Source organism: Pyrus communis, chromosome 17, assembly GCF_041283825.1.
Source record: "Pyrus communis isolate YQ-2024b chromosome 17, ASM4128382v1, whole genome shotgun sequence".
NCBI classification, from domain to species: domain Eukaryota; kingdom Viridiplantae; phylum Streptophyta; class Magnoliopsida; order Rosales; family Rosaceae; genus Pyrus; species Pyrus communis.
Genome location: NC_142581.1, coordinates 9,678,498 through 9,749,633, shown reverse-complemented (window position 1 = coordinate 9,749,633; position 71,136 = coordinate 9,678,498). Strand labels below are relative to the sequence as shown.

The 71,136-nt window shown below is 36.9% G+C and overlaps 6 protein-coding genes and 4 pseudogenes across 7 annotated transcripts; 1 reads left to right on the top strand and 9 right to left on the bottom strand.

The window, feature by feature from the left end:
- Window positions 1-2,444: 2,444 nt before the first annotated feature.
- Window positions 2,445-3,618, bottom strand: LOC148689428 (wall-associated receptor kinase-like 2 pseudogene; annotated as a pseudogene).
- A 13,648-nt stretch (window positions 3,619-17,266) lies between these two features.
- LOC137709104 (secreted RxLR effector protein 161 pseudogene) lies at window positions 17,267-18,834 on the bottom strand (annotated as a pseudogene).
- Window positions 18,835-21,053: 2,219 nt separating this feature from the next.
- On the bottom strand, window positions 21,054-22,305 carry LOC148689427 (uncharacterized; annotated as a pseudogene).
- Window positions 22,306-26,935: 4,630 nt separating this feature from the next.
- LOC137709540 (protein DETOXIFICATION 41-like) lies at window positions 26,936-30,180 on the bottom strand. Its single transcript, XM_068448623.2, has 8 exons — window positions 29,666-30,180; window positions 28,869-29,413; window positions 28,411-28,497; window positions 28,218-28,274; window positions 27,858-28,096; window positions 27,640-27,758; window positions 27,461-27,547; window positions 26,936-27,366 (listed from the first exon to the last, which is right to left on the bottom strand). Exons 1-8 carry the CDS (start codon window positions 29,978-29,980, stop codon window positions 27,277-27,279), a joined length of 1,539 nt encoding a protein of 512 aa, XP_068304724.1. The 5' UTR covers window positions 29,981-30,180; the 3' UTR covers window positions 26,936-27,276.
- A 4,095-nt stretch (window positions 30,181-34,275) lies between these two features.
- LOC137709105 (wall-associated receptor kinase-like 1) lies at window positions 34,276-36,804 on the bottom strand (annotated as a pseudogene).
- A 5,509-nt stretch (window positions 36,805-42,313) lies between these two features.
- On the bottom strand, window positions 42,314-45,954 carry LOC137708630 (wall-associated receptor kinase-like 2). Its single transcript, XM_068447749.2, has 3 exons — window positions 44,643-45,954; window positions 43,800-43,868; window positions 42,314-43,599 (listed from the first exon to the last, which is right to left on the bottom strand). Exons 1-3 carry the CDS (start codon window positions 45,529-45,531, stop codon window positions 42,392-42,394), a joined length of 2,166 nt encoding a protein of 721 aa, XP_068303850.2. The 5' UTR covers window positions 45,532-45,954; the 3' UTR covers window positions 42,314-42,391.
- Window positions 45,955-46,326: 372 nt separating this feature from the next.
- LOC137708629 (auxin response factor 6) lies at window positions 46,327-53,502 on the bottom strand. 2 transcript variants are annotated; one of them, XM_068447748.2, is made up of 15 exons: window positions 53,232-53,502; window positions 52,720-53,156; window positions 52,085-52,197; window positions 51,329-51,427; window positions 51,193-51,249; window positions 50,957-51,115; window positions 50,769-50,853; window positions 50,002-50,092; window positions 49,727-49,891; window positions 49,530-49,652; window positions 49,324-49,399; window positions 49,022-49,169; window positions 47,704-48,920; window positions 47,320-47,510; window positions 46,327-46,896 (listed from the first exon to the last, which is right to left on the bottom strand). In XM_068447748.2, the coding sequence occupies exons 2-15, from the start codon at window positions 52,772-52,774 to the stop codon at window positions 46,692-46,694; spliced, it is 2,784 nt and encodes a 927-aa protein (XP_068303849.2). In that variant the 5' UTR covers window positions 52,775-53,156; window positions 53,232-53,502; the 3' UTR covers window positions 46,327-46,691. The 2 variants fall into 2 exon arrangements, with proteins under 2 accessions (XP_068303849.2, XP_088545716.1); XM_088689590.1 differs by having other exon boundaries at window positions 52,720-53,429.
- Window positions 53,503-55,945: 2,443 nt separating this feature from the next.
- On the bottom strand, window positions 55,946-56,762 carry LOC137749419 (non-specific lipid-transfer protein 1-like). Its single transcript, XM_068489513.2, has 2 exons — window positions 56,318-56,762; window positions 55,946-56,169 (listed from the first exon to the last, which is right to left on the bottom strand). Exons 1-2 carry the CDS (start codon window positions 56,659-56,661, stop codon window positions 56,160-56,162), a joined length of 354 nt encoding a protein of 117 aa, XP_068345614.2. The 5' UTR covers window positions 56,662-56,762; the 3' UTR covers window positions 55,946-56,159.
- Window positions 56,763-57,609: 847 nt separating this feature from the next.
- LOC137708438 (uncharacterized) lies at window positions 57,610-61,588 on the bottom strand. Its single transcript, XM_068447517.2, has 7 exons — window positions 61,161-61,588; window positions 60,909-61,056; window positions 60,553-60,744; window positions 59,885-60,013; window positions 59,094-59,263; window positions 58,259-58,389; window positions 57,610-57,911 (listed from the first exon to the last, which is right to left on the bottom strand). Exons 1-7 carry the CDS (start codon window positions 61,372-61,374, stop codon window positions 57,831-57,833), a joined length of 1,065 nt encoding a protein of 354 aa, XP_068303618.2. The 5' UTR covers window positions 61,375-61,588; the 3' UTR covers window positions 57,610-57,830.
- A 3,642-nt stretch (window positions 61,589-65,230) lies between these two features.
- Window positions 65,231-68,665, top strand: LOC137708401 (oxygen-dependent coproporphyrinogen-III oxidase, chloroplastic-like). The gene is made up of 8 exons (XM_068447464.2): window positions 65,231-65,874; window positions 65,980-66,055; window positions 66,638-66,732; window positions 66,869-66,952; window positions 67,729-67,816; window positions 67,929-68,053; window positions 68,148-68,246; window positions 68,362-68,665. Exons 1-8 carry the CDS (start codon window positions 65,344-65,346, stop codon window positions 68,428-68,430), a joined length of 1,167 nt encoding a protein of 388 aa, XP_068303565.2. The 5' UTR covers window positions 65,231-65,343; the 3' UTR covers window positions 68,431-68,665.
- The last annotated feature ends 2,471 nt before the right edge of the window (window positions 68,666-71,136 follow it).

Sequence of the window (71,136 nt, the reverse complement as noted above, 5' to 3'; positions counted from 1 at the left end):
TGTGTTTCAAAGTGTATGAAAAAAAATCTCTCTAGAATTTAAGGAAGTCACCAGGGATGCATGCATGCAACCTCTTCTTCCAGTTGATTATTAAGAGCCGGCTGCAATAATTCTATTGTATGGGTAAAGAACAATAAAATCAAGAAATAATATATTGGAGGATTTTACTTAAATAGTTATGCTGAATAATTTATAGAAGGGTAGTTGGGCACACATAGAGGACTCACCTAACAAAGCTGTTCTCTCCCTAAATTTCCTTTATTCCTTGCTACTAAATGTTAATCCTTTTTAACACCTCAGCATTTAAATATTGTTGATTGCTTCAGTACATGCTTTGTGAACATGACTGCTAAAGATTCTAGCTAGAATTCTTGTTGAAAATTTTACTTGATGTCATCGTCTCAAAAGCCACTACTTGATTAATTAATCTTGGCTACAGATGATGCCGTAAGCTTTTTCATTACTTTCAACTTTTTTAGAACATTAAAAAAATAAGGGGATACTGAACAGAGAATATACATGTAGTTGGTAAGTTTTAAGGAAGGGTTGTCTCCTAGATATGTTGGAGTTCCGTGTCTCTCTCTTTTTCTGATCAAGACCATGCCAACAAAATCAATTATATTATTTGTGCATAGTTTTTCAAAGGGCGCCTACTTTGAAGAATTGTATTGCTAATTATTTGTGATTATTAGTGCTCCAAAGGTGGTCCATTGTTAGGCTTAAATTGATTATATTTGTTTGGCCAATGAGAGGATTTTTATTCCCTATTTAAATAGGATTAAAATTACACAAAATACTTACAAAAGCATAAAATAGTCATAGTATAAATCCTCATTCAAGATTGTTCTCCACAAAACTTGAATAAATAATTTCTACTTAAAATTAATCCTTAATTAACTATTTAAAAACCTATTTTAGAAAAAGATTTGAATTATGAATTAAACTAATGAATACAGAAAATAAAATAAAATAATTGAAATTGGTTTTGTAAATTAAATCGGCAGCAGGAAAGAAAACAATTTGAGAAAATTCGTTCTAAAATGCACTAAGGTTTAGCCATCATCGTTAACAATCCTATGTAATTTTACTATATATTTAAGAATTACATATGCAACTTTGAAGGTTAAGTTTTCCTAATGCATATTGTGCTTGTGGCATTTATGTTAATACTTGTGGGCTCGCCCTAGTAAAAAGAATTAATTACACACAATTATAATAAAAAAGAAAAATATTATTAAGAATAAAAGATAGAAAACACCCTCGAAACAAATCGTCAAAAGCGCTCTAAACCAAGGTCTAGACCCCCAAAAACGTTATTGTGTTCAAAAAGCCCAATTAAGCTTGAAACATAACTCTGCCAGCTTTGTGAGCTGGGCTTTTATTTATTTGCCATACATTAACGACTTGGCACAAAAATCTGAAGCTTTGACACTAACAAGTTGAAAAACTTGTAAACGCCCTCCTATTTAAATCATTCCAAAATTCATGATCATTTTTTGCTCAAGGGGAAGTTGCATGTCCTACATAGTTGTGCTAATTAATTTGTAGAAGGACAGTTGGGCACACAGAGAGGACTAACCTTAAAAAGTTGTTCCCTCCCTAAATTTCCTTTTTTGCTACTAAATATTTAATCCTTTTTAACACTTTAGCATTTAATATTATTAATTGCTTCGGTATATGCTTTGTGCAAATGACTGCTAAGGATTATTGTTAAAAAAGTTACTAGTGGGCAGTGTCTCATACGCCACTACTAGACTAAAAATATTGGATATACATCCCATGTCATAAGCTTCTTCATTACTTCCAACTTTCTTAGAACATTAAAAAAATAAGGGGTGAATGAAAAGAGATATATGCATGTAAATAATCTCTACATTATTTTCTATTAGTATGTTTTGAGGAACGATTGTCTCCATGAAGGATACTATACATTGTAATCTTGAAACTCTCCTGGAAGGGTAAGTTAAAATCTATCATTCACATTTACGTAAAAAAAAGTTAAGATTTTATTATAAAATTAATTGGCGGTATGAGAACTAGCTTAACTACTTAGAACATATATAAAGTCATTTTTTTCTCTAATGTGATATTCATACCCTAAAAATAAGTACATTTTAGCAGTCCCCATACTCAACAAATATTAGGTGACTGTTATGTCTATTTTCGTCTTTATACAAAACTATACTACTCTTACATTAAAAAAGCATTTTTTTTTCCACTGATTTGTTACTCATAACACTTTTGAAAATAAAGTTTATCAAATCCTCGATTGTTTTATTTTACAAATGATTATTCTCAACGCACAATAGAAGACTTTTTTTTTTTTTTTTTTTTTTTTTAAATAGCACAACAATCCCAAAACTAGCCTTACATCTAATACATACATAATATTACAATGAAAACAACATTTATTTTTCACTCTGTCCAGATAAACAAAACTGGATCTACATCAAATGGAGAAGAAATAATGTGCTAGGTTCATGTGTTGATGCCGAACCAACATCCCAAACCTCGTGTACTCGAGTTTGGACATAATCAACGTCAAAAATTTTGTTGGACATCGAATCTTTCACTGACAATTGAATTCCCTGCAGCTCCACTTCTATTTCTTTCATAGTAGGACGCTTTTTTCCATTCAAATTCAAGCAACGTCTTGCAAGATTAGCAACTACCATAATCTCTTCCTTCCTAGCATCTTTCAAAACTCGGGCATCAAGAATATCGAACAAACGATTCTCGTCCATGGAAAGAAGAAAATAATGTGATAGGCTCATGGGTTCTTGTGACTTTGTCTTAAAAATTGGTTATTTTCCCTGTCAATAGCTCAACAAGGACCACTCCATAGCTATAAACGTCACTCTTGTCCGTAAATTGGCTAGCCTGAAAGTACTCCAGGTCCAAATAACCGAATGTTCCATTTACCTGTGTCATGGTAAGGTGTGTTTTGTCAATGGCGACAGATCTTGATGTCCCAAAGTCTGACACTTTGGCTCTGTGTTTATCATCCAACAATATGTTCGAAGACTTGATGTCTCGGTGGTAAATAGGACAGGAACTGCGAGTGTAAGTATGATAGTGCTCCTGCAACTTCGGTTGCAACTCGTAACCACATTTCCCATGCAAGAGGAAACTCCTCATTCGGGTGCTGAATATAATAAGAGTGTTCCATTGTGTATAAACTCGTAAACCAAAAGGGGTACTTCAGTCTCCAAACGGTAACCCAGTAATTTAACCACATTCCTGTGAATAACTTGTGACAGAATACAATCTCATTGATGAATTGTCTCACTTCGTCTCCACTAACTACACTTTTTCGACTTATTTACAGCAATAGTTCTCCCATTTGCTGACACTTCTTTGTATACGGTACCTTGGCCTCCCTGACCAAGAATTCTCTCTACGCTGAAATGGTCCCAGGCGTTTTCTTGCTCCTCTTTACTGAACAATTTATTTTTATCAACGTTAGCTTCAGCGGAAGATAATTGCTGCCCCAACAAGAAACTGCCAATTCGTTTAGAAAACTTCTGCTTGCGGTTGGTGCCTTTCCTTTTCATATTGACTTTGTGCGACCACCATGCTCCAATGTGTATTAACAGTAGGCCAACAATGCAGCTGGTAACTGAATAGCTCAATTGGAAGAAAAAAAATCAATTGGTCAGATATTATTGTTCCTTCTTATATCTAATCTAAGTAATGCAGGGATGGTTTGAAACAAAAAAGTTTTGTAATGGAGGAGCAACACTAGAAATGCTAATACCAGCTGCCATAATCAAAGGTTATCTTTTTCTTTTTTTTTTTATTTTTTTTTATGGGATTTGAAGAGAGCAATGTGACGGCCACATTAACCCGTGATGGTCGTGCAGGTGAAGGGCATTCAAACGACACAATCGTATATTGTCACAGATATTGCCGAAACCGCATCTATTTGGATCTTTGCATTCATCAATATCTGCATTTCAATGACAGAGGAACATAAAAATCGATTGTCACTAAACTTTTTTTGGCATGATGTGGAATTTAGGTTGACAATGATCATTTTGGGGCTAGTGTCTACAAATTGATTCACGATAATTAGGCGGTTAAATCAAGCATTCGATATCTATACCTGGGGTCTGCAGGAAAATTAGTCAATATTTCATCCAATCTCATTTTGTTGTGAACTAACGTCAATATTCGAAGAAGGACTACCTAGAATATTCGAAGGATGACTACTCTGAATATTTGAAGGAGGATTTAAGCATTGTTTCTTATAGTATCGTTTCATTAAATAATTGTATAATGAGAAGAAAAAGTCTTAGACTCTTAATCCTAGAGTAGAGTATACTATATGACTAATAACTAATTAAACCAACAATTTAATTAATCAATACCAATGATCATATAAGTTATCCAATAAACAAAAATTCAATTAATCAATAACACTAACCGTATAAATTATTCAATAATCAAGAACTCAGTTCATCAATAATCAACAATTCTATTCATCAATTCATATCAATAAAGTTATGTTTTTTTCATTAAAATTTAAGTTCTTTTATTCTTTTTATTAAAATTTAAGAGATTTTTATTAAAATTTAAGTCTTTTCATTAAATAAAGTTATAGCATGATTTTTTGTTAAAATAAATTTAGCCCAAACACTTTTCATGAAAGTTTCCTTAAGAGAATTAATTGTCTTTTAAAAATCATGGATCAAAAACCTTAAAAAGCAGGTAAGACTAGGGGTGAGCAAACGGGTCCATGACACGTGGGTAGGGGCGGGTTCAAAATTTCAAAACACAAAACAGGGCGAGGCGGGTATACAAAATTAGCGGGTTGAGGCGGATCTTAAAATGAATTTTTTTTCCTTATCCTAGTCTTCTCGATCTCTCTTCCCGACTCCTCTCATTTCACTCAGACCTCTCTCTTCCTAACTCGCTCCCACCGTCCCAGCTCCGTATGCCGCCACCATAATCATCAGACCTCGATCTCTCCTCTTGATTCTCTCATGTATTCCTCGCTCCGTTCGCTGCCATCATCATCAAGCCTCGATTTCTCTTCCTAACTCACTCTTTGGAAACTAGTCTCTCCCTTTCTTTGACAAACTCAAAGGGACGAACGATGAAGTCGAATAACTCGAAACGACAAATTAGTCATCTTCTTCGTCTGACTCAGACACATATTTGCAGCGTACGACTCTGCTCATAGTCCTTTTCAGTTTTAAGGTATTATGTTTTAGGGATTTAGGATTGAAAATTAAATTAAGGTTTTCTAGATTTAGGGATTTTGTTGGGTTCTTGAACCTTGACCTCTGTTGTGTTCCAATTTCAAATCTTTTATTGAATTGAGTTTGAATCGACTAAGTTTGAAACTTCTGTTGAATTAAATTGAATTTGAATCGATTGTGTGTGAGTGTGTGAGTGTGTGTGTGTGTGTGTGTGTGTGTGAATAACTATAAGAATTGATGTACTGAATATATAATATACACACATTAGTACAAAAAAGAGTTTACGCAACGTAGGTAATGTCGTAGCGCAAAGTTAAAAAATGTTGCTTGAAAATTAGCCCAACGACAACTTTGTCACGTGCAAACTGTTGTGCAAAGGTCGTGAAAACAAGGTTTGCGCGACAAAGAAGTAACCCGCGTCGTGCCAAGAACTTTTGCGCGATGACAGTACTTGTGTCACGCAAAAAGTCTTTGAACGACGACAATACCTACGTCGTGCAAAAGCTCTTTGCGCGACGACAGTATTTGCGTCACGCAAAAGGTTTTTACGCGATGCAAGTTACTTCTTCGTCGCGCAAACCTTTTTTTTTTTTGCTTTTTCTTTTTTTGACAAAATATTTTTTATTTAATTTTTTTTTATTTATAAATATTGTAATTAAATTATAAATAATAATTAATAAACCAAGAAAACGTATTTAATTATAACATATATGAAAATGTTTATACAAGCTATCCGGACATAAAAGAAAAAACTACAACAAGTAATCGTCTAGGTTGGATGCATCAGGCTACTGGGTATCGGCTGGACAAAGTGGCTGGGAGGTCGAAGGTGGAGTAAGAACAAGTGCTGGCATCGGGATTTGAAGGCTAGACATATGTAAGGCCCGTAAGATCATACTCATCTTCTCGTCCTAGGCCGATAAATGGGCTGCAATCTGGGCTTCCCGGGCTTTCCAGGCTGTTTCTTCGGTTGCAATCTTATCTTTTAGGGTTTCCACTTCCTCCGTTAGGGCGATGACCTATCCTTATATACATCCACATATGTATACTAAGAAATACGAATATATACTAGCTATTATGCATAAAGCATTTGACGGTGATTAGTACTTGATGAATCGAACCAAAGGCAATATACAATTTGAGTCTACCAAAGCCAATGGGATTATCATAGACTCCAATGAGTTGCCAATGGGATTATCATAATCAGATACCCTTAAAATCTATAGTCAGTCCTTTCTAAATGAGCTGTCATGTGATAAAACGTAAGAAATTAACCATTTCTCACTTAGACTCCAAACAGTTACAGAGAAAATATAGGAAACAAAGGCAATATATAGATTATTAACAATGAGTAATTCTGTCACAATGAGAACATTTGTAATAAACAAATGCAAAGGCATGTTAAAAAATACGGTAAGGATGACAATCATGAAATAACAAAAGTCTTTCCTCTCATTGAAAGTAGCTTTTAAAATAATCATTTGAGAAGAAATAACACATTAATTTCAAAATTGGAAATTAATGGAGTTTAACAAAAATGAAACATTTCCAAATGAAATAAGGGAACACATTTCAAAAGAAGAAACAAAAAAAAACAAAAAAAAACAAAAAAAAAAAGAACAAAAGAGAACTAAGCACATGAATCAAATTTTCAACCTTTATAAGTGATATCTTCCCAACGGCGGTTGAGCTCATAATGCCAACCCTCCTGCTAGAAAATCTGCAAGTTCTCCACACATTTAGGAAAGAAGACGGCGTCGAGGGTCATATCAACGAGATTATAAAAATCCTGATCATTCAAAAACAACAATTGTAACATCCCACATCGACCAATGGAGAGGAGGTGATGTGCCTTATATGTACATGCCCACCTCCATATAGCACAAGGCCTTTTGGGAGCTCATTGGCTTCGGATTCCATCGAAACTTCAAAGTTAAGCGAGATCGCACGAGAGCAATCCTAGGATGGGTGACCCACTGGGAAGTTCTCGTTTGAGTTCCCAGAAACAAAACCGTGAGGGCGTGGTCGGTGTCCAAAACGGACAATATCGTGCTACAGCGGAGTCGAGCCTGAGATGTGATGGAGCCCGGGTCGGGATGTGACAACTTTTGATGGTATCAGAGCCACTCTGCCATTTGGTGCGCGTGTGCCAATGAGGACGTCGGGCCCCTAAGGGGCGTGGATTGTAACATCTCACATCGACCAACGGAGAGGGGGTGATGTGTCTTATATGTACATGCTGAAGTAAAATTTGTTAAAAACAAGTTCATTTGAGCAACATCAACAACATGCAATTAACAATTAAAAGGCGGAATCATGTTTATATGCACTCAAAAACAAAACTTAACCCATGAACTTCAAAGCCTAGTAGATAGGTGAACCAAGACTCAACTCAAAACAAAGTGAGTTGAGAAATCAATACCTTTGTAGATTTCTCTTTGCATAAGCAAAGGCTAATCACCCAAAGAGAGGGCCTTCATTCCTTGCATCTTAGATCCATGGATTTGGATGGATGAAAAGGTTTCTCCAAGTTCCCAAAATTGAGAACCTCTAAGTCTCCACACCAAGGTAAGATTGGAGAAGAAATGAGTGACCTTGAGGAAGTAAGATTGCTAGATGTTTTCCTCAAGAGTGGCCGGCCATTTTAGAGAGAAAGGAGAGTTTGTTTTCATCTTTACTCCTTAGAAAAACCCTAAGGATGAAATGGCTATAAAGATGTCTTTATACCACCTCACAATGGAGTGGCAAACTTGCAATTAAGCCAAGTTCACTACCCTCCTCTAAATGGCCGAATTTAAGGGGATTTATTGGGCTATTTGGGCCTTTGTGAATCATTATTCATTAAGTTGTCATACAACTTAAGTCAATGGACTTGACGTTCGAAGCCCATTGGGCCTTAAGGTCCAAAACTATCCCGAGGTCTTTTAACGAACTTATTCGTTTGATTAATAATCATATTAATTAATCCTTGCCATAAATAATTAAACCATTTAATTATTCTTACTCATCTCCGTTGAATCTTCAATCTCTACCTTACACGGTGTACGATCCATTAGGTTCCTTTTAGCGAGGTAGTGGGCGATTCAAACTCTTTCAAATCGATTGTGAATTGAAACTTACTTTCAATTCTCCCGTTAGTGATAATACACTTTTAGGGCTTCCACAAACCATGGTTGACGCCTAGCAGCATGTCATGGTTACCCAAGCTAATCAGAAGAGGTGGAGAACCTATTCAGTTTTAGGATTACAAATGCAATACGGTCTTTCTCTAATACAATACTCTTGACCACATTGTTTGGTTTGATAGTTTATTCATGTCTACTATCCAATGTGAGTCTTGTGCTTATATGATTACCTTGAATGTGACTTGGAACGCATTCCAACATCTCATTCATACTCTGGCCAGAGATTCTAAATCATATCATAGAGTATTCTCCCTCAAACAGTTTGAAGGTTAGAGATCCCTTGTTGCGCATTCACTTGCCTCCATGGCTAAGTGGCTTAACCCCGACGATGCCGTGGACACCCTCCTGATGGAGTGACTTTGACATAATCAAAGATTAAGGACCTAACCACAAGACAACTGTGATGCCTCAGGTCAAATGACTACTTTGCATTATCCCAACCATGAGTTCTCATGTGACATGAATATGAGAACTCTTCGTTGATCGTGTTCAGTGAACTCATTCTCTATTGAGCACCTACGTACTTGTCTTGATGTCACACACACCAATGACTCGAGACTAGTCACTCTCCCTGAGAGAAGACATAGCACGTACTGATCTTAACGGACTGTCAATGCCCAATTGAAAATCCTATGATCAGGAACGTTTAGGATGTGTCAACGAAAGAATGGTCTCATGAATCTAACTTCTTTAGATCGCATTCTTCCAATCACATATTCCTTGGACTTATCGTTTAAGCATATAACATTTATATGAGACGGCTCAAACAATAATCTTTGCCCTTAATATTAAACTAGATTAGTTTAACATGTGAAATGTCCATAAAGTATCATCATATGATTGGTTTTAGGGCACATTTCCAACAATCTCCCACTTGCACTAGAGCCAATCAGCTTAGTCATCAGTGATGATACCTCTTCTGTAGTCATTTCATAAATGGCTGAGTAGTAGGCCTAGACAATGGATATCTATATGTTATCCATAGAAGCAACCTTGAGAATAACGACGTCACCATTATACATGATTCTCAATCATGTGGTTCAGTCTCTCATTTGAGTTCGGACCTTGATGAGACCTTGATTCCCTGGCTTGAGCTATCGCCCCATTAGTGTCATACACTTTCTGGTTGGAACCAAATAGAGAGTTTATAAATGAACTTTCCCATCCAAACAACAATGTTGTAAGCTTCTATATGGCAATATATTTTGCATACATGATGGAACACATTAAAGTCATTACTTTTAACGTTTCCACCCAAATATCTCTTTAGTCATAATAAAGAGATATCTCATTATCACTTCATTCATAATGAAGAGATATTTTATGATGGATTAGATTCATAATCTAATACATTTACGATTCCATTACGTTACTCTGATTCTTCCTCTTTCTTGAGGAATCCATCCTTAGTATTTCTTAAATACCTAAGGATTCACTTGACAGTTGCCATGGTTCTGATCCTGGGCTTGCACTGATATCATCTTGTACCGTTCTAGGTACAACTTATATCAATGTTTTCATACAATATGAAATACATAAATCACCTTTCTGCGTATGCATAAAGGATTCTTTTTACGCATTATTTCTTTGGGAGTCAAAGGGTACATTCCCTTTGAGAAGAACAACTTCCTAGTCTCACTAGAATTGTCATTCTAATTGAAGTTTATCATCATATGAGAAACTTCCTAGCATCTCTTGTCTATTTTAGGGATTGATATAATCCAATTATATCTTGAAATCTATCATTATAGATTTTCATCCCATGTATATAGACTATGTCTCCCATATACATTCTATCATTATAGAATGTTTAAAGTCATAACTTTAACGATGAAGAATTCCTTTCATTTTCATAATTAATATATATCATGTATATATATTCAAATTTAGGAATATGATTAACTCCCACTAATCTTTTGTAAACCTAGTAAACAAAAGATTCATTTACATCTTTATGAGAAATCAAACGATTTGATCCTTTTTCTCATAAGATGCTTATAGCTCCCACTAACTTGCTGAGATTCATGATGGATGGATCTCTACAACTTATATGTCTTGAGACGATTTATAAATCCTTCTCGACTACCTTGGAGCTTGTGGTGTAGGAACTAGGTTGTTATATTTGTTGATCATATCAAACAAATATTGCTTATTAGCACACAACCCCAAATCTTAACATGTTTAAGATTTGTCTTTCTTTCCAACTACATCTTATGGAGTTATGAAAATTTTGGAAGATCTTCTAATTGACAATCATATTGTTTTAGAAGTATATATATCCTATATATGGGTAATAGATAACATCCAACGAACTAAATTTTATTCAAGTTCGTTCTTCTCCTAATGGAGAAATTCATTATCTTATGATGCCATTTTCCTTGATATCTTTCAAGGAAACTCATCTAAAGTGTTATCTTTCCTTGGATCAAATCCAAGGAGGTAAATACTTTAGACGTCTTACTCATCAACTTACATTTCTTGAATTCTTTGAAACCTTTTGCAAAGTATTCGGACTTGTGTTTATTCAAAATAAACTATAGTCCAACAGAGAGTGATCTTCGGTGAATGTCATACAACATGAGTAGTATTATGTTGTGGACAAGTGCCACTAACATCTAAGTGAATTAACCTCAACAACTTTGTGATTCTTTCTTCTTTCCAAAAGAATAAAGATTCGAACATTTCGCCTCTATACAATTTTAACAAGAAGGTATTGGATCCGGATCTAACGATCCAAAGCATCCATCTATGACCAACTCGTAACTTATGTTTTAGAGGTATCACAACTCAGTTGGGATTAGTCACTACCTTGCAACCTTTTGGGTTTTAAACATCATCGTATTCTAAACAGTTAAACTACCACATCATCTCTACTATAGAGACAACCAATTAAATTACAATAATCTAATTATTGATTAATAAAGAACAATGTTTTGTCAAACAAAACGTTCATCCATCTCTACTATAGTGACGGATTTAAGTTCCTTAAAATTGGAATGTAAAGACAGTCTTTAGTATTTTCCAATTTCTTTGGTAGTTCATATGAGGAAGTAAGTACAATCCGCTTTCGCAGAGATCTATATTTTATTCACTTTCCGAATGTGAAGTACTTTCTCTTCTCTCATTAATCTTCTACTTTTTATTAGCACACTTTTACAACAATTGTAAAACATAGTTACTAATACAGAATCAAACATTCAAGTAGAAGAACCAACTGTTTTGAACTATTCAAGAACATTTTACAACACCTTCGAAAGGTGCGTTCTTGACACTTGCAAGACATTTCTTGCAATTACCCCTTCCAATGTCCATCCTTTCATAAAGAAAGTTTGTTCCCTTGGAGTTATTTTTGCTTTCTTCATTTGACTTCCCTTTTGACTACAATAGTCATGGTCCCTAAACTCCCACTATCTCTCTTGAAACTTATTTCAAATGTGTTATACACATCAAACGATTTGGAGAGCGTGCGGTTATTGTTCACTATATAGTTTACAATAAACTTAGTGAACCATTAGGATAGGGACACAAAGGTGAAGTCCTTGCCTAGTTTCCGTCTCGTTAAGTGGTTTAACACTTCAACACTCAATGATTCAAAATCATCATAAGTCCATATAAATGGACTATTTTTGTCAACCAACCATTATGTTCTAAACATAATAACAAACTTTCAAGAGTTGTTCAAGGCAACTCTCATTTCTTCATACAACAATTTGTAAGTGAAGAATCATGGCACATAAAGTGTCCATGCCCTTGTGCTTACTTCTCAAGTTCCTTGTTCGTGTAACAAAGAGACAAGCACTAGAGTTTGCACTGTCCTCTTCATGGTAGACTTATCTAACATGTTCTTCCATTGATACATTATCAATAGGAAGATTGTGAGGATGAGACTACTTAGGTACTTTTACAATCCATTCAAGACAATCTATGGGATTGTGGTACCAAGTTCGGAAACTAAAGCGTTCGGTTTTTCTTTGTCAAGTTTTGGATAGCGTTTGCAAATATATTGGTAAACAAATACATAACGAATATAAATTGATTGATTTTAAGCCATTTGATTCGGGTCTTTAAATCAAATAGCACCACCCACTATTTTTGGCAAATTCCATATCCCTCATCGGAATTCGAGAGTTTTTGGAGGAAACTCTTAGTAGGGTATGGGAGACTCACTATTACCAAGCCCACCTCACAATGATATGATGTTGGCTAGCAAAAATAATAATGAGAGAGTACGCTTACTCATTTACATCTAATGTAAGAACCCATCTTATTTGGCCTCTAGAGAATGTCACCTCACAATGATATGATGTTGGCTCCATTGCACTTAGTTAAGTCATTCCCACCATGCAAGTTCGGGTAGGGGTTCAAGAACAACCTCACGATGATACGATGTTGATCATTCTCGTTGCCTACCTTTCACAACATCAAGTATGCATATAAACTCCTCCTGAGTGTAAGCATGCACTTTGTACTCCCCCATGATAGGGTGAAGCCGGTGTACAAGTCACAAACGATTGGAGCCTACCACGGTGGAAGGCCACGAAAGAGTGTTCAAAGCACTCCCACGCTTATCAACTTAATATTGATTTGGTTGAGGGTTTTTAGGTCTCATCACATATAAACATACATTTTAATCCAATTAAAACATTTTGGTCCTATTACAACTATTGGTCCATATGATTGATTTAGTAGTATATAATACTCCCACTATGCTTTTAAAACGGTTTTTAAAGCAAGACTATATGGTACTACTAACATAAGATTTGCGTTCATTGATGGACTATATAGTTGCCTTAGGGCCTTAGGATGACTATGAACCTTTGATTCGATTCAACACGAGCCTAGTGTTGAATCTCGGTCTAGGGATGGTGATTGATTTTAGTTACGCGTTTAATCACATTAAGGCGTGTTGTCTTATTGGGCGTTGGACCCAACTACTCCAATTTCATGCATATCGAATAAAAACAAGAAATGAGTACTTCAAAGTAAATAAGAGCTTATGCTCTTTTACAACAATTGATCAAATCAAATTACTTTAAAGTAAAGAAGAGCTTATGCTCTTTTACAACAATTGATCATATCAAATTGCAACCAAAATTTAATCTACACATTCCCATGGTTCAAACAAATTTGAAACGGCCTTTCACATAGCTCAATTATAGTAGGCTTAGGTTCATAATCACCCTTTCTTTAATTAATTAACGCTTTAACTAATTAAACTTGAATGCAACATTTTCATTTGGTTTTTGTATCCATAGAATTGATTTAAATGGAGCTAAATGAAATGAAAATCCAATTCTCATTTAAAGAGACAAAACAATTTTGTTCTCTACCTAATTTGGGCCAAAATGCTATGACCTCAACTTTTGGGCCATTTTGCAAAACTTAAACTTTTGGGGTCACTTTGTAAAAACACAAAAGTCCACTACTTCATGTAATTACAACTATAACCCAAAAATTTCCACAAAAGCTAAAACTTCATTAAAGGAGCAAAACAATTTGTCCTTTTAGTGATTTTGGACCTTTACATAAAAACGTAAACTTTTGGGTCAAACTACAAATACACAAAAGTATCAAAACTTTATGTAATTGCATAAAAGCCCCACAAGGACCCTAATTGAGTAGGGTGGCCGGCCATTGAAGCAAAGTAATAAAAAAAATTTCAAAGTTTTTGTAAGTGGGGTGGGTGAAATGGAATAAATCATTACACACCTACCCACTAAAATTTCTTTAATCTTTCAAAATAAATATCTAATATATTTAAACATAAGAAATATTTCAAAACAAAAACTTTATGAAATAAATCAAAACTTTGAATCAAAACACCAAACCTTTTGTTCTTGGCAAGAACATATCAAGAACAATGAAGAACATCCATGAAAACCCATAAGAGCTCCATGAACATTCTTCACCCAAAAACATACCAAAACCACTCAAACTTAAGGGAAATAACATACAACCATACTAGGGTACATAGGGGTTCCAAAAGTCACTCTAAAACACTTTTAACAAGTCAAACAAGAACCCAAAAATCCACCCTTTGGATTTGGCCGAATTTCCCCAAAAACATGGCACCAAATTTTAGCTCCAAAATTCATGCTCATATGAACTACATCTACAACATTTGAGATGGCAAATTTTCTAACAAAATTTACATTCAAAGAAGCAAGAATAAAGCTTGTAACAATTACAACATTCAAATCACAAACTATGAACTACAAAACCCAAAAGGATTCACCAACTACTAGACTTAGGCTCTGATACCACTTGAAGGAAAATTTGTTAAAAACAAGTTCATTTGAGCAACATCAACAACATGCAATTAACAATTAAAAGGCGGAATCATGTTTATATGCACTCAAAAACAAAACTTAACCCATGAACTTCAAAGCCTAGTAGATAGGTGAACCAAGACTCAACTCAAAACAAAGTGAGTTGAGAAATCAATACCTTTGTAGATTTCTCTTTGCATAAGCAAAGGCTAATCACCCAAAGAGAGGGCCTTCATTCCTTGCATCTTAGATCCATGGATTTGGATGGATGAAAAGGTTTCTCCAAGTTCCCAAAATTGAGAACCTCTAAGTCTCCACACCAAGGTAAGATTGGAGAAGAAATGAGTGACCTTGAGGAAGTAAGATTGCTAGATGTTTTCCTCAAGAGTGGCCGGCCATTTTAGAGAGAAAGGAGAGTTTGTTTTCATCTTTACTCCTTAGAAAAACCCTAAGGATGAAATGGCTATAAAGATGTCTTTATACCACCTCACAATGGAGTGGCAAACTTGCAATTAAGCCAAGTTCACTACCCTCCTCTAAATGGCCGAATTTAAGGGGATTTATTGGGCTATTTGGGCCTTTGTGAATCATTATTCATTAAGTTGTCATACAACTTAAGTCAATGGACTTGACGTTCGAAGCCCATTGGGCCTTAAGGTCCAAAACTATCCCGAGGTCTTTTAACGAACTTATTCGTTTGATTAATAATCATATTAATTAATCCTTGCCATAAATAATTAAACCATTTAATTATTCTTACTCATCTCCGTTGAATCTTCAATCTCTACCTTACACGGTGTACGATCCATTAGGTTCCTTTTAGCGAGGTAGTGGGCGATTCAAACTCTTTCAAATCGATTGTGAATTGAAACTTACTTTCAATTCTCCCGTTAGTGATAATACACTTTTAGGGCTTCCACAAACCATGGTTGACGCCTAGCAGCATGTCATGGTTACCCAAGCTAATCAGAAGAGGTGGAGAACCTATTCAGTTTTAGGATTACAAATGCAATACGGTCTTTCTCTAATACAATACTCTTGACCACATTGTTTGGTTTGATAGTTTATTCATGTCTACTATCCAATGTGAGTCTTGTGCTTATATGATTACCTTGAATGTGACTTGGAACGCATTCCAACATCTCATTCATACTCTGGCCAGAGATTCTAAATCATATCATAGAGTATTCTCCCTCAAACAGTTTGAAGGTTAGAGATCCCTTGTTGCGCATTCACTTGCCTCCATGGCTAAGTGGCTTAACCCCGACGATGCCGTGGACACCCTCCTGATGGAGTGACTTTGACATAATCAAAGATTAAGGACCTAACCACAAGACAACTGTGATGCCTCAGGTCAAATGACTACTTTGCATTATCCCAACCATGAGTTCTCATGTGACATGAATATGAGAACTCTTCGTTGATCGTGTTCAGTGAACTCATTCTCTATTGAGCACCTACGTACTTGTCTTGATGTCACACACACCAATGACTCGAGACTAGTCACTCTCCCTGAGAGAAGACATAGCACGTACTGATCTTAACGGACTGTCAATGCCCAATTGAAAATCCTATGATCAGGAACGTTTAGGATGTGTCAACGAAAGAATGGTCTCATGAATCTAACTTCTTTAGATCGCATTCTTCCAATCACATATTCCTTGGACTTATCGTTTAAGCATATAACATTTATATGAGACGGCTCAAACAATAATCTTTGCCCTTAATATTAAACTAGATTAGTTTAACATGTGAAATGTCCATAAAGTATCATCATATGATTGGTTTTAGGGCACATTTCCAACACATGCCCACCTCCATATAACACAAGACCTTTTGGGAGCTCACTGCTTCGGGTTCTGTAGGAACTCTGAAGTTAAGCGAGAATGGGCCAAAGCATTCCTAGGATGGATGACCCACTGGGAAGTTCTGCTCGTGTGATTTCCCAGAAACAAAACCATGAAGGCATGGTCAGGGCTCAAAGTGGACAATATCGTGCTATGGCAGAGTCGAGCCCCGGATGTCGTGGAGCCTGGGTCGGGATGTGACAACAATCCTTGGTGTTAGAATACAGATTACAGAGTAGATACATGTATTTTCATTTATACATTCTCAACCCATGATTTACCTTTGTGTTTGGGGACATGACTGGGTAGCTACCTATAAGAATATTTGAAATGGTCTACCCCAGCTCCCAGGCTCCCTTTCAACAACTCATCAAATGGCTTTTTCAAGGGGTACTTTCTCGACCCACACCTCACAGCATTTTGCAGAATGTATGAGATTCCAGTGGAATCCTTCTTGCATCAATAAATAATTAAAGCTAAAAAATGAGGCTCTGATCCGAAAAATAAATGAAAACAAAAACAAACACACACACACACACACACACACACACACTTATATATATATATGTTTGTGTGTGTATGCTAGTTAATATAATATTTTTGAAGACTTAACTGCTAGCAGAGCACAGAAAATCAGCAACTACATAAATGGGTAGCTCCATTTTATTAATAAATAAACAAACAGACAAAAAATGAAAATTTTCAGATTTTGAAAGAGTACTCACGGTGGGGTTCGGAAAACGATGCCAAAGACCTTATTTTCATCGCGTTGGACATGGAAGCGACTTGGGCACCTGTCTTTTTATGGCGGAGAAGCAAAGCTTCCGACTTGCACTCTCCGATGAACTCCTCGATGACCTTCTCGAACCCAGCTTGTCCAAATCTTCATCTGTCAAGGTTAAGGAAGAAAGCACCTCATAACACTCTGTACCTGTGAGTATCCATAAGAAAAAATGGATTAAATCGCAAAATTACCAACAAAAAAGAAGAAGGGTAGCTTAGGGTTTGAGTTACTTATATTATGTACCTCATGGTAGTGGTTATGGTGGAGAGTGAGTTGGGGACATGCCGACGGCGGTTAAGGAGAGGGAGGCGAAATGGGTTTGAGAAAATGAGGGAAGGAAGCCGGACGGCGGAGCAAGGAGGGTGGCGGTGGGGTTCATAATCGGACGGCGATGGCTGCTTTCAAAAAGAGGAAAGAGCTGCTTTCAATGAGAGGAAAGACTTCAATTCCAAGATTGAGAGATGAGATGGCGGTGGCTGCCATGATGTTGGGTCACAGTGATGGATGTTAATCAATATCAATGGAAGATTTGTGATATACGAAGAACAGTTTTAGAGAGAGAGTGAGAGATAGAGAAAGAAGAAAGAAATTGTATATGATTTTACTTAATCAGCAAGTAATGCAATGTACATCACTATTTATACATAACAAACTTAATCAGCAAGTAATGCAATCTACATTACTATTTGTACACAACAAACTTAACTACCTAACCAACCCATAGCTCCTAATCTTGTGACAAGTGTAACAATCCTACACTCACTAACTCATACTGTAACATCCCCCTTCAATCTCTTGCTTTGATAAGTTAAGCATGAGATTGTTACAATGTGTTTGAAATAAAGGAGTACTCAATCCCTTGGTCAAGATATCTTCAAACTGTTCTCTGGAGGAAACAAACTGAACAAACTGCTGCTGTTTTGCCACTCGTTCCCTAAAAAAATGCACTTCGATTTCAATATGCTTTGTCTTTTAATGCTGAATTGAATTAAATGAGAGAGCAATAGCTCGCAGATTGTCACAAAACAATACTGGAGCTTTAGAGATAGGAACCTGCAGAAACACAAGTAGTTGTCTGATCCAATCGAGTTCTACATAAGTAGTAGACAAAGTACGATATTCTACCTCAGTAGAGGACCTGGAAACAGTTTGTTGTTTCTTAGAAGACCAAGACACAGGATTTGGTCCTAGAAATACAACTAGTCCAGTAGTAGATCGTCGATCATTTGGGTCTCCTGCCCAATCAGCATCACTGAATGTTGTTAAATTCAAATCACCTCTATTATAACTAATTCCCAACTGTAGTGTTCCCTTTAAGTACCTGAGTATGCGTTTCACAGCTGTGAAATGAGCAACCATTGGATTCTGCATAAACTGGCAAACCTGATGCACAGAGAATGCAATATCAGGCCTGGTAAAAGTAAGGTACTGCAATGCCCCTACAATGCTTTTGTACAAAGTGGGATTTCCATACGGTTGTCCATCATCCTTAAGCAATCTGTTATAGGGTAGACAGGGAGTATCACAAGATTTGGACTCATTCATTTCTGTCTTGAGTAACAAATCCTAAACATATTTGGTCTGAGACATAAATAACCTAGTTTTGGTTTTGGAAATTTGGATTCCCAGAAAATAATTCAAATCTCTTAAGTCTTTGATCTCAAACTCAACTATGAGAGAGTGAATAACATCCTGAATTGCATTGGATGCACTGCCAGTAATATTGATGCCATCAACATACAACAATAAGATAACAATCTCAAAATCCACTTGTTTCACAAATAAGGAAGAATTAGAGTATGTATTTTTGAACCTCAGTGTAGGTAGAAATGTAGTTAACCTTTCATTCCAAGCTCTGGGGCTTGTTTTAACCCATATAACGATTTATGAAGTTTGCAGACGAAATTTGTATGATTGAGATCCACAAATCCAGGAGGTTGAGCCACATATACTTCTTCTTGGATAATTCCATGCAGAAATGCATTCTTGACATCTAACTACCTTAAACTCCAACCAAAGTGTGCTGCAAAGGCCAAGACAATCCTGACAGTAGTTAGCTTGACAACAGGACTAAAGGTTTCTCCATACTCTTGACCTGGTTCTTGAGTGAAGCCCTTAGCCACTAATCAAGCTTTATGTCTAGCAATAGGGCCATTTGTATGCTTTTTAATCTTAAATATCCACTTACACCCAACTAAATTTTTATTTGTAAATAATGACACCAAACTCCATGTTCCCTGAGAATGAAGAGCATCAACTTCTTCTGTCATAGCTTTCATCCAAATAGGAACTTTTAATGCAATTTTGTAATTAATTGGCTCAACCAAAGACCAATCAACACCACCAGATTCTTGTAAAGTACTTAGCAAAGCCTTCTTCTTCACAATTCCATTTTTGCTTCAAGTTTGCAACAGATGCAAATTGATAGGAGGAATCTCCAAAACTATTTGCAAAATTTCAAGTTGAAATGAAGAACCTTGATGCATATGAACAAGTGATATTGCTTCAGCATTGGACTCAGGTACCATAAGGACTGATGGAGAAGATTCAGATTTACCAATAATGGACAGAGGTGAGTGTGGGACAAATAGAGAGGATGAGGATGACAAGGGTGATGTTTGTGGCGCTAGAGAACAAGACTCAGTCGAATTACTAAATGTAGGAGTTGTATGAGTAATGGAAGTGACATGAGACACAGGTAGAACAACAACATTAGTGTTTATGACAGTAAGTAAAGGAGATGAAGGTTGGGGCATCACAAAAGGTGTATAGGAGGACTTGGAATGTAGCAATAAGTCTGAAAATGGATAATCATGTTCATGACATACAACATGCCTAGAAATGTAGGTTTTTTCCAAGATACATCATAACAAATATACCCCTTATATTGTGAAGCATAACCTAAAAACACACATTCAATGGTTTTGGGTTGAAGTTTGTTACTAAGATATGGTTTTAAAAAGGGATAGTAGGCACAACCAAATATTCTTAAATGAGAAATTTGTGGAACAACTCCAAATAGAACTTCAAAGGGAGACTTATCAAGTATAACTGATATGGGCATTCAATTAATTAAGTAAGATGCAGTTTGGACAGCATAAGACCAGAAATAGGAAGGTAACTTAGCGTTCTGCATTAAAGTGATTGTGGTTTCTATAAGGTGCCTATGTTTTCTCTCAGCCAACCCATTTTGTTTAGGAGTATAAGGACATGATTTTTTTTTATGAAGAATACCCTTATCTTTAAGAAAGGATTCTGCTAATATATTCTCCACCCCCCTCTCAAATCACTTTGGAAGATCTAAATACAACTTGAGAACTAAGTTTGATCATAGTTGTAAAATGTAACAAACACAAAAAACAAGTCACCTTTATTGATTAATGGAAACAACCAACAGTGCCTTGTACATTCATCAACAAAAATCACATAGTACCTATATCCATCTATAGAAATACAAGGAGAATGACCCCAAAGGTCACTATGTATAGTGTGAAAAGGTTGTACGGACTTATTGACACTATGGTGAAAAGGAAGTTTACAAAACTTGCCTTGTAGACAACTGTGACATGATTGGTGAAGAAACCTGGTTACATTAGATATGAGCCTTATGCAACATCAATGTAACAATCTTACTTGTAGGGTGACCTAGTCTATGATGCCAAGTAGAAGATAGTACTAGCTGACCAAGATATGCTTAAGGTGGTTGTGTTATATTTTTTAGGATAGACTGAAAAGATGCAAAAGGAATGGGATGGAGTCCATTACTACACAACCCTTTGTAGAGAATCCTCCTTGTGGCCTTGTCCTGAATCCAAAAGCAAAATGCATAAAAAATTAACCAACAGTTGTTATCCAAACAGATCAGATGCATTAACAACAAGTTTTAGGACAATTTTGGAACATAAAGCACAAAATTCAAGTTTATTGGTTTCACCGTTAATAACAGATTGACCAATGTGTGATACTAACAAACCTTCACCATTTTCTGTTTGAATCGTTTCATTGGATGGATGAGGAGTTGCCAAAGACAAGTTAGACAGATCTGTAGTCATATGATTTATGGCACCGGAGTTAGTGAGCCAACTTGAGGGAGGCCCTGAGAGGTGAATGCCTGAGATGGTTGAACTGCAATATGCATAGCATGCATAGAAGATGGCTGAGATTGGAAATGCTAAGAATAAGTGTGCCCATAAGTCTGAGGAGACATAGGAAGATAAATCTAATAGGAACCACCACCAATATAATTGGGACCTTTGTCATTATAAAAATAGTACCATGTGGAATGATTTGTTTTGCCACAAATGTGACACTTGGATCTCTCAGGAGGCTTAGAACCACAAAATGGTGCAGTATGGCCTTCACTGTTACACAATTGACATGTAGGAATAAGAGGGGCAGATAGAGAAGAATAGTATTAACTTGGAGATTGACCAAGAATACCTGGAGTTGGTGTAGGCCACACATAAGTCTGTGTGTAAAGTTGGGGTCTTAAGTTGAATAACCTCTTACCTTGATTGAACTTACCCTTACCCTTGTTCCTATTGAAAGACTTATAGCCACCATTAAGATAGGAAGATTGACCATGAGAACCATTAGACTGCTGAAGTGGTGGTGCTTGAGATATAGTAGGTCCAGAGTTAGTAGTTATAATAGTGAGATATGAAGGAGCAACAAAAACATTGTCCACAAAAACATTGTCCACAATACTTTCTTCAGCCAATAATTGTGATCGAAACTCTTTAAGGGAAATCACACTTTGTCTACCCCTAACCACACATCTAAAGTAGAATAGTCAGAAGAATTGATACTAGATTCAGTAGAGACATTAGGCACAGGGCAGGGATTGGAACCATCAACAAATCCCATAATGCCATTGCTTTCCAGCATGAGTTGTATCTGAAAATGCCAATTCAAGTAGTTGGAATCATCTGATTTCATGTTCACCGACATAGAGATTGTAGAAATAAGGGCCGTAATTAGAGATTGAAGAATCATAAGTTGAGCAGCAATCACCATTGTTGCAGAAAACAACCAAATTAGATCAATGTGCAAGAAGAACTTCACTGAGAACAAATCGCAAACACTTGGAGTGCACACGCCAGAGAGATATAGAAGAAAAATCGATCACAGCACAAGACCGAGCCAAACCCTAAACAATGAGGGTGCACGAAGATGAAGAAATCCTTGAGAATCAAGAAACAGAAATCAGAGGCAACCGAAGACAAAATCGAAGGTAGCGGAAGCAAGAAGACGGATCGAAGTATCACACACAAGCATCAGAGGCGATTGATATCATATTAACCAATATCAATGGAAGATCTGTAATCTATGTAGAACATTTTTAGAAAGAGAGAGAGAGAGAGAGAGAGAGAGAGAGAGATAAGAATGAAGTTGTATATGATTTTACTTAATCATCAAATAATGCAATGTACATCACTATTTATACATAACAAACTTAACTACGCAACCAACCCACAGCTTCTAATCTTGTGACAAGTGTAGCAATCCTACACTTACTAACTCATAGTCTAACAATGGAGAGAAGGGAGAAGTCTGAGAGACAGAGAGAAAAGGAAAGTGAATGAGAGATGGGAAAAGTCTGAGAGATAGGGTATTCCTTCCACCCCTGATTTCCTCCCCAATTCTACAGCATCACCTACTCCCTATTTCCTTGTAACCTAACCACCAAATTTCATGCCAATTTCCTAAAATTCAAAATTTTCCGCCATAAGTTTTTGGGCGCCATGCCAAAATTTTGAAAATAGAAAGCTAAAAATAAAGGCACCATGCCAAAATTTTGGCAACTCTCCAAAACACATGGTAAGGATTTAATCTCATAGAAGTGAGATTAAATCCTATTCTATGGTTATTATTGTAGTAAAGTTTTTTAATTAATGTCGAAGTGTGAAAAATATAAGAAAAATATACAAATGCTTGTGATGACAATCTCTACAACTTTTGTGAAGAGATCAACTCCGAAATTCACCACTATCATCCTATAAACCTTAGATTAAATTTTAGCCTTTGATTGTTGTTTATGTTTATGTTTACGCTCCATTCTTCTCACATAATTTCGTTTTTCAAATTTTCTTTTCAAAAAACATAATCTTCTAGTGAATTCAGAAACTTGAACGGTTCGGATCATTGATATCACATTTAGATTTTTACAGTTAGTGAAATTATTGCTATGAGTTTATAAAGTCTCAATAAACTATATAACATTGACCCATATTGATAGGATACGCATTCTATGAAACTAATTTCAATGATCCAACCGTCAAACCTGTTTGTATATACTTCGAGATCTCATACGCAAAATATCAAAAAAAAAAAAAAAAACATTTAGAGATTAGCTAACTGGACAAAACTTTTTTACGATTATAAACGAAAAATCACGATTTAACGGCTATTTGAACTCGGATTTTGATGATTTTTACAGCTACACTACTTGATCCTATATGAATACAATGAATGAATTCAATCTTCAATTTAAAATATTTACACTAGTGGATACCACAAAAACTTATGTTATACTTAATGAAAATATAAATAAACTCTAAGTGTTAGTGAATCTATCGTTTTGATGGGATACGCATTCTACGAAACTAATTTCAACGATCCAACCATCAAACTTGTTAGTATATATTTCGAGATCGCATACAAAAAAAGCACAAAAAACAAACATTCAGAGATCAAGTAACGGGACAAAAAATTTCAACGGTTATAAACAAAAAATCACGATTTAATGGTTATTTTAACTCCGATTTTGATGATTTTTTACAGCTACACTCCTTAATTCTATATGAATGAATTTGATCTTCAATTTAAAAAGATTTACACAAAATCTTATGTTATAGTTAATGAAAGTATAAATAAATTATAAGTGTCAGTGAATCTATTGTTTTGATGGGATACGCATTCTACAAGACTAATTTCAATGATCCAACTGTCAAACTTATTCGTATATACTTCGAGATTGCATACGCAAAAAATTGCAAAACACAAACATTCAAAGATCAAGTAATGGGACAAAACTTTTCAGCGGTTATAAACAAAAAAATCACAATTTAACGATTATTTTAACTCGGATTTGGATGATTGTTTACAACTACACTCCTTAATCCTATATGAATACAATAAACTAATTCGATCGTCAATTTAAAATATTTAAACAAGTGGACCACAAAAACCCTTTGTGCAACGCGATTGTTTCGTCACGTAAACACCCTTTGCGTGATGCATTGGTTGGTCTATCGCGCAAACACCCTTTGCGCAATAGTGAACTAATACGTTGTGCAAATGGCCTTTGCGCGACGCATTTTCTCCGTCACACAAACATCTTTTGCGTGATGCATTGGTTGGTCCGTTGTGCAAACACCCTTTGCGTAATGATGAACCAATACATCACACAAATGTCCTTTGAGTGACGCAACTGGTCCGTCGCACAAACACCCTTTGCACAACAGTGAACCAATACATCGTGCAAATGGCCTTTACGCAATGCAGTTGGTCCGTCACGCAATTTTCTGGCACCAAACAAAGCCTTTTACTGCTTTTTTTTTTTCCAACATTGCGCGACGAAGGTCCACCTACGTTGCGCTAAACAGTTTTGCACGACAGAGTGCTTTGTCATGCAAAGTCCCGTCACACGAAATGTCCTTGCGTGACGCTTAGTTGTCAATGTTGTGCAAAACATTTTCGCACAACGAAATTTGCTCCATCGCACAAGTGTGTTTTTGTACTAGTGATCTACGCAAGATTTGATGTGCAATGCAACCTCAGTTTTAAAAAACAGCTCTTGTAATTTTCAAATCTATTTATCTTAGATTGTTTGTGTTATGCTTGGACTGGTTCAATTCGATTGTTATAATTTGGATTTGTTAATCTGTTTTAGAACACAAGAGAGACTGCCTATGCCATTAGGAAGATGCATTTGGAAAAGGCTAAAAGGTGCTTGGAAGATGTTTTAGCCCATAAGCAAGCCATTCCCTTCCGCCGCTTTTTTCGCGATGTTGGTCGAACTGCTCAGGCGAAGAATCGCCAGTCCAATGGTCAGGGACATTGGCCGGTTAAGTCTGCTAATTTCATTCTTGATTTGCTCAAGAATGCTGAGGTAAATGTTTCTCGTTTGTTGGCATGGCTTTCGCCTCTTTGCTTAATGTTTTATATTAGCAATGAACGCAAACTAAGCTGCTTTCGTATTTTGTAGGTAAAAGGGCTTGATGTGGATTCGCTCTACGTCTCTCACTTCCATGTAGTGAAATAGCTCATGTGTTGTTGCAGTGTTGTTGTGCATTGCAGTTTATAAATTATATATATAAGAGTTGGGCCCCGTGGACTCGCTGCGAATCAAACGGGCCGAGTTAGTTCCCGTTCCAAAACTCAAAACCCCTTTACCCGGCTCATCCCGCCCCGTTACTATTTAAAACGAATAAGGTATGTTCCTCCAAAATTGGGCCCAACCCAGCCCGTGCTCAGCCCTAGGTGAGACCATGCTTTTAAAAAGAGCTTTTTTTTTTTAGGAGGTGGAGTGAATAATGCGCATTAATGAAACTTTCTAAACGACAACTCTACCCTCCTTTCTTTCCCTACTTCTTCGTTCTTTGCCCTCACGAATCGGGTCAGCCCTAATTTTGCACCATTCACAGCTCGCACTCTCGTCTCTAGCTAGCTCTCTCCCTCCCAGCTCGTAGACAAAGCAGCAAAAATCTCCTATATTATAACAATTGCTGCATAGGTCAAATCTGATTTTCTCGAATTAGACAATGCATTTATTAGCCTTCAAATCTCCAATACCCTTGGTACCAGATTGGATTGATTTCAGTCATTTGTTTAATTCAAATTGGAATGATGGATGTAAGGTGATGGGGGCAAGGTAGAGATCGGTGTCGGGATAGAAGATTCAACACTTTTTTCCTAAGCATGAGATTGATCTGGATTTTATGAAAATTTAATGGGGGTGTTGTGTGAGTGTGGGGGACGTGAGTCCATCGTTGTTGGAGAAGAAATCAGGGTTGAGCAAACAGTTTCTCCTTGTTTTTTTTTAGTATAAATTAGCACGAGAGACTAGCTGGGAATTGAAAAAAAGAAATTAACTGGTAAATGTACACACCCTAATGCATACTGAGGTGGTGTTTGTGCAAATTTCTCTAATAATTATTTATAATTTGAGTTCTATGTACTGTTATTTTGCATAGGCAAAGTACATATAATAAAAGTTTACCAAACACTCTAACACTGTCTTTTTTGGAAATTTATCAATAATAGCAAAAAATTAGCTCTTAATTTCAAAAATGTCATTTTTTTATAAAAAAAAAATTCAATTCTATCCAAAATCTCACTTAAATGTCAGAAATACTCTCAATTTATACGAATAACCAGTTGTTGATTAAAATATTCTTTGTACTATAAGCTATGATAGACGAGATATATATATATTACTAGAACGAAAGAAGAACTGAAAAATAATAAAAATCCGCAAAAAAAAAACTACTACAAAGCAATTTGCAAATAATGATTTGTAGGAGAAGTGGATACTGATTCGCTACTACAACTGCTGCATAATTACAAAGACAATTTGATTAAAAACTACAGAAGCAATTATGTTAAGCTACAGAAGCAAAATATTTGATTTAATATTGCACAGATTATTAATACAATTAATTGACAATTCCTAGAAATTGATCGTTCAGGCAAGTCTGGATAAAACTGTGTACTTTTAAAATAAAATCAAACTAGGGAAAAAAAATTAAAAATTATGGATTTATTATTACGTATATAACCAAGAAAAGCTAAGAAATTCAAAAGTTGTCGTTGAACATGAAATGAAGCAACATCCCACTGCCCATCTACAGCTTTTGCCTTCACAATGTCGAAAGGCTAGACAGTAATAGACATGGTTGCTATTTGGCGACAACTTTTTTCCCTTAGAGTTGCATTCCAATTCACCACATGAAAACCTGCTTAATTAAATGAATTTAAACACTTTCATGGCCTTGGGCTTACGCGCTCGGAGACCACCAAGTCTGTGTTTTCTTCATTTGCAGACTTGTCCAAGCGATCAGCGGCTTTTAGAACCTACAAAAAACAATGATAAAATTCATTGATAACGACATGACCAAATGCGATTCATGCCTGCTATGTATAGTTACTTTCATCAAAGTTAAATCACCTCGGCATCCCAATTTGTTCTGGCAGTGAGAACAATTAGCACTACTGTTTGTAAAAAAACTCCGATAAGCATCCCCCACCAAATCCCCTGAAAAAAAAAGCCAAAATGCTTTAGGTTCTATCAGCATTCCTCACAAAGTAACAACTGTACGGAATGAGTGGGGGAGCAAGTGAACTTACCGCGACTCCCATACTAGCTTTGAAGCCAAGAAGACATCCAACTGGAAAACCAATTATATAGTAACAAACGAGGTTGACATAAGCCACCACATCTTGCCATCCGCTTCCAATTGCCACACCTAAATTCCACACATATGAAATTAGAAATGATTGTAAACATTTGTATGAGAGGACCTGGTTTGTTCATCTGCACTGCATCTTCCATCATATATCAATACCTGAGAGTATTGGTTGAATGCCATTCAAGAAAACGGAAACAACTAGCAATGGAGTTAAATCCAACACCGCCTCAACAACATCAGCATCACTTGTAAATAGCTTGCTAAGTCCAACTCGGAATATTAATATAATCGCACTGAAGATTATACTAATCAGGATGCTAGTTCCGTTCACTACAAACACTGAAAATTTCGCCACCTTTGGATGACCAGCCCCTAACTCGTTACTGACTCGGACACTGCATAAGCCAAGTCATCTTATTATGATTATATCACTTCCAATTATTGGACCTGTAAAGGAAAATTTTGAATTCTTATGAGCAGCTTTTTTTTTTTTTTTTTTTTTTTTTTGTCACAAACCTGGCCGCTGCGCTTAGGCCCAACATAAATTGCAAACTGAAGTTCCAGTAGTTCATGCTGGAATTGTTCATCACATAAGAACATGTAAAAGTTAGGTATAATAATAGCAATCATGGTTCAATAACTCATGAAATAATTAAACTGGTAATGAAATTCCCAGTTAACAAAAAAAAAAAAAAAAATCCGTACTTACCAAATAGAAATGGAGTCTAGTGAGATTGTAGGGTTGGGGAGGAGCCCTGATATTAGTGTTAGCCCTTGGTTGTACCATATCTCCAAACTACATTCATTCACAAAAGGAAAAAGATATTAGCATGTGAAGGTTTCAGAAAAGATAGGGAACTAAGGGTTTAACCATTTAGTAAAGCTATATACACATTCTCCAATAGAGATGGGCCGAACTGTTATATATAGGACTACATTAGAGTGTGTTAGCAACATAGTCAACTTTGTGTGTCTAAATAGTTTTTGTCAAAATTTACACACGAGTAATGATATAGACACCACATTTTTTTTAGACCACATTAGCAAACCGCCTTATTTGCTGAGTAATTGATACATCAGCTTCTACATAATTAAGATCGTTAACTAATGTGGTCTAAAAAAGCCAAGGTGGTCGCATTTGTAATTTTGCATTATTGTTTCACCTACCAGAGCATAATAGCAGAGGCAACAGTCAACTTGAAATAAGGCCACATCCCTTTGAAGGCTTTCCAAGAGAAGCCAGTCCAAGTCTCCTTGCACTTGGGACTCAAAAGAATGTAAAGCCCATATATAATGACAAGAAGCCACCAAGAGAAGCTTAGTGTAAGAGCAGCCCCAGTTAGGCCATAATCCACAACAAAAACCACCACCCAATTGAGAAGAATGTGAAGGATGAAAACTCCAACCGACATGTAAGCCAAGGGGTTGACTATGTTTTGAGCTTGAAGGAACCTCTGCTGGGGGCAGTTTATGGCAAATGCAAAAAGCTGAGGAATAATTCCTCTTGCAAAGATTTGGCCTTGCACTGCTATTTCTTCTGATTGCCCAATGGCTACGAGGATAGGACCTGACCACCAATACACAAATGAGAGGAGGATTGCTGCTCCCAAGTGCAAGATGATTGCTCTTTGGCATATGATTCCCATTGCTGGCAATTGCTTGGCCCCATATGCTTGCCCACACACAGTTTGCACAGCACTTGCCATTCCCAACTTTGATTCCAAACCGAGAATTAAGAAACAAGAACCAGAAAGTATTAATTCAACCACCGAAAAGAAAAATAGAAGAAAACATAGATATGAAATTGCGCTACATGAATTATTGAGAGAGTTATTGACACTTCAAAATAATCATCATGAACCCCTTAAGGTAAAAAAAACAAAGAAGGAATGCATTATGACTATTTTGGAACGTTAATACTGTTCCCATTTTTTATTAATTAGTTATATTATTTGGCTACAAACCATAATCCCATAAGCCAGACCCTGAATTCCCACACTAGCGATAGAGGCTCCGGCAAGCTCCAAGGCACTCAAATGCCCACAAAACATGAGGGTGACAAAGCTGAGCATATAGTTGAATACGGAAACAATAATAGATGAACCAGATAAAATCCATAGGAGTCTTGACTCCCAAACCACCAGCCTAGGCCACCATCGGAGTGACACTGGCCGGTGCCCTAGAAACTCTTCAACAGCAGGGGATGACAAATCAGCAAGCTGAGAATGCGTGTCAAATCCGAGAAGCAACGGCTGCTGGATCTCCTCCACCGATCCCATGGTTGGTTAGCCGTGCCACCACTACTTGAGGATTCTAGAAGTGTGTGTTACTTGGAAGAGGCAAGGGCCGACTTTCTTGTACTAAGTCTGGCCAGACAAATTGGATATATATAATTGTACATGAAACCGTCAGGTTTAACTACCATTCACAGAAGTTAGGTACTTTACAGACATTGTATTCATGTGCTACCTTGCAAGAGAATAACCACAATCGCAAGAGAATGAGAACAACTTTCCTTGATTGCAAATTCCAAGTCATTGGAAACAATACTGGAAGTTGTACTTTAGAATTTATTACAGATGATTCTGTTGTGACAGGTTAGAGTTTGGTGTCTCTCCTTTTCAGATTGAAATCATACCAACAAGATTACAGGATGTGTCTCTTCTTCTCAAACACGTGTGTAGCTACAGGTCAACAGAATTTTGGTATCTTAATTAATTTTAGGTAGAATTTTGGTCTAGTAATTAAAAAGTGGGATCGGATTATGCTATCATATTATATTATTTGTGTAAAGTCTTTTGACGGGCGGCTACTGTTTTGAAAAATTGTATTGCTAATTATTTGGGACTAGTGCTCCAAGCGTGGTCCATTATTTGCTTGACCTGACGTGATCAGCAAGGTTTATTTTGTTAGTTTTTTTTTATTAAAATGATAAAATGTCACTTTCACTCTAGCATTGTTATCATGGGAAAAAATATTACTGTGAATATATTGAAAAAGAAGAAATAAAGATACAATAACCTAGAAAGGAATTGTTTTGTTAGTTAGAAGAAGGTCCGAATGTGAGTTTAAGAATTGTATTGCGAATCATTTGTAATTATTGTTTCAAAGGAGCCCCATTTGTTTTCTAACAAAGAAATCTCGATGGAGATTTTATTGATGAATGAGAGAAAGAAGTTACCCTTGATTAGAGGGAATATAAATTTAAAATCCATGAATCCTGAACCCTAAACAAAACCTAAACCCCCGAAGGGTATGAACTTTCAAAAGAAGCACAACGTTTGGGTCGGGTTGTTGAGAATGAATTTCATATTGATGAGATGAGCGACTTTGTATGTGCTTATAAGTAAGTTGGGTTACTCTCCATATTGCCAATTGGTTTTATGGTGAAACCTCTTAACTTTCTTCATGATATCAGAGCAGGTTGTCTGATGTGTAAAGCCCAATGGTCACACGTGCTCCACATTATCCCTTGTGTTGTCCACATGTTTAGCTTGAAAATCCGCTACACGTGAGGGGGCTTGTTGAGAATGAATCTCACATTGATGAGATGAGAGACCTTGCATGTGCTTATAAGTAAGATGAGTTACTCTCTATATTGTCAATATGTTTCATGATGGAACATCAACTTTGTTTAGCGTGATGAGGGAGGTTTGTTTTGTTGGTCAGAGGGAAGAGAGATTTTCATTTTTCAATATACTTGGAACACAAGCCAATATGTACGTTGTCATATTACAAGTGAAGGGCACTTAATAATATAATATTATCTCTATTTATATTTTGACACATGGTGTACTAGTTTATGTTTTTAGTTACATGAAAAATAATCTCTCTAGAAGGAGGTCACCAGGGATGCATGCAAACCTCTTCTTCCGGTTGATTACTTAAGAGGCTGCAATAATTCTATATTATATAGGTAAACAGTTGTGCTGATTAATTTGTAGAAGGACAGTTGGGCACACAGAGAGAGGAATCACCTAAAAATGCTTCAGTATATTTAATCCTTTTTAACACTTTAGCATTTAATATTGTTAATTGCTTGCTTTGTGAACATGACTGCTAAAGATTGTAGCCAGAATTCTTGTTGAAATTTTTACTCGATGTCATTGTCTCAAAAGCCACAACTTGATTAATTAATACTGGTTATACATGATGCCATGAGCTTTTTCATTACCTTCAACTTTCTTAGAACATTAAAAAAATAAGGGGATACTGAACAGAGATATATACATGTAGTTTGTAAGTTTTAAGGAAGGGTTGTCTCCTAGATAGGTTGGAGTTCGGTGTCTCTCTCTTTTCCTGATCGAGACCATGCCAACAAGATTAATTATATTATTTGTGCATAGTTTTTCAAAGGGCGCCTGCTGTTTTGAAGAATTGTATTGCTAATTATTTGTGATTATTAGTGCTCCAAAGGTGGTCCATTGTTAGGCCTAAATTGACTATATTTGTTTGGCCAATGATAGGATTTTTATTCCCTATTCAAATAGGATTAAAATTACATAAAATACTTAAAAGAGCACAAAATAGTCATAGTATAAATTCTCATTCAAGATTGTTCTCCAAAAAATTTGAATAAATAATTTCTACTTAAAATTAATCCTTAATTAACTATTTAAGAACCTATTTTAGAAAAGGATTTGATATTATGAATTAAACTAATGAATACAGAATATTAAATAAAATAATTGAAATTGTTTTTGTAAATTAAATCGGCAGCAGGAAAGAAAACAATTTGAGAAAATTCGTTCGTAAAATGCATTAAGGTTTAGCCGTCACCGTTAACAATTCTATGTAATTTTACTATTTACTTATGAATTACATATGCAACTTTGAAGGTTAGGTTTTCCTATGTAATTTTACATATTGTACTTGTGGCATTTAAGGTAGAACGTATATCATACATGCAATATGTCTATAGTATTCAGATCAAATCTAAACATGCAAGACTCGCTAAGTTTTGTGAAAACCTTTTAAAAAATTATGCAACCCTTAAGATGTGGCATTCACCTTAAGTGAAATTACAATTATATATTAATCACAAGAACCATTAATTGATTCCAGGGTGTGTTGCAACAGCAATTGCATCAACTTATTTGTCTAAACATCCTATTGGTGATTAGGCATCATGATGTGTAGACAGTTTAAACATAGTGATTAACAATTCAAAATATCCATGCATAATATCATAAGCATTCCAATAAATACTACATATTTATGCTAATGGTCGGGGCTCGCCTTAACAAAAGGAATTAGTTACACACAATTATAATAAAAAAGCAAAATATTATTAAGAAGAAAGGATAGAAAACACCCTCGAAACAAATCATCAAAATCGCTCTAAACCAAGGTCTACTCCCCCAAAAACGTTATTGCCACCAAAAAGCCTAATTAGGCCTGAAACATCACTCTCGTGTAAATCTCAATCTTTTAATGTCTTTTAATGTGTTTTATGATTTTTAATCTCAATCTTTGTCTATAATATACTATAAAAATAAAGAAATAAATAAAACTTAAATTTTAAAATTTATATAGAATAATAATTAATAAACAATAAATACATATTCATTATATCTATTGTATTTTATAGTAAGTTTTTTTTAGTAGTTTAAAAAATTAAAATCATCAAAATAACTTTTTTCTTATCGTGTTGAAATAGGTTACCATGTCACTTTCCTGTAAACCTGTTAGGGACCCACTATTAAAGGGTTATTATCGTGTGACCCGATAATGACCTGATTAGTTATCGTGTTGACCCGAAACCCATTATTTTCGTGTCATTTACGTGTTGTGTTAACGGGTCGTGTAAGAAATTGTCAGATTTAGTACCTCCAACTTTCTATTTCAAATCATTCTCGTTCAAAAAAGAAAAAAAAGAGATATATACATGTAAATAATCTCTACATTATTTTCTATTAGTAAGTTTTGAGGAAGGATTGTCTCCATGAAGGATACTATACATTGTAATCTTGAAACTCTCCTGGAAGGGTAAGTTAAAATCTATCATTCATATTTCTACACATACATAAAAAAAAAGTCAAGATTCTGTCATAAAATTATTTGATGGTATGAGGGGTAGCTCAACCACTTAAAAACACATATAAAGTCATTTTTCTTTGATGTGAGATTCATATCCTACAAATAAGTACATTTTAGCAGAGCCCTCATACTCAACAAATATTAGGTGACTGTTATGTCTATTTTGGTATTATACAAAACTATAATACTTTTACATTAAAAATGCATTTTTTTTCCATTGATTTGTTACTCACAACACTTTTCAAAAGAAAGTTTATCAAATACTCAATTGTTTTATTTTACAAATGATTATTCTCAATGCATAACAAAAGCCTTTTTTTTCTTTAAATGGTACAATAATTCCAAACTAGCCCTACATCTAATACATACATAATATTACAATGAAAACAACATTTATTTTTCACTCTGTCATGATAAACAAAAGCGGATCTACATCAAATGGAGAAGAAAATAATGTGCTAGGCTCATGTGTTGATGCCGAACCAACATCCCAAACCTGTTTTACTCGAGTTTGGACATAATCAACGTCAAAATTTTATTGGACATCAAAATCTTTCACTGATAATTGAATTCCCTGCAGCTCCACTTCTACTTCTTTCATAGTAGGACGCTTTTTTCCATTCAAATTCAAGCAACGTTTAGCAACTACCATGATCTCTTCCTTGCTGGCATCTTTCACAACTCGGGCATCAAGAATATCGAACAAACGATTCTTGTCCATGGAAAGAAGAAAATAATGTGATAGGCTCATGGGTTCTTGTGACTTTGTCTTAAAAATTGGTTTTTTTCCTGTCAATACCTCAACAAGGACCACTCCATAGCTATAAACGTCACTCTTGTCTGTAAATTGGCTACTCTGAAAGTACTCCGGGTCCAAATAACCGAACGTTCCATTTACCTGTGTCATGGTAAGGTGTGTTTTGTCAATGGTGACAGATCGTGATGTCCCAAAGTCTGCCACTTTGGCTCTGTATTTATCATCCAACAGTATGTTCGAAGACTTGACGTCTCCGTGGTAAATAGGACTGGATTGCCGAGTGTAAGTATGATAGTGCTCCTGCAACTTCGGTTGCAACTCGTAACCGCATTTCCCATGTAAGAGGAAACTCCTCATTTTGGTGCTGAATATAATGAGAGTCTTCCATTGTGTATAAACTCGTAAACCAAAAGGGGTACTTCAGTCTCCAAACAGCAACCCATTAATTTAACCACATTCTTTTGAATAACTTGTGACAGAATGACAATTTCATTGACGAATTGGCTCACTTCGTCTCCACTAACTACACTTTTCGACTTCTTGACAGCAACGATTTTCCCATTTGCTAACATTCCTTTGTATACGGCACCTTGGCCTCCCTGACCAAGGATTCTCTCTACACTGAAATGGTCCGTGGCGTTTTCTATCTCCTCTGCATGCACTGAACAATTTATTTTGGGTACAGTACAAAAAACTACCTCAACTATTAGTGTCACGACATTTTCACAGCTCATTTTAGAATTTGGTCTAATGTTATACCTTCCGTTATTTGACCGTTTACTTTTCAGTTAAATGTTGATGTGACTTGATTCGGAATCTACTTTTTATTAAAAAAAAAATTATTAAAAAATTATTAAAAATTAAAAAAATTAAAAATTAAAAAAAAACCCTCAATTTGTCCCTCCTCCTCCCCCTCCTCCTCCTCCTCTCTGTTCTGGCCCACCGTGTCGTCATCTCTTATCATACCACCTTTCTCCTGGTGATCAAGAACCGGCGTCTTCAAATCATGATGATGAAGCAACATGATAGAAGAAGATGATGGTGCCAAATTGAGATTTTAGTTGTGTGATGGAGGCTGGAGCTTTCGTGGGTGTTCATGGTGGTGGGCGTGACGTGGTTGTTGGGTGGAGGACAGAAATTTTGGTGCAAGTGTTGGTGACCCTTTAGTCGGAAAATGCTTGGTTTTCGGTCTGCCATACCCAGACAACGGAGGATGATGGAAGAGAGAGAGAGGTACGTTAATTAAATATTAAGTTTTTTTAATTGCTTTAAAGATGGGCCAGACCGTTGATATAAATTCCACCTTAAATGCACAGATGTCAAGACCTGATTGGTGAAACTCCAAGTCAGCAAGAGTTCCCGTCACCTTCAAAAATTTCTCATAACAATGGCTGCATAGCTCGAATCCAATTTTCTCGACTCAGACTGTGCATTTATTAGCCTTCAAATCTCCAATACCCTTTGTACCAGATTGGATTGATTTCAGTCATTTGTTTAATTTAAATTGGAATGATGGATGTAAGGTGATGGGGGCAAGGCAGAGATCGGTGTTGGGATAGAAGGTTCAACACTTTTTCCTGGGCATGAGATTGGTTTGGATTTTATGAAATTTAATGGTGGTGTTGTGTGAGTGTGGGGGACGAGAGACCATCATTGTTGGAGAAGGAATCAGGGATGAGCAAACAGTTTCTCCTTGTTTTTTTTTAATTTTTTTAAAATAAAAAAAAATAAAAAAAATAAAAAATAAAAACTCATAAGAAAGTATAAATTAGCACCAGAGGCTAGCTGGGAATTGAAAAAAGAAATTAACTGGTATATGTACACACCCTAACGCATACTTAGGTGGTGTTTATGCAAATTTCTCTAATAATTATTTATTATTTGAGTTATATCTACTATTATTTTGTCAAATTATAAAACTAACAGCATACCTAAGATCATGTCCTTTTCAGTCATTTTACATAGTCAAAGTACTTGTAATAAAAATTTACCAAATATTTTAATACTGTTTTTTTTTAATTAATCAATAATAGCAAAAAAATTAGCTCTTAATTTCAAAAATGTTATTTTTTATTAAAAAAAAACAAAATTCAATTCCATCCAAAATGTGACAACCCGTTGCGGAATTTTCAAACCGTAAGTGTGAAAGGACGATTTTGCCCTTAGTATGAATTTTCGTTGTGTGGTTGTTTTTGAGCTTGGTTTGGGCTGGTTGTGGACCACACACATTTCCCCACACACACACTCACCCTTTCCCTGCCATGCACCCTGTCCCGAGCCATTTCCCTCTCCCATTTCCATTCCCATTGTACGGACACACCCCAAATCTCTCCAAATCTTCACAAATCGAAGAAACAAAGTACATATTCATGCTCGTGAGGTCCGTAGGAGTTCAACCATACCCATTTCAGGTAAGGATACCTTCGTTTTCACGTCGAACTCGGGATACCCTGATTTTGTCACTATTCATGCACACGTTAATTCTTGTGTTTATGAGAATTTCAAGCTTGTAGGAAGCTTGGTGAGGTCCTTAGGAGGCTCGGGGTGGTTCGTTTGAAGGTTTTGGACGTCGGGATCGTGAGTTACAAGGTTGGCCGGAGTTGGTGGTGTTTTCCCGGCGAGATTCCGTGGATTTTAGCACTTGAAAGTGGTATGGATTTGTTCCTCTCGTTGTAAGCTTCATTTTGGTACCAATTTTGTGAAATTTGGTTGAAAAACGAAGAAGATATGAAGGTTTGAAGTTTTTACGATTTTCCGGGGCCGGCGCCGGAGCCTCGCCAGAGAAGACGACGGAATATTCCGTCAGTTTGGACGGAATATTCCTAACGGCGTTAACGGAATCCGTTAAAGTTAACGGAATATTCCTGACGGCGTTAACTGACGCCGTCAGCGTGCCAGGCACGTGCTTGCGCGTGGCCGGCGCGTGGGGGCGCGTGCGACGGTGAAAATTTTTTCTAAAAATATAGGGATGTTCCTGAGGTTGAGTAGATCACGTTGGTGTATTCATACACCCCATTTGAGCATTATATGAGAAGTTATTTCATAAGGTTGGTTATGTGTTTTAAAATTAACGTTTTTATAGTTGTTTCGCATATAGGTGAGACCTATCCCGAGGACGAGCGCGGTCACTCGAGGCAAGGGGGTTACGACCCTTCTACATACCAGTGAGTGGGCTTTTGGTTTTCCGTATATACCTATATACTTATACTTTTCCCAGAAAGTGAAATGAAACGTTTATTCGTTTATATGCCATGCATTATGTTGCTGTTTGTTTATGCATTGTTAGTTGCATATATATATATATATATATATGTTGGTGCTGCGAACGCACAGGTAAGTGCCAAGTGAGTTATGATTTATGTTTACATTCAGTAGTGAATTGAGATGCATATAGAGAGCTCATAACTTGCACCCCCGGTGTTAGCGCTCCCGCCCAGAGTCGGGCACAGTCCTTCATGTGATGCTCACCTGCCGCACCACACGCTCATCTTGGATCCAAGTTAGGTGCACAGTCCTGTCGTATAGACCACTTTAGGTGGTTCCGACTCGTGTGCAGGTATAGTTAGTGAGATGGAGATTTGAGCTCTAGATTCAGCCGTACAGGTCATGTTAGGTGACTCCGATTGACAGATTTTATGGCATTGATGTGATATTACCTGAGCACTTGCATTTTACTTCGAGGATTTGGCATAGTATATTTTCCGAGCATGATTTATATATATGTATATTATATTTTCTAGGAAGTATACAGGTTTTACGGCGAGGGGTTAGAACTTGTTTATGAAATGGTTTTTGAAAAGCTTTGTTTTTGCCCATTCACACTTTTTGTTTTGCGCCCCTCCAGGTTCTAGTTGGCTAGCACTTCTGGTGGCTTCCCTGAGGATTTCCCCGGCATATCTGACAGACTATTACCAGTGTAGGACCACCTTTGGGTGTGCTTTTGTAGTGTCGTTTTCTCCCGGATTGCATTAGGTCTTCGTGCTCTGAACTTTGTGTTCACACTTACGCTTGCACATGTTTGTTATTACCTCGTGTAAAGCCGGATTTTATTTATTCGTACTATTTTTTATTATTATTTTATTAGCTTCCGCACTGTGCACATGGTTACGTCACTTCCACGTGACGGCCAGCATGCCCTGATCTCGATCGGGGTGTGTCACAAAATCCCACGTACTTAAATAGCCAGAAATACCCTCAATTTATACAAATAACCAGTTGTTGATTAAAATATTCTTTGTACTATAAGATGTGATGAACGATACCTGGGTATTCGCATATAGATATATTACTAGAACAAAAGAAGAACTGGAAAATGATAAAAATCAGCAAAAAATTAAAAAAATTAAAAAAAAAACAAAAAAACAAAAACAAAAAACAAAAAACGAAGCAATTTGCAAATAATGATTTGTAGGAGAAGTGGATACTGATTCAGTCAGAACTACTACAATTGCTGTATAATCACAAAGGCAATTTGGTTAAAAACTACAGAAGCAATTATGTTAAGCTACAGAAGCAAAATATTTGATTTAATATTGCACAGATTATTAATACAATTAATTGACAATTCCCAAACCAAGATAAGAAGAATGAAAATACACAGAAAGAAAATTTGGCATTTCAAACAGTAGCAGTCACTGATGTTCTAGTTGAATATGGGACCACGTATTATATTGCCCAGATAATACATGTGTCAAAAAGTGATTATGTTGGAACTTTAAATAAATAAAAAATCGACGGTGAAATTTTTTTTCTCACTAATTTTTCTCCATCTGCATTTTGTCTTTATCTTTGTCTTTCAGTACCTAGACAAATTGCCACAATTACAGAGCCAATACATATGGAACTCCAAACTGATAACAAAGAACCAAAAATCAGTGTAACCACATTTAGGTACTATCTATTTCTCCAGCCTTCCCAAAAATCGTGAAACCAAAGAAGAAAAAAAAGATACCGACTAAAACATGGAAAGAAATTAAAAAGAAAAAAAACAAAGACGAGGAAAAATTAAAATTAAAATTAACCATCTACACTCATCGTCGTTTTGAAGTGCATTTCAATTCATCACATGAAAACCTGCTTAAGTAAATGAGTTTGAACACTTTCATGGCCTTGGGCTAACACTCGCGGAGACCACCAAGTCTATGTTTTCTTCATTTGCAAACTTGTCCAAGCAATCAGCGGCTTTTAGAACCTACAAAAAACCATGATAAAATTCATTGATAACGAACTGACCAAATGCGATTCATGCTGCTATATATAGTTACTTTCATCAAAGTTAAATTACCTCGGCATCCCAATTTGTTCTGGCAGTGAGAACAATTAGAACTACTGTTTGTAAAAAAACTCCGATAAGCATCCCCCACCAAATCCCCTGAAAAAAAAAAGGCCAAAATGCATCAGGTTCTATCAGCAGTCCTCACAAAGTAACAACTGTACGGAATGAGTGGGGGAGCAAGTGAACTTACCGCGACTCCCATACTAGCTTTGAAGCCAAGAAGACATCCAACTGGAAAACCAATTATATAGTAACAAACGAGGTTGACATAAGCCACCACATCTTGCCATCCGCTTCCAATTGCCACACCTAAATTCCACACATTTGAAATTAGAAATGATTGTAAACATTTGTATGAGAATACCTGGATTGTTCATCTGCACTGCATCTTCTATCATATATCGATACCTGAGAGTATTGGTTGAATGTCATTCAAGAAAGCGGAAACAACTAGCAATGGAGTTAAATCCAGCACCGCCTCAACAACATCAGCATCACTTGTAAATAGCTTGATCAAACTATTTAAACAAATAAGGTTTCATTCTTCAAAAATAAATAAATAAATAAATAAGGTTTCATTATAACAACTAGGTTGATTAGGGACCGGAACCAAAATGACCCTAATTAAAAATTGGGATCAGATTATGATATCATATTATATTATTTGTGCATAGTCTTTCAACGGGCGGCTACTGTTTTGAAAAATTGTATTGCTAATTATTTGGACTAGTGCTCCAAACGTGGTCCATTATTTGCTTGACCTAACGTGATCAGCAAGGTTTATTTTGTTAGTTTTTCATTTTTTTTATTTATTAAAACAATAAAATGTCAAGTGCTTTCACTCCAGCATTAATGCTATCATGGAAAAAACATTATTGTGAATATATTGAAAAAGAAGAAATAAAGATACAATAACCTAGAAAGGAATTATTTTGTTAGTTAGAAGGTCCGAAGGTGAGTGTAAGAATTGTATAGCGAATTATTTGTAATTATTGTTTCAAAGGGGCTCCATTTGTTTTCTAACAAAGAAATCGCGATGGAGATTTTATTGATGAATGAGAGAAACAAGTTACCCCTGATTAGAGGGAATATAAATTTAAAATCCATGAATCCTGAACCCTAAACAAAACCTAAACCCCTGAAGGGTTTGAACTTAGCACAATGTTTGGGTCGGGTCGTTTATTTGGCGTGACAAGACGGAGGTTTGTTTTGTTGGTAAGAGGGAAGAGAGATTTTTCAATATACTTGAAACATAAGCCGATGCGTAAATTAATTACGTGTCATATTACAAATGAAAGGCACTGAATAGTATAATCTTATCTTTATTTATACAATGACACGTGTTATACTAGTTTATGTTTTATGTACATGAAAAAGAATCTCTCTAGAAGGAGGTCACCAGGGATGCATGCAAACCTCTTCTTCCAGTTGATTATTCAAGAGGCGGCTGCAATAATTCTATATTATGTAGGTAAACAGTTGTGCTGATTAATTTGTAGGACAGTTGGGCACACAGAGAGAGGAATCACCTAAAAATGCTTCAGTATATTTAACCCTTTTTAACGCTTTAGCATTTAATATTGTTAATTGCTTCAGTATATGCTTTGTGCACATGATTGCCAAGGATTCTTGTTGAAATAGTTGCTTGTGGGCTGTGTCTCATAAGCCACTACTTGATTAATAATATTGGCTAAGACATTATGTCCTAGACTTTTTCATTACTTTCCATTTTCTTAGAACATTACAAAAATATGGGGTGAATGGAAAGAGACACATACAGGTAAATAATCTCTACATTATTTTCTATTAGTAAGTTTTAAGGAAGGATTGTCTCCATGAATGATACAATACATTGTAATCTTGAAACTCTGTAAGATCCCACATCACGGGGAGGAGATGTGATGTGCCTTATATGTACATGTCCACCTTCCTATAGTGAGACGCGTTTTGGGTGGAACCCCAATAACAAAACTGTGAGGGCTTGACCCAAAGCAAACAATATCTTACTATGCAGACTGGGATGTGACAAACTCTCTTGGAACAGTAAGTAAAAATGGATTTGGATCCTCTCCTGAGCTCAGGGGGCTGAGCCTCCTGAGCAAATAACACGGACCGTTGGATTTTGATTTAACGGTTACAATTATAATACCTCCCTGAGCTCAGGAGAGGATCCAAATCCAGTGAAAATCTATCATTCACGTTTTTATACATGAGAAAGTTGATATTTTATTATAAAATTAATTGGCAATATGAGGAGTAGCTCAATTACCTAAAAACATAAATAAAATCTTTTTTTGTCTCCGATGTGAGATTCATACCCTAAAAATAAGTACATTTTAGCAGCCCTCACACACTACTTTTATTTTATTTTTTGAACAAAACCAGCCCTCACACTTAACAACAAATATTAGGTGACGACTTGCTACTCTAAACACTTTTCAAAATAAAGTTTATCAAACCCTTAAACTGTTTTATTTTACAAATGACTATTCTCAAAGCACAACAGAAGTTTTTTTTTTTTTAAGGGTAATGCTAGGGAGATTTGTAAATAGCACAACAATCTCAAACTAACCCTACATCTAATACACACAGATCGCAATAAAAAAAAACATTTATTTTTCACTCTGTCCTGATAAACAAAAGCGGTTCCACATCAAATGGTGAAGAAAATAATGTGCTAGGTTCATGGGTCGATGCCGAATCAACATCCCAAACCTCGTTCATTCGAGTTTGGACATGATCAACGTCAAAATTTTGTTGGACGTCAAAATCTTTCAATGATAATTGAATTCCCTGCAGCTCCGCTTCTACTTCTTTCATAGTAGGACGCTTTTTTCCATTCAAATTCAAGCAACTTTTTGCAAGATTAGCAACTACCATGATCTCTTCCTTCCTGGCATCTTTCACAACTCCGGCATCAAGAATATCGAACAAACGATTCTCGTCCATGGAAAGAAGAAAATAATGTGATAGGCTCATGGGTTCTTGTGACTCTGTCTTAAAAATTGGTTTTCTTCCTGTCAATAGCTCAACAAGGACCACTCCATAGCTATAAACGTCACTCTTGTCCGTAAATTGGCTAGTCTGAAAGTACTCCGGGTCCAAATAACCGAATGTTCCATTTACCTGTGTCATGGTAAGGTGTGTTTTGTCAATGGCGACAGATCTTGATGTCCCAAAGTCTGCCACTTTGGCTCTGTATTTATCATCCAACAGTATGTTCGAAGATTTGATGTCTCGGTGGTAAATAGGACGGGAAACTGCCGAGTGTAAGTATGATAGTGCTCCTGCAACTTCGGTTGCAACTCGTAACCGCATCTCCCATGTAAGAGGAAACTCCTCATTCTGGTGCTGAATATAATGAGAGAGTGTTCCATTCTGTATAAACTCGTAAACCAAAAGGGGTACTTCGGTCTCCAAACAGCAACCCATTAATTTAACCACATTCTTTTGAATAACTTGTGACAGAATGACAATTTCATTGATGAATTGTCTCACTTCGTCTCCACTAACTACACTTTTCGACTTCTTGACAGCAACGATTCTCCCATTTGCTAACATTCCTTTGTATACGGTACCTTGGCCTCCCTGACCAAGAATTCTCTCTACACTGAAAAGGTCCGTGGCTTTTTCTAACTCCTCTGCACTGAACAATTTAACTTTATCAACGTTAGCTTCACCGGAAGATAGTTGCTGCTCCAACAAGAAACCGCCATTTTGTTGAAAAAACTTCTGCTTGCGGTTGATGTCTTTCCTTTTCGTTATGACTTTGTGCGACCACCATGCTCCAATGTGTATAAACAGTAGGCCAACAATGCAGCTGGTAACTGAATAGCTCAATTGGAAGAAAAAAAAAAATTTGGTCAGATACATTGTTCCTTCTCGTATATAATCTAATTAATGCAGGGATGGTTTGAAACAAAAAAAAGTTTTGTAATATTGGAGGAGCAAACGCTAGAAATGCTAATACCAGCTGCCATAATCACAGGTTATCTTGTTTTTGGATTTGAAGAGAGTAATACTGTACCTATAATGGCCACATTAGCCCGTGATAGGCATTTAATCGACCCAGACCGATATTTGCATTCATCAGTATCTGCATTTCAGAGACAGAGGAACATAAAAAGTTCAATGGGGATGTAAAATGCATATAATTTCAAATGAAAGCCTCAACGAGGTGTTTCTTGTCCGGAAGGTCCGACCCAAAGTTCACCAAAAAAATTCATCCTGATGCGTAATATTCACCGGAAAAATGTTACGGGCTCTTTGTCACATTCCCTTTCATTTATAACCTCAAATTCAAATTATGATTCCAAGTGTAATTTCATTTCAAAAAGAATTTCATACGAAATCAAAAATGAAAACTGTTACCGAACAACTCTCAAGTACTATTCGATGTTCTTGCTATTTGAAAGGTGAAAACATATACCAAACATTAAGCTTCCTGCTTTTTTAAAATTTAAAAATAAAAACTGAAATAAAAATCAAATAGAACCTTAGGGCTATCTTTTGGTGAGGAATTTTTGAGTCCCAAGGAACTGAGGCCAAACTAGTGAAGAATGAATCACAAAATGTTGGATTGAGGGGATTAAAAAGGCTGTTCATGAGTATTAAAAGGCATGTGAGAGGGATTTGCAAATCCTAACGGGGAGGAAATCCATCCTCCATGCTTTTATAATAATTATGAAGGGCATTTCTAATCCCTCGTATCTAACATTTTGAGGTTCATCTCTTACTAATTTGACATCAATAATCTCTTGGGTCTTGGAAATCCCACACCCAAACATAGCCTAGATGTCTAGAAAGTAGAAAAGAAAAGAAGTTTGTACATCGTTTTGAAGTTTGAATAAAATGATAGCTAGACATATACCTTGACATCCACCAACGACGTAGGGGTTTCCTTCAAGGCCTTTTGCGCAGACGCAAGTGTTGTTACTTGTGCAGACCGTGCTCAACTTATTAGCATCGCAAAAGGTTCCATATATATCCGATTTCGTATATCGACTCCAGTTCCATTCGAGCACTGCAGGGACGCCTACCAACTTATATGGGTCAACAACAGGAGACGCCCATGCTTCGTCTATCAAGAATGCATACTTGCAACTTCCGGATCCAGAGGTGGTATCACTCGCTTTCAAGGGATCCTTCACTTCTTGAAAGCTAGTGTTGAAGTTTGTAAGATTGCCGGGAATGGTGGTCTGGCAGCAGTTACTACCATTGCAGTTATTAGGCCCATAAGCTTGTTCAAGTAAACCACCCTTGTCACCACAAGTCGCCGAGCACCATCCAACTGTCGAGCCATTCATCAACTTCATCGAGGTATTTCCACCACAGCTCACTGAAACGAGCCTGTTCCTTTTAGAGAACACGAACGGGCTTCCTGTCAAGTTGGGTGCTTGCTCTGCAAGTGGCCTGCCAGTTCCGCAATCACTAAAGAGGGTAATCGGGTTTCTGACACTTAGTGTGCCATCCATAGATAAGTTCAGCACTTCAAGTTGTTTCAGACTGGCATGGTTCAAGCGAGGTATGGGTATGCGAGGGGAATTATTTGTGGAATTGTCACAGGTTATTTCGAACCATTCGTTCATGAAACAACCTGCTCCGATTCCAAAAGGATATGGGATACTTATCGTATCCGTACCACAATCTGTTGGACAACCTTGCTTAGCTAAACTGGGCTGCGAGGCTACTGCTGGTATTGCATTGCTCAAAGACCACAAAAACAGCGTAATTTGAATTAGAAACTGCACAACCTCCATTTTTTTTCTGCTTGTTCTTCCTCTTCTCTTCTTTACCTTCCTATATATTGAGCCGTGCCGTGTATGGTGAAGCTTGGAATAAACAAACCGCGTGATAAGCCAAGTCTCAACCTTTTAGATCCAGAGAACTAGTATTTCTACACCCACCGAAGTCTTTGGAGTCATTTGAAAAAACAATAAGCTTGTCATTATTTTCATTGAAATGGTAAACGAGAAAATACGCTAACAGAAGACTTGACGCAAAATTGAGCACGGTGGTGGTTTCTTACAGCCGATCTCATTTAGTAGGATAAGACTTTATTGTTTGGTTGATCAGGAAATATGACACGTGCATACAAATAACAGTAGGAATTAAGGTGGTGCAGGCTTGTTTTTCTCAATTGCAATGTTTCGCAGAAAGCTGTTTGCTCCTTCCAGGTGCTCGGTGATGTTTAATTTTTCAAGGAAGATTTGTCCACAAAAGGATATATTCGTACACGACAAGTATGGTTGCAGCTATACTTGACTAATTAATACATGATTAGTAGCCGTCTTTACAGTCAACACTCAACTTTGAAAAATCTCAAAAGACAGATTCTTAAGATGTTTGATACCGCCACGACTATAATATGTTCGATGGATGATGTTAAAGAGAGACCATCTATTTGCATCATATTTTGTAGACCACAAAATGTGACAGTTGATGATTAGACTCCTTTAATGACTTAGCGTTAAACCGATAAACTAGTTTCGGCTACACACACACACACACACACAACTTAAATGAAACCTACCTCATGATTCTCAATATAGTAATTGAACTTAACAGGTCTGATTCATGATATGCTTTCGACTTCAATAAATAATAAATTACAGGACAAGATAGCATACAAAGTGCCATCGGAATCGGACATCAAACTCTTACAGTACGTGTGTTGTTCTAAATGTTGCAGCGGTAGTTTCAGAAACAAGGTTCCTTCCTACTATAATTTACAGTATATAATTATACGCTGACACGCAAGCTTCAAATAGACTTTGCCTAAGCAGTACATCTCACTGACCACATAAAAGGGTAAAACAATGCTACCGATCCATTTACGAAAACACTACCAGCATAGTTGAACACTCACCATTCACCGCCAATTTGCTTAATTTTCCATTTTTAGCAAAAGCATTGGCATTTAGTAGTCGAGTGATCCCAAAGATGCAATCCCATTCCTTGAGTTTCTCAAGTCCTGTCGACCCACGTAGTCAACAGTGGTGTTGCTACCATTGGAAAGTTTATTGTTTGGGACAGACGCCACACTGTTGAGGCCTTCCCTTCCCATTTGTTGCACTTCCAGAGGCGAGAGTATCTTGATGTAATACACATTGTTCACAAACTCCCTGAAGATAAACAAAGAATCATTATACCTCCGGCGAATCATGACAAGAATAGTTTCAAAACTCCAGAAGCCAAATGTCATATAGAAATGCACAATAGTGACTTAAAATCTCGAAAAGGTGAGAAAATAGTCAAAGACTTTAGATGATGTAAACTAGTCCTAGGACACTTTGAACCTTGAAGCATTGGTCTAATATTTATCGTTTTTGCTCTCTACAAATTGACATACAGCATAAAATGTTAATAGTAGCTGCTTAACATTAAAACTTCGCATTCGCACAGTGATTTGGCATGACACATTTTACAAACTATCAGTAATGATTGAAACTCGTGGGAAGCTCAACCTTTAGGACTGCTTATGCAAACAGCCAAGAGTGTACAATAATTGACAAATACAAGAAAAATCATGACAATTTGGTACTTACTGCCAAGGGTCGTCACCAAGGAGAAGAACATCATTCTCCCTGTCAACAAATACAAGCTGCCAGCCTGATCTCTGAGGGTCCTCCAGTTGGCCTTCAAGGCCAAACATACGTGCGAGCTCACTGCGCAGATCATCATAGCTGCTGAATTTAGAAATATCTAGTGACCTCCCAAAGGACCCTAACTTGTGAACCTGTCAAATTGCACGATTTTAATATGTAAAAAAACAAGAGCTATCGATGACAAGTGCTAGGTTTGAAAAAGCAAACACTGATCATGAAGCATTTGCCTTGCCAAATACAATCGCCAACAATGGTCCATACATCAGACCATCATGTTAAAGATAAATATGCTTGTAAATAACTATCACAATTATCCCATCTTACCTTCACAAAGGTTCCAGTTGGATTTACTTGGTCCACATTTTCTGAAGACTGCAAGAAACCTGATTCATCTACACAACTTGATGTAGTCATGTCGGAATTAAGTGGAAAATCATTGCCTGTGCCACTGGCATAATTGGAAGCACCAAAGGGCACGGACACTGAATCATTTCCATTGCCAATATTTCTCAGGTTTGGAATCCCATTATGCAGCATAAGAGATGATGAATCAATATTCACCCCAAACAAAAGATTGCTTTGGGGATCAGTACCGCCTTGGAATGCAGAGTATTCTCTACCAGGAAACGGAGGCAAGGCAGTGATCTCAGAGAAACTTGACTGTGGTGTTCTCAACTGTTCCACCTGTGGAAGTACACATTGAGCAGCTCCAGATGATAACTGCGGTTCACCAGTGGTCTGCTTAGATAACAAGGAAGAAGAAATTGCAGAGTTGGATCCGCTTAAGTGAAGTAAGTGGGATGTTCCATCCTGTGATAGCGAACCTAATATACTATGTATAGGGGGAACATCAGATGAAGGTATAGGATTTCCAACAGGGTCAGGAAAGCTCTGCTGCTGAGATTGCGAAGAGATAGACTGCATAGATGCAGACTGGGATGGAGTGATTGAGGCAAAATTAGGAAGAGCAGACATAGCATTCGGGATCTGCTGCTGAACAGACAATTGTTGCATATGACGGGATTGTTGAAGCTGATGTTGCTGCTGCTGCTGATTCAGCTGCTGTTGTTGCTGCTGCTGATGATGATGCTGATGCTGCTGCTGCTGCTGCAGCTGCTGTTGCCTCTGATCACTATAGGGATGGTAACGCTGCGACTGTTGTTGCAAGACCTGAGCCTGAGCTGGAGCTTGGTTTTCTTGAAAGCTCTGAAGAAAAGCATTTTGAGACTGAGACTGAGGCAAGACCTGTCTTTGAAGCACAGCAGCTGCCCCATTAGAAACACTTGAAGATTGCTGGAAGGGCAAAAGAGACTGTGAAGAACATTTTGAAGAATCAACTGCCCTCATTTCTTGAAGTGCAGCAGCTGCCATTGCTTGGTATACATCGGGTTGTAGACCTGCCATAGACGCATCAAGCCTTGGTTGCATCCAAGGAGAAACTCCAAATCCCTGGAAGTTCAAAGATTGCATCCCCTGATCTCCGAGCCCTCCTTGCAGCCACATCAGTGGAGAATTAATGCCCATATCACCATCTTTTAGACCTGAAATGAATATACCACTAAGTATCTGAGGGGGCAAAAGAAACAAAACAATTTGAGAAAAGACACCAAGCACTCTTCAAGCAAAAAAAGAACAAAGATACCATGGAAAGAGGGAACGCCCGATGCCCATGGTCGCTTTAGTCTGAGGGGGAATGGGGATGGATACATTGGGAATGTTGTTAGTGGTTCAATCTCCCACAATGATACCCTTGGCTGCCTCTCCCCAGCAGTGGATTCATCCCAGCCAACCTGCATTAGCAGAAAACACGTTTACAAACCTTACAAAGTTTGAAAAAAGTTAAAAAAAACCTGGCCCCACTGCAAAAAAAAAATTGTCAAACTTATAATAGAAAAATAGTGGAATTCAAATAAACATCAAAATCAGCAAATGCTCTCAACAAACCTTCACAGAGCGCCAATGGGAATTTGGCCAGCGAACAGAATCTAAGTCACTGATGCCAGTTATTGTACCCATGTATCTGAAGGAAAACAAACAAAATAAATAAGAAAGGTCAATAACCTATATAATACAAGTATGAATAACCAGTTAATTAAATGTGAACCATAAACTACATATTGAAATCGAACTAAGAAGATAACATAACCTACCGACGGACACTAGACTCTTCTGTCTCAAACAGCATCCTAAATCGCATGCCCACAGAAACCCGAGTATGATAGACAGCTTTAACATACTTGGCCAGGGGTATCACAAATTCAGATGGACTAGCCCTGCGTTGTAAGAAAATTGAGGAATAAGATGTAAATGGTAGTATTTATAATCTGGAGAAGTTGCAGATACTCACCTTGGATTATAAAAAATAGTAAAGCGACTATTTGTTGCAGCTGCATGAGCTGCAGCAGCAAGAAGACCAATGTGCATGCTGTCACTTGACAAAACTGATGAGGGCATGACAGTCTGTGGACGATTTGCTCGCCGAATACCTAAGAGCAACTGATTCTTTTCATTCCTGATTGAAGACAACATATTAGTGATGAGAAAAATGATTACAAAAATTCTTAACATAATAAATACAACCCCCATCACCCCTCCAATAACAGAATAACAGTTTAAAATTACCAGATAAAGAGGACCGAATCACCAGCAACAAGTCGTTTAGCACTAACAAACACGCTCCATCCTGTCGTGAGAAGATGCCTCTTGGGCTGGCCTGCACAATAACATGGAAAAATGCAATTAGAAGCCATAATTACATGTTCAGAACAGTATAAGTTGGAAAAAAATAAATAAATAAATAAGAGAAACTAGGTAAAGAAAGTAGAAACAATGTGATCAAGATCTTTGAAATTCTTGCCTTCAAGTATGACAAGGGCAATTAGAAACAGACAGTTCATCATTGGTCAATAAGCTCTAAAGTCACTATTCCTCTGACTAAAACAAAATAAGCTCTAAAGTCACTGTTCCTCTGACCAAAAAAATATCTCACTGGTCCTACCCATCAATTTCCTTGGATATTATGTGCCCCGCTGATTTGCTAGATAGACAAGTATGGAGGAAAGAAGGATACTTCAAGTCATTATTTATTTTCCACATCGTCATTTGGTGTATATGCAATTAGTATAGCAGGTTGGTTCATTTTATAGATTTCCAGTGATACAATCATATGACATGGATACAGCTGATGCCCGTAAATAAAAACATTTCTCCAAAATTTTCATTTTTGACATTTAAAACCAAGGAGTGTCTGAACTATGACGTACCACTGCTCTCAGTTACCTTACTTTGGCATCTAAGCTAGAGCAGGTAACTGAAGAATGATATGTGAAAAACGATAAAAGATAATAACAGCAGATAAAAAAGAGAAATCTAAAGTAATCCACACTCACCTCGAAATATATGTCTGAATTTCCATTCATTATCATGTAGATCCCTTGCAATTAGTTCCTGGGCAGGGGGCTGCTGCGAGTAATCCTGAGGAACAGTAAGAGTAAAATGAACGAAACCAAGTTTACGATATGAAAATATAAAGAATCGAAAAGTGATGATCAAATGAGTTGAAGAAAAGGACACCTACAAGAGGAGGAAAGACTTTTTCAGCTGCACGGCGGGGAACTGAGAATCCTCCATGCGTGCTAGTATCACTTGCAGTCAAAGTTTTACAAAAATAGTTGGTTGGCTGTTTGCTGGCAGCACCCAACTCTGCAGGCAGTAGGTATACATCTTTTTGCTCTTGCTACAAAATAGTTTATGTCAGGACATGAAAATTACTTGACTCACAAATCAAAATTTAAACACAGCCAAGTGCATTACCGGATTTAATGGTTGTAGGGTCATTTGAGCATATACTTCATCCGTCTCCACATCTGCCTGTACCATAGAAAATTAAAATTTCAAGGAGCAGCCTAGGAAATTGGTACAGAGAAGATGCAAATAGGCTGACACTTACATGCATTGTCACATTGTGTAGCTGACAAATTAGTTGTGGAGGCAAGTTGGGGTAATTGGGAAAGTGGGCATCCACTTCTTTGTTGGTTGATGCAGCAACCTGTATAAGAAATACCAAGAATTAAAAACAAAAAAATGAATACATTCTGTAAAGTTAGTGTTCAGGACGAAATGATTAGATATTAGACGAGATGATTAGTTAGATATTAAACATTTCAGCTGTTTAAGCAAGTGTACTAAAAAAATTATGGACTCTATTATAATAATTGAGGTAATGATTTGTATAAAATGCTTAATACAAAGTTATAGCTATACGGGATGCCCAATATCAAACAAAAATGAAGCAAATACCTGAAGAAAAAAACTGTAACTCGCCCTTTATTTATTTATCTATTGATTTTTGTATAGGAGTAAACCATCCTTTACAAATGAAAATATACATGAGATTAAACAACATGCTGACATTCATATGTATAGTAATTTTATTATCCAGATTCCAGACCACAAGAATAATTACTCAATTTAAGATCTGCTTTCAATAATCAAGACACAGGGAGACACAAAACACAGAGTTGACACCCAATTCAAACTTATTAGACAAAAACTAAACAATGGTAACAAGAGGCTAAGTCCCTAAATCAACAAACAAACGTCCCTATTCTACAAACTGCAAACCAAACAATTGTTTTCTGCAAATACCATTCAGAAAGCAAAAGAAAAATTCAACAATAAGTGAGATAATGATGCAGTTGCTGACCTGCTCGCTGTGGCCCTGTGGAAAGTAGACTACACGACTTCCAAGAAGAGGCAGAGACACCAGAGGCCCAGCACAGGCATGCCATAGCTCAGAATTCAAACACTTCTTCTCCCCTGCATACAGGTTCTATGCTTGTGTGAGTATGCATGACATAAACATCCATATAATCAAAATCCAAACCGTTGAAGATAGAAATGAAAGCCTAGGTTTAGTGTTAAAGCAATGTTGTTAATTCTTTTTACAGGAACAAAACTTCCATTCCGAACCCCATCAAGCATTATGCGCAGTTAAGAAAATTAAGATAATTGTACAATTACGCCTCGTTTAAAGTCACCAAACTTAATTTCTCAAACACACAAGTAATGCATGCATAGAATGTCACTTTCTTTACCCTGAAATAACTATTTAATTAAGAAATGCACAGGTGAAATAAATACAGACTAGGTCTGTTCAATGACCTCATAAAGATTGCCTAAAACGTAGGGTCAATAACTTTAGACAAAATCCCAAACAAAAATAGCATAAAATCATGCAGGACAATGCCTCAGAGTGAAATAACATACGCTTTGACAAAAATATTAAATTTCAGACGAAAAAAAATGGAAATAAGCAAATAAAGGGAAAAAAATGCATGCCTTCCTGAAGCTGATGGTTAAACCCCGGAGATGATGACGAAGACGAAAGCCTCATGGTTTGAAAAGCCGAAAAAACAGCCTCCTTTCACCGCCTGCTGAAACCCCCTTGAAACCCAACTCAAAGATTCAAGTACCGGTCCCTCCTTACTTCTTATTAACACCCATTACTGAGCCCCTTCACCACTATTTCATCAAATGCTGAGAAAAAATGCCCACCCCCACCCCAAAATAAAACCAGAAGATTTAAACTACCCTTTTGGGAAAATCTCATCCAAAGCCAGTGCCAATACAAAACACAACTCCCGTCACCCTCATACGCCCCAGATCTTATTTACCCTAACAAAACCCTCCACATTTACTCTAATTGCAACCCTAAACCCTAACTCTCACCTCCAAAGCTCAGAAATTTATCGACTTTAGCAAGCTGCAGAGAAACCCTAGACAACCCAGATCTCAGAAATTGAAGAGCAACTTAGCAAGTGAAGTAAAACAGAGAATTGGGGAACTCTTACTGAGCTGAGAGCGACATTTTCAGAAGCTCCGATTTGACTGCCGAAAGAGATGAACTTTGAGCTTGAGAGAGCTTGTTTGCTCTTGCTTGAGAAGCTGCTGATGAGAGAGAGAGAGAGAGAGTTGGAGGTCAGAGAGAGAGAGAGAGCCTTATTGGTCTTCGTTGAGGGCGTGTTTGGTCTACGATCAATTAATACAGTGGTAATTATTGCTGGTGGGGTAATGTAATGTTCATCGGGATAGCTGTCAGAAAAAGCAAATGGAAACAGGACCAAAAATCTAACCCCACTTTCCTTCCCTGTTTTATCATATCATTTTCCCTCTTTTTACATTCTTGTTCACAATACATGTCGTGACTAAACTCTTGGTTCGATATCAAGCGTAGAGATTAAATGAACGTGTTTTTAGTGTTTTACTTAACTCATAATATTAGATTCAACAGTGGTTTTAGGCGCGGTCTGCTTGATTTTGGAATTTTTTGAAGAGAGGGAAGAAATAAGAGTTATAATCTTGGAAGTAATTCGATTTTGGAATTCTAACCAGAATAAAATTGTGAAGGAAGGTCTTGATAGTGAGTGGAGGGTTGGATTAGGAATAATAGTGGGTGAAAAAATAACATCTTAATTTTTTAACTTTTTTTAACAGGTGATATTATAATGTAATAAAAAGACAAGACATTACAATAGATCTAATAGTCCTGTAAAAAAAAAAATAAACAATCCTTAATCATCTAGTGACACAAGAGAATACCCATCTTGCCCAATTCCAAACAATTCCTTTTCTTTTTGCCTCATTTGGAAATAGCCAGTCTTTTTCATGTTAACTTTTTGGAAGAAAAAAAAAATTATTTGGGAGAAAGATGATTAGGTTATCATTTGGTTGTCCATATGAATTCAATAAATGGGATTACATTTATAGGGAGGCCTCTTATCTCCTATTGTTTTCTCCACAAAAGCATGGATCCAACTTCTATGAATATTGGTTAGGGAGGCTTAATTTGTGCTTGGATTGAGTTTAAATGCTTATAAATTAATATAACTTCTCCTTGTGCGCCCACAAGAGGCAATTTCCTTTAAAGGGTGTTCTGAAATAATAAAATTGGTTGTGATGGTTGCTGGTCATAGTTCAATGTGTCATCTGTCAAGTACTTAAAACCTTAGTTGTCAATTCAATCCTAGCTGCCACAAATTAATGTTTGAAAGACTTCTTGTATTTTACTACCAAATTATATGTCCTTGTTTTGGTACATATAGCTTCAACGTGATCATTGGTTAAGCTCATTTTTTGTGTGAAAATTGCTTTTCAATCGTAAAAATTGTTTAAGAAGTTATGTATTTTGCAAGGAACACGTGTATAATGAGAGTTTATCACGTAAGTGTAGGTAGGCTTTTTTCATTGTGTGCAAGTTCAATGATACCTATACCTCAAAGAATTTCTCTTAAATTATAAGAGATTTGACGTTGTCTTATGTTCTACAATATAATATGATTCTAAAAGAGATCTGCAACAGATATTTAAAAGAAAATTATTTTATTAACAAGTAGCTGGGCATAAACTAAGTATAGCATGGCTCTCCCGTGAGAACCATATCTTGACCACATTCAACAAAGGCTATGTGTGCCATTGAGATTATAGATGCATCGATTCCCCATGCTTTTTGCTTTATTTTAAAAGAATTTTAACAAAAAGTTTCCGGTAGTGTTTATTTAAAAAAAATCATCACATTTTTACATTAAAAAGTTAATCCTAGTACTATTTATTTTACCCTTTATTTTATCTTTATCATTAAAACTCAAAGTTTTTAAGTCTTTTTCATTAATTTACCTTTATTTTAACTCAATATGTAGCCTTGGGTTCAAATTAACATAATAAAATATTATCTTACTTACAACCATCGTCATTAATAACGCATCACGCGTTAATTCCACACTCGCAGGCTTCACGCTTGTATATGTGGTTTGAGTCAGCCATGGAAGATCTTTCACACCATGGCAACATTCTGCCGGGCGGGTTACCTGTGCCATGGGTGAAATATGGAATGCATGAACTTACAGCCACTGCTTCCACGCCAAGGACCTCGGCTTTCCCCAGTTCAACCAAGGCCAACATGGCCAGCACCGCCACCACCACCACAACCGCCGCTATAGCAACACCCTTCAGTTTTTAGGGGTTTTGAGATCGATTAAGTGCTCTAGTGTTTACCCTAATCCTGAGCTTCAATTGTTAATGTACGGGAGCTTCTAGTTGTGGTTTTGGCAGGTCGGTTTGAGGTGTATTTATAGTTGGTAATGGTGGATGTGTTCAATTGGTGTGATTTTGGGAGCGCATTGCATGCTCTCTAGCTACTTCTTACTTGAATCCATATCTCAAAACACTGAAAACTTCCCAATGTTAGGGAAAACAAGAAAACTTCCTGCTGTGTCCCAAAACAAGTTCGTTGCTGTAACAAAATTATACATGGAATGCAACGCATGATACATTGGTTTGACTATTTTTCACGCTTAAATTCACTTTCATTGGTAAAATGTTCATATGTGCAGGTGATATGGGACAGTCTAAATATTGGTCATATATATAAAGGGCCTTCAAAGTAATTGGTTTGAATAATTAAAGTTTGATGAAGAGTAGATCCAACAACTAAACTCTATTTTTTCAAAACATGAGAATTTTTTCATTTAAAAGCTCTGTGTCTATATATAGAGTGAGATATCCAACGGACAACTAAGATTTCTTTATTTTATTAAATACAATGTTATCTCGTACATAACAAGTAGGTTGAATAAACTAGTAGGCATAGCATGGCTCTCTAATGAGAACCATAACTTGACGACATTCAACCAAAAGCTAGCCAATGCAGCCGTTGAAGAAGATAGCAGCAGCATCCCCCATGCTTCTCTCTCTTTATTTCAACTCAATCTGCGGCCTTCATTTTACTCAATACTGTTCATACAAAAGCAAAAGACATTAGCAGTAGCAAGCACGTGATGATCACACATCGAAACACGTAGCACGTCCTAATCACATGGCCAGGCGGATTACACAACAATTATTAGTAAGAATTTTGTAATACAGTACATGAATTACTTACTTGTTGCAGTCGACGCTCCTAGAAATTGGAACGTTGATCTGAACTCGGCATGCCGCGGGAAGGCCAGCCGCAGCAGCTTCCTTAATGTCTTGGTTTTGATTTGCTGCGTCCATGAGGCATTGGCAGGCTGTGCGCCTATCTTCGGTGGTTTGAGTGAGCTGTCTCAGACCCGAAACACCACTGCAACATGCCACGGGAGGGGTGCCAGAGCCGCTGGTAAGATATTGAAGGCAAGGAGTCACAGATGACACTGCTTGTTGGCAAGTGACCGTGGCATGCCCCGGTTCAGCAAAGACCAACATGGCCAGCACCACCACCACTGCCGCTATAACGACGCCCTTCATTTTTCAGTACTTTTGATTTTCGAGATCGATTAATGAAGTACTAGAGTGTTTAGTTACCTTAATCGTGAGCTTAAATTGTTAATGTAGGTTTTGGTATGTAGGGTTTGAGGGGTATTTATAGCTGCCAAAGGAGGATATGATCCAAAACGATGACGGGATTTTTGGTGTGAAGATCAGAAGCCGTTAAGGAATGAACTTGTGCTTTTCTTGCTCTGATATGGGAAGGTTGAGCATCCTTTGCATGCTGTCTACATCTTCACTGTGTTAGGCTTTTCATGCATGCCATGGTCGTTACAATTTTCTTCGAAAAAGAGAGTAGATTTGGTTTTATTGACGAGTGTTAAACAAATTGTTTATTATCCATATTATCGTTAAGTAAGAGCATGTTTAAAATTTCTTATGGAATGGCTAAAAAAGTTTTCTGACCACCAAAATACTCCGTTTTATAAACAAACTTTCTTGACAATAATACTAAAAGTACATAGGCGTCATAGAAGGACTTTCTAATCAAGTGCTGTCAGATGCTTATTCAAGAAGCATATGCTAAGTACGCTCTCAGAAAAACTTGCATTTTTAATGAAAATTTCAATATGCTTCTAATAAAAGCACTTTCAACAAAAGCGTACAAAAGCAATCTCAACCAACCCTAAACACTATCTGCCGAATCAGAATGTATAGAATGCGATTTTCAAACCGAATAGGGTTAAGGAAATTTAAAGATTTTATTGTGTTCGTGTATGTGGTCTGCTTTTAATTACAGAACAAGGAGACTGCTAACCCAATGATGAGCAGATTTTGCAATTGTATTATAAAAGCGTGGCGTTAGAGAGATCATATTTCGAAAATCACATTTAAATCATCTCTCTAATTAAATAAGACCTGCCAAACAAATCTTACCTACCGCTATTAGGAGATAAAAAATTGAACAAACAAAAACACACGAGGAGCTTTTGCTTCACTTGCAACCATTTTCTTTACTTCACTATTAACAGTGATACTTTTACATGAAAACCCGAATTCTATGCAGATAAAAAAATTGCTAATCACTTCTTAACCCCGAAAAAATATTGATGATGATTTCATTTTCAATTTTGATCTGCTTGTTTCTCTTTCACTTCGTCGTGGTCATTTCGACTATACAATTCATAGACTAGGAAAAACAACAACAGTCAGCTCTTGAAGGCTTCCTTCAGAGATTCTTTCATGCAACAATTCCATGCTAGCAATGCTGCTCCAACTGCAGGCTCAACCTGATGGTTGATTTACGAAAACAAATACCGCAGTGTTGTACGTAAAATGTTAGAAATTCAACAAGATAATATGCATATTAGAGAAACAATTGTCATCTACTAGCTGAAATTTGTTCCTTCCGCAGACTACTTGTGTGTTATCGATTTTTCATGTACTCTCTAGTTATCAGTTTGACGAAGCTGCTTTAACGTTTTATTCAGAGGAAAGTGTAGAATTCAACGAGAGGGAAGCCCGACACTAGGGACTACTTAAGAAGCCATCAACCGAAAGTAGTTGGCTCACCATTTAAATCTTATTTGCTGAAAATGTAAAAAGTTGATTGAAGTGAGGCATAAGATGTGTTTACCTTAGGCCTAATTGGAACTGCCCCTGGGTAATCCTTGGAGATGCATTTGATGACTTCCGTTCCTATATCCCACCTTTTGTTTGCTTCAAGAACACCACCAACCATGACGAGCGGAAAAGAATCTTTTCCCTCTGCATTTAATTTTAACACAAAAAAATGGTATTAGCATGCACAGTAGGGACTGCCTACCAATCAATTATTACTTGCAAATACATAAACTCCTTGAGTCTGAAACGCATAAAGAATATCCCTCATGAACTCGGCAATAATACAACCCCATATGCACAAAGAATGGGCATAGAACAAAGGCATTAAACTTAAAAATTAAATAAGACAGCAAGGCATGACCATACAGATGCCACACCATCGTACTTCAAAAGACATTGCATGTTAAGATGGAAGGTCGACTAGGCGTAATTTCAATAAGCCGTACCGCTGCTACCGGGAAGCGATAGAGCCCAAGAGAGAGGGAACATAACACCTATAGGTGTCAATCAACTATAATGACAGTTAAACCCATAAAGTGAACCGCATCAAGGCCCTACACACTCAATAATCATAGAGGCCATGGGAAAAAAATGTTTTGCTCCCAGTATGCACTGTATTAATCCTTTTCTTTTCTGCAATGGGGTATTTAAATAGTATCACTACCCTACCACTAAATGATTAATGTTCTTTGAGGTCATGCTTAACCTCACGAGTCATGGCATATTATGCATCAAAGAAATCCAAGAAAGATTTCAAACAACAACCAAGCGTATCCCACTAAGTGAGGTCGGCTGGCAAGAAAGATTTTCCTTTAACAATTTGAAGTTATTTGTTCAGTATGTCACACCTGGACCACACAAGCCAAGTCTTTGAACAACTGCTTTCACACTCAACCCTAACTCCTGGACTGAATCAAACAGAATCTTATTCGCAACTTCATCACCGGCCTCTGCACAAGAAACAACAACTGGAACAAGTGCTGCAATGCGAGCCCATGATGGGTCTGCATACGTCCACCTAAAATTCAATAGAAAATTATAGTTGTTATCTGATACCCCATACAATTAAACCCCTGGTACTCATTTATAGCAACATATCTTGTATTTTACGTTTCAGGTGTACAACTGACTGGGTTCTCAATTCATTTTTCTCAACAAGGTTCGCAGAGACATACATAAAACACAAAAATTCCTTTTAAATAAAATGTACTTCTACCAAGCATGCATGACAAGTGCACACAAAAAATACACATAATTGCATTTTCAAGAGACTGTCCAATTTTTTTTAAAAAAATTTCAAGGCAGTGATTGGCCACATATAGATTGGTACCCAACCATTTAGGGCGTGTAATTATTTATCTAACAAGATCAGTCTCAAAATATTAAATGATTGTACTTCAACAGAATTGGAAAACTTTTATCATATACATTTACACTAGATTTTAGCTACAACAAGTGGAAACCGTTTCACATATTTGCATCACATAACCAGGACCATTCAAGGGATGGAACAAACCTTGTCATCTATTTTCGCCAAAACTGCGTAAAAGTTTTGCTGCAGACAGTAAGATCCAAAAATGACAACTAGTAACTTCACCCATGTATGTGATGATGACATTTATAAGTTTCAGATAGATACCCGATGAGTTCATCTGGAGAAGAAAGACCAAGCTCCTCTAAAATACTAGATGTAAGCTTTGTATCTGGACCACGTCCATCATTGGCCCTTACCACTGCGGTCAATGCCTGTGCAGCTATACCGTATCCACTACAAGTAAAAAAATATTACCTTCAATAAAACTGCTGGAAAGAGAAAGGGTGGAGAACAAGACACCTTTATCCTTACTGATCACATCCTAATTGCTATCGACTACAGAAATTCTGCTTAAAACTGATAAGTGTATTTAGCATATCTACCTGATTTACATAAGGCCATGACAACATATAATAAACATAATAGGATGAGCATAATGATAACAAAATGATGAGCAAGAAAGGGAAAGATGAAAAATGAAATACGGAAAGAGCTATATGACAGTTCAAACTAAGCATTAAGTCCGAATATGATCAAGAAGTCAGATAAGGACCAAAAGGTTCCCGCTTTAACTTCCCCATTAATTGCTTTCTTCTCACGACCCTTATATCTTTCTATATGCTTCACGGTTAGGATGGTTCAAGCAACAAGGTATCCTCTATAAAGTGGATAAAGCATTAACCATGCTATCCCTGTAATTTTTATAAATTAGGAGCATCCTGAGGGAGAGAATGAGATAGAGAAGAAATAAGAACAAAGCAACAAGGTTATACCTTCCCCAATCACCTAAGGTAGGACCTGCACCGGCTGCCCGAGCTTCTCTACCGTCTTCTGTGAACCCGTACGCAATGGTCCCCGTGCCGGCAATTAGAACACACCCATGAAGCTTCCCCAAAGTCCCACAAGCTAGAGCTGCAACAGCATCATTCTGAACATACAACCTCACATGGCTGGGAAATATATCCCTGTTCACACCAAGAAAAATCAAACCCTTAGTACAAAACAACATTAATTCGACATTGATATGTGTCAAAAACCTGAAAGGGCCAAAAGGGTCCGATGAAGAAACCAATTGGAAAGCACACAAATGGGAACAATGTAGGAAATGTTATAGACTGGAAAGTGTTACCTCAGCCAATCCAATATCCTCTGCTGATCAGTGGGGTGGTTGACACCGGAAAGCGCCAAACAAACAGCTCGAACCACCGATCGGTTCGAACCAGAAATGGCCAACGCTTCCGCCATCACCTGCTCCAATGTTTCCCTCGCAGCGGCCTCTACAATTTCACCAAAAAGTGATTCCAATTGGGTAAAAAACCACCATCAAAACTTAAAAACAGTAAAAATCAATTGAACACCCCAAGAAATAAAGAACAATTACCGCCAACGCTGTTGTGGTTGGTGCAGCCAGCGACAGCTCGAGCGAGGACGGGAACCGGGTCGGGGAAAGGGTCGGAGAAGGGCAAAATCGGCATGCAAATGCAGACGGTGGAGGTGGTTCCGCCGTCCAAACCCAATATAACACCGCCAGCGCCGGCGGCCACCGGCATTTGGTGCTCGAAGTCCCAGATTTCTCCGTTCCTGTAGCGCTTCATCTGGATTTTTCACTGTGGGTCGGATTGGATTGGACTGGAACCCGATGGGATTGGAATTCGGCGTTTGTCTGGACGAATCCGAGGGGTTAAAAGGCGCCAATGGGAGCTCGGTCTCTCTGCGTCAGAGACAGAAGGGGATAAACGGAACAGAACAAGGAGGACAAGGTTGGGGAGACACTGTTAAAAAAATTAAATATTTTTACAATTTTGTTTTTTTTCTCGGACGGCAAATTTTTTTATTAATTTATTTTAATTTATTTGCTAATCATGATTATTATTGACAGTGTGGATTTTAGTTGAAGATTTTTTCTTCATTTTTTAGGGTTTCTAATTGTGATAGATTCTTTTTCTTTACTTGTGTCAAATTCTTTCAAATATTTTTGTTTAATTATTTGTTTTGGGATATTTTAGTCGTATCGTGCGTTGATTTTTGACGCTTTCAATAATTGCAAATCCAAAACATGTTTCACAACCCATTGTAAATTAGATTATCCAATATTTTAATTCAATATTTATTTAAACAATTGCCGTCCGAATATGTATATCAGTTGTATACAATCATATGCGTCTGTACCTTCCATGTAAAAGCTCAAATTATTTTGGTTCCTAAATAGAGGCCATTGTTGCCAACGAGGGTTAGCTTAGTTGGTACGGTCTCTGCCTTATGTATTGTCTCATCAAAGTTCGAATTTTACTACCAGCAGTTCTTGTTGAAGCGCGATCTGTAAATTCTTACGTAAATTCAAATCCGTGTCACCTGATAGTTAGGTGTCACGAGTAAATCATTCCGACTCAAGGTTGTGGGTATATCCTAGTATTGGTAGTGAGAATAACCAATCTCCAAGGCCACTGTTTGCATTCTACCGCAAGAATGCAAAGGTGGAGACCATGTCTTGTTATGGTATACGAAAAGCCGCGAAGGAAAACGAAATATCGATGCCCTATGCACGGCACTTCTGTACTTTCCATTGGTTATTCAGGCAAGATAATCAACTGTTAGAGAATATACAAAACTGATATCCTTGCTCGACTGGTTCATTCAATTCCAGAAGAAAAAAAAACGACTCCTAATGCAAGAAATACACTTCAAATCGACAAGAATCCTACGTAAGCTCATGTTGGCGATTCGGATGTCAGCTTACAGAGAAGCAGAACTCAAAACTAACCCTAAGAACGGCATTCTTAGTTACACAAAAGCCGGACCAACCTAAATCGGTCCCTTGAGTATTGATCCAAAGCCAAACCCAGCAGTGAAAGCGAGTTTCATAGTGGCTGAATTAAATACTGCAGGTTCCTCCCAATGTCACAGTTGTTTGTAATCTCAGTTAAAGCCAATTATTAAGACAAACCAGAAAGGACAATGACCAAGCTTCATTGTGTTCCTTGGGACCCAAGCTTAATATATTCCTAAACAAAACACATAAGAACAACGAAAAGAGATAAAAAAAAAACAAGTACAACTGAGGATTGATGTAATGCCAATATCCAGAAATAGTGTTCGTCCGTGACATCATAAGTTCAGCAGCTCGATCGAAGACAAAGTTGATTAGGAAATTATGGCTTAACCCTTTGCTCAAACTGTAAAAGCAGGCGTACGATCGACAATGTGACTTCTCGTATATTGACAGATCAAGCAATATGTCCGTTTTTTAGCGTGTTATGTCCAACTGCAAGTAAAAGCGCATGCCACAGCAGGACGACTTAACTTGGTTGGCTACGCGTCCAGACAACTTAGAACCATATCAACCAATGTTTAGTGTCCAATCACTCGCCCTACTTGATCCGGAATGAACAAAAACTAAGCCAAAGAAAACAAAATGAGGTGCCTATGTCAGTTTGTCTTCAAGTCACCACAAACGAATTATTAATTCCCTACTAAAACAACATGCCCTAAACCAATATGTCGAGTAAACAGAAAACTAAATGATCAGACAGTTGACTGACAGATAAGCGCAACTATCCTGGTGAAAAAGTTAATATTCCTATACATAACATAACATATTGCGACCGGTACCACTTGATTGACTTCAACATCATTTGAGAAACGTAAAAGCAAAAAGAATACCATGCAACACATTCATCCCGCTGTCATTGAGTCTCCTGGGATTCAAGCAATGTTCTTATCTATTAAAAATGTCATTCGGCGAACGATAATTCCATAATAACATGGTAGCTGGACTACATATATTCAATATGAATATGGGTATCGACATCAATTGACAACGGTTGACATCTCTTTAATAAAACAAAAACATACTACAAGGCGCTTCTCGACGCCAAATTTAATCCTACAAAATCCTTCAAATCTTTGAATAGACTCACAAAAAGTCAAACAAAAAAATCGTTGCTCAAGAAAACTTGACACTACATAATAAAAATAGAAAATTAATAAATAGCGACTATTTTTATTCAAAAACTCTTAGACAACTTTCGTTATCGTTAAGGACATCTTTTTTATTATTAAGGACACTTTCCCTATTATTAAAGACATGTTATTTTAATTCAAAACTCTCATGACGTGTGACTCCGCTTTTATTTTTTGTCCTTATAATAACAAAATGCCTTTAATAATATAAAGAAAATTTGTGAGAGACTTTTGTTTAGTTCTCACTATCCTTTCTTTCCGACCAAGTATAATCAGCCCATCTCCTTAATTTTGAGTCAGACCGGCTTGGCCCAGGCTTTGAACCCGATGGGATCCGCCGCTACTGCTTCCATTAGTGTATCGGATTGGGATTTACGGAGATAATTATTTCGTTTAATTTTTGTTTTTTTTTTTTTTTTTTAGATTTTTGAGTAAGAGATGATTGTAGAGAGATCATCTATCTGAATTATATTTTGCATACCATATGATGTGACATTTGATGATTAAATTCTTCGTTTAAATCATTAAAAAAAGTATCCAACAATAAACCGCGATATCATGTAATTTACAAAATATGATCTAAAACATGATTTTCCTATTCTTTTTCTTTAGTAAGTTCGACTTGTCAATGAAAGTCTTAAGTTTGCCTCCTCTTAAATTCAACTTATGGTATTGCGAGTTCGATAATTGTTATGTCGACCCATTTCATAGTTGGCAAATTGGTAGTTATCCTAGTGTAGATATATACTTAAAAAAGGAATTAACTTGTTTCTTTAAAATTAAGGAGTTCATCTAAAGATACTTAAGGATTGAGTCGTAGAATTTCGTGCTTACAATCAAAATCATTATAGTATTACTCGTTACTATGTAAAAATCATTTACCCAAAAAATAAGCAAAATCTGAAATCGTTTAGTTAACAAACTATACAAAAACATATGGATGGATCTGATAAAATAATTACGAATATGATCATTAGAGAATAATTTATAATATGAACGATTCTAATTATAAAAACGAAGTTATAAAAATCTTAAAAAGTTGAGCCTTACTTTTTCAAAAATAAAATAAACACGAATTTCTGTGAATATTTCAATTTTATTTTGGACAAGCTCTCTTTTTCGTTGTGTGTGTTGCTCACACATACAATTGGAGACACGTAGCAATTTTGTGAACATGTTGTTGACGAACGGTTAACAAGTTCGTCACGTGATGTTAAGATATAATGACATATTATTGATATACTATCGGCACATAATTAATACATTATCAATACAAAATTCAACATTTAACAAATTACATAAATATTGCATAGCAGATTTACTACCATTTTCCTTTGATAATGGAGCTCAATTTCAACTTTCATTCACTTTGACTTGTCCAAACATTGAATTAAATAGCCAACGGTAAAAGACCAAACTCCCACAGTAATACTGGATGATCTAATCCAATGGGCACTGAACAAATAGTATCTGATCGATCTGGATTTGGTTTTGACTGACCCGCCTTATCCCACCCAATTCATATCCCTCCCTCTCAATTTCCAATGCCAGAAACGCACAGCCTTTAGAAAATCCGATCCAAAAGTCGTTTCCAAACACCCACAATGCCACCGCCGGCGGCGCTCTCAGCTTCCTCCTCCTTCACTCTCCTCTCCCCACCTCCCTCCCCAAAGCCAAAGCTCCCGCCTTTCTCCCCCAGAAAACACTCTTTCGCCATTAACCCCCGTCGCCACTCACTCCACTCCGCCCCCTCCTCCGCCGTCCGATGCGCCGTCATCGAGAAAGAGACTCCAGAGGCCCACCGCCCCGACACCTTCCTCCGCGAGAACTCCTCCTCGTCCTCCGTCCGGGGCCGCTTCGAGAAAATGATAAGAGACGCCCAGGACACCGTCTGCGCCGCCATTGAGGCGGCTGACGGCCGTGCCACGTTTAAAGAGGATGTGTGGTCGAGACCCGGCGGCGGCGGAGGCATCAGCAGGGTTCTCCAGGACGGTGCTGTTTGGGAGAAGGCTGGTGTCAATGTCTCTGTTGTGTACGGCGTTATGCCTCCCGAGGCCTACCGAGCTGCCAAGGGCGCCGCCGCAGCTGATCACAAGCCTGGCCCGGTTCCCTTCTTCGCCGCTGGAGTTAGCTCGGTAATTTCGTGAGTTCTGCTTTGTTTGTGAACAAAGAAATGTTGGGTTTTCTTATTTTGTGTTTGTAATATGTGGGGTTGCATTTTGGTTTTTGATTGCTTTCAGGTTTTGCATCCGAAGAACCCGTTTGCGCCTACTTTGCACTTCAATTATCGGTATTTCGAAACCGATGCTCCACAAGGTATGAATGTGAATCTAATTGCTCATTACTTTTTTGTCGATTGTACATTGCTTAGTTAGGTGGTGTTAGTTGGTAGGCAGGCTTGAATCCATCGTTTTTCAAAGTACTGATGTAGTAGATGATCTCAAATTGATATAGCATTTTAGCTCATACTTGTGTAGGATAATGCAAATGAAAGGATTTGACGTGTTGCCAAAGATGAGGTCGAATTGGATATAAATGTGCAAAAGTAGAATTATAATGAAAATTGCGAAACCCAGAAGCCAGAACCTGCTGCCTTGCGACTGGGCATTAGATTATGCTCACATGGTAGAAATGATATGTTGATAGTATGAGTAATACCTTTTATGGATTAATTAACGTTGAATCTGCTAGCAGTTACAATAGCACAAACAATTACTATACTTACTACCGGGGGTAAGATATTTCTTATTGTCAACATCTGAAAATTTTGCACGTTTCTTGTTTCATGATTTGTCACATTCGTAAACTTGTGTTGAGATTATGAGTAATACTTGTGTAAAATAGTTTATGAAAAGGAACACTGTTTGGAGTCTATCTTGATTTGTCACATTTGTGCAGATGCTCCCGGAGCACCTAGGCAATGGTGGTTTGGGGGTGGAACTGACTTGACACCTGCTTATATTTTTGAGGAGGATGTTAAGCATTTTCATTCAGTATGTACTCAAAGCAGACAACTTTCCTCATGGTGTTTTGTGATTAAAGCTCCGCTTTTTGAACATTCTCATTTCTTATGAAAATTGCTGGGAGGCGTTAACCAACTGCATACTAATGTTAGCCTAAACTCTGTAGGTTCAGAAAAGTGCTTGCGACAAATTTGATCCTGCCTTCTATCCTCGGTTCAAGAAATGGTGTGATGATTATTTCTATATCAAGGTATTTTACTAAATCTGTTTTACTGTTGTGTTATGAATTTATAATATGGTGTTGATGATGCATTGGTGTTTTCTAAACTCTTAACAGTCAATTTGGATAACTTCTTAGGAACTAACAAAAGACGTGCCTGCAGGCCAAATAACTGCATTCTTGTTCCTGTTTGCTTATATAATATTGGTGATATTATTTTGTGAAATGAGTATGTTGACATTCTCATCGTAATGCAATTGATTGTGGGATTGTGATTGTTGTTGTGTGTCAAATTACTCCAATTGTTACAATTTGGATGAGGTTTACCATCGCGAAGATCTTGATGGACACATACAAACATTCAATACTAAAACTACTCGGTGTATGATGTCTGTATGTTTTCATGTTTCATCTTAAGCTCCTTGCCTGACGATGTTGTTGTAATCATATGCTACTGGCTAGCTTAACTATATCCTTATAGTATCAAAGCATATTATATGTCTTCAATGTTAATAACTCAAGGTTTATAACTTTTGGTTTTGGGTTGTGTAATGTGCACTAACATGTAACATGGTCATGCATGCTATGATTTTTCCCCCCTCAGGCAGTCTTCCCAATCAAATGAATAGTAAAATCCTATCGCCACTTCCCAATCATTTACTCTTAAACTACTGATTTGGTTATAATCATGATGCTGACTAAATGGGATAAAAGTACTTGGGATTTTGGACTCGGTTCAGATGCCAAGTTGCTATGTTTTCCTGGTACTATTTTGTTTGATATTTGACAATCTTATCTGTATGCAGCATCGAGATGAGAGGCGAGGACTTGGAGGAATATTTTTTGACGATCTAAACGATTATGATCAGGAGATGCTTCTTTCCTTTGCCACAGGTATTGCTTAGAAATATCTAATGTTCTTTCTCTTTGTGTATTTTCCATTAATTATTTCTTTCTAGTTGAGTGACTAAATCCTCTTCCTGCGCGCACTTATGTTGACGTGAAGAATGTGCAAATTCTGTGGTCCCTGCTTACCTGCCAATTATAGAGAAAAGAAAGGACCTGCCATTTACAGATGAGCAGAAGGCATGGCAGCAATTGCGAAGAGGGCGCTACGTCGAGTTCAATTTGGTATGAAAATAAGTCCTGAAGACATTAGAAGAATTTCATATCATCAGGACTTAAGTAAATGAGGTCTAATTCATATTTTTCTTTTAAACAAAAGGTTTATGATCGCGGAACAACTTTTGGACTAAAGACAGGAGGTCGAATTGAGAGTATTCTCGTCTCTCTTCCACTGACTTCTCGATGGGAATATGACCATGTAAGCTTACTGGATCTCTCTTCACGATATTTTACTTCTGATACTACCGAAAAACGGAACAGTTTGAAGTTTTGAAGTCATCATTGAGGGAGTGAATTTATTGTTTGCTGTGCAGAAACCAGAAGAGGGAAGCGAAGAATGGAAACTATTAGATGCTTGCATCAACCCAAGGGAATGGGTTTAATGTTTTGAAATTTATCTTTAATTGTCTGATCTTGTGATTTTTACTTCTCCCCACGCCTCGTTTTTTTTTCTATCATAATCCGTTTGATTTGTTTCTTTAATAGTTTGAGAGTTAGAGGTTAGCAGTCGGTATCTTGATCAAAGTGTAATACATGTACAAGGCAATGTAAGTTGTGAATTGTCTACTTTTGTAAGATTAGAAACTCTTGTTGAATAAATCTCGGGATGATTAACCATTTTCGAACTTGTTTACATCCTGCAATATAATCTGAATATATACAAGTTGATCGATGTACTGTTTTTCCAATGGAAACGAGGCTCGGAAATGAATACGGTATTTTCTCTCCATGTCTTGTTAGTGAGATTTTCTTTCTCTTCTTACTTCTCTTCTTACAGCTAGCTTGCTGAATATCTTATTCAACTTTCTGTTTCTCCAAACGCTGTGCACCTCTACCACCCTTGCTTCAACTCCATTCACATAGTTTGCCGGATTTCCTAGGATTCTAGTAAAGGTGTCGAGGGATTACAAACGAGTTTGACGATTGCATGTCAATGTTAGGCACCACTCTCTTTATTGGGAAATTTGGAAAAATAACTAAAATTTGGACCTCAAATAGAATTATAGATATCCTTTGAGATTTATGATAATTATAACAAAAAATTGATATGAAAGTACTAATATACCCTTACATAACAATTGTATCAAAATAAAAACTCCGAAAATGGATATTTAAATCCATTTCCACTACAAGTTCAAAGACAAAACATACCGAAATCATATAATGCAGAAGAGAAATGCCAAATAAAAAATTACACTAAATTCGAAATCGACAAAAGCCAGCTTATAGATAATCATCTTCTTTTTTATGCTAGTTAGATGCCCCAAACTTGTAAAAAAAAATTGCGAAATGTAAACGAATCAACGTGTGTGGTGGGGTGGTGCCGCAGTAAATCTATGTAGACATGCTCTCTAAGAGGTATCAGACATGAGTATTCACAATTGGAGCAATCTTCCTCAGTTGTCCATGAGGCATTCGCGGAAACAAATGATGTTCGATAGGTGTTGCCGGAGAAATGACTCGATGTGAACTGGATGTGCTTGAGCGATGTTAATGCAAATGCTGCTAGCACAAACATAACCCTCTCACTGGGCAAACACGAAACGAGAGCAAGATGTTTGGATAAACAAATTAAACCTCCCCACCATCTTAACCAGATAACAAGTTTCGTTTATCATGCACAAATCAAACTGAGAAAATCCTTGCGTTCCAGTTTTTTTGGATCTGTATTCAAACACTTTCCTTATCTGTCAATTTCTATTTTAAGGGTATATTAGTATTTTTATATCAATTTTTTGTTATAATTATTATAAACTTAAAATTGTGGCTATAATTTGACATGAGATTTTTATCGCAAATGGTCTATGAGATTGATCAAACTCATCATTTTGGTCCCTCACTTTCAAAATCAACCAATGTCGTCCCTGACATTCATTATCGCACATCAATTTGGTCATTCTGTTAAGATTCCGTCAACTATTTTGTTAGTTTGTATGTGGGAGCCACAAATCCAATGAAATGGTGACACATGGATTACACAAAATAAGGGTTTTATCGCAAATGATCTCTGACATTGATCCAACTTCTCATTTTGGTCTCTGTGTTTCAAAAATCGATAAATTTGGTCCCTGACATTCAATACTGCACATCAATTTAATCATTCCGTTAAAGTTTCGTCAATATTTTTTGTCCCACTAATCCAATCATATGGCGTCGCATGAATTAACTATAAGAAACTATTAAAAGGAAGGCACCATGACACCACTAAAGTACTTGACCTCTTGAACTCACTCCTCATTCTCTCTAGTTGGTTATAATCCTAAATCCTATCAAATTTAAATTGACTTTATTTTCCAATTGGGGTTGTGGGATGCGAGAAAAATGTCAACGCGGAATACTTTTCTTTTGGTTCACTAAAAAAAAAAAAAAAGTTTCTTATAGTTAATCCACGTTGAGCCATATAATTGGATTAGTGGGACCACATTAACTAAGGGAATAAATTGATGCGTGGTAGTGAAAGTCAGAGATCAAATTTATCGATTTTTGAAACTTAGAGACCAAAATGAAGAGTTGGATCAATGTCAGGGATCATTTGCAATAAAAACCCTTATCTTGTGTAATATACATGTGCAACATTTGATTGGATTTGTGGGTTCCACATACAAACTAATAGAATAGTTGATGAATTCTTAACTGAAAGACCAAATTGATGCGAGGTAGTGAATGTCAGGAACTACATTGGTTGATTTTGAAAGTGAGGGACCAAATTAATGAGTTTCGTCAATCTAAGGGACCATTTGTGATAAAAATCTTTCTGCATGGATTCTAAATTTTGGTTATTTTTCCAAATTTCCCCTCCTTATCAGCCGTCTACCACCCTTCAATCATCTTCGTCAGAGAGGAGGGAAATAAATTGAGGGAAATTAATACGTAGACAGGAAGGTCATTCTCTGAACGCAAGGTATTTTAGGGTTCTTAATTCTAAGAAGACATCGGATTTAGATCATTTTTATGTGCATGGGAATGAAATTCATGGTTGTAATCTCAAGTTTTGCCATCCTCTTTTATCCCCTCTGTTTGTATGAAATTCATCAGCTTGATAACAAGTTAATTAATGGATATACTTCTTAAAAAGTTTCGAAGTAATT

Bases quoted from the DNA above. Each gene is read 5' to 3' on its own strand.
- LOC137709540 (XM_068448623.2), bottom strand. From the start codon at position 29,980: ATGGGATCGGTGGAGGAGATCCAGCAGCCGTTGCTTCTCGGATTTGAC. The intron at 29,414-29,665 runs GTTTGTAGCCAA...TTGGAATCAAAG, and splicing joins GTCTGGCTTATGGGATTATG to TTGGGAATGGCAAGTGCTGT. The intron at 27,548-27,639 runs GTAAGTTCACTT...TTTTTTTTTCAG, and splicing joins AAGCTAGTATGGGAGTCGCG to GGGATTTGGTGGGGGATGCT.
- LOC137708630 (XM_068447749.2), bottom strand. From the start codon at position 45,531: ATGGAGGTTGTGCAGTTTCTAATTCAAATTACGCTGTTTTTGTGGTCT. The intron at 43,869-44,642 runs GTATATGTCTAG...TCTGAAATGCAG, and splicing joins CGTCGTTGGTGGATGTCAAG to ATACTGATGAATGCAAATAT. The intron at 43,600-43,799 runs GTACAGTATTAC...TGAGCTATTCAG, and splicing joins GGCTAATGTGGCCATTATAG to TTACCAGCTGCATTGTTGGC.
- LOC137708629 (XM_068447748.2), bottom strand. From the start codon at position 52,774: ATGAGGCTTTCGTCTTCGTCATCATCTCCGGGGTTTAACCATCAGCTT. The intron at 52,198-52,719 runs GCATGCATTTTT...ACCTGTATGCAG, and splicing joins TAACCATCAGCTTCAGGAAG to GGGAGAAGAAGTGTTTGAAT. The intron at 49,892-50,001 runs GTAATTTTAAAC...GTCTTCAATCAG, and splicing joins GATTCGGTCCTCTTTATCTG to GAATGAAAAGAATCAGTTGC.
- LOC137749419 (XM_068489513.2), bottom strand. From the start codon at position 56,661: ATGAAGGGCGTCGTTATAGCGGCAGTGGTGGTGGTGCTGGCCATGTTG.
- LOC137708438 (XM_068447517.2), bottom strand. From the start codon at position 61,374: ATGAAGCGCTACAGGAACGGAGAAATCTGGGACTTCGAGCACCAAATG. The intron at 60,745-60,908 runs GTAACACTTTCC...TGGTGTGAACAG, and splicing joins AGGATATTGGATTGGCTGAG to GGATATATTTCCCAGCCATG. The intron at 59,264-59,884 runs GTATCTATCTGA...ATTGAATTTTAG, and splicing joins TCTCCAGATGAACTCATCGG to GTGGACGTATGCAGACCCAT.
- LOC137708401 (XM_068447464.2), top strand. From the start codon at position 65,344: ATGCCACCGCCGGCGGCGCTCTCAGCTTCCTCCTCCTTCACTCTCCTC. The intron at 67,817-67,928 runs GTATTGCTTAGA...GTTGACGTGAAG, and splicing joins GCTTCTTTCCTTTGCCACAG to AATGTGCAAATTCTGTGGTC. The intron at 68,054-68,147 runs GTATGAAAATAA...TTTAAACAAAAG, and splicing joins GCTACGTCGAGTTCAATTTG to GTTTATGATCGCGGAACAAC.